The sequence below is a fragment of the Benincasa hispida genome, chromosome 3, assembly GCF_027475165.1.
Source record: "Benincasa hispida cultivar pf3 chromosome 3, pf3_genome.v1.1, whole genome shotgun sequence".
NCBI lineage: Eukaryota > Viridiplantae > Streptophyta > Magnoliopsida > Cucurbitales > Cucurbitaceae > Benincasa > Benincasa hispida.
In genome coordinates, this window is record NC_143480.1 from 35,029,256 (window position 1) to 35,101,344 (window position 72,089).

Consider the following 72,089-nt stretch of genomic DNA (forward strand, 5'->3'; position numbering starts at 1 on the left):
GCATTCTGTGAAGAAACCGCAGGCACGTACGGCGCACGCGTGCGTCCGCGTGTGAAGTTGGGTGATCGCCACTTGTCATTATTTCATTTGTCCACGGTCGCCACGTTACCTCCACATCATGTGACACGTCATCGCCACGTCAGCAAAAAGTGACTGGTTGAAGTGTCACATCATCTTCCACGTAATCAATATTGACTATTTGTGTGCCACGTCAACAAGGTGCCACGTGTCACTGCCACGTTGGATTTCTTCTCCAATCTTCTTTTGCTTATAACTTTCTCGTTTGAACTTCGATTTGAGCGATTCAGATTGCATTGGAATCGTCTTTTCGAGCTCTACAAGATAGTGACTCTGAAACACTGAAAATATTAGTACAAAAAATCTGAGTTTGTTATTATCAAAATACTTGGTTTGATTGAAGCCCTAAAGCTAACAGTTAATACTATGAACTAAGTTGAACCTTTAAAGGTTAACCTTGTTCTCTTAGTGTATGACTATTTAAATGTTTGCCCGTGATTACTCATTGAGTTAAGTAGCTATGACTAACTGCCCGAGAGGGTAAGTAGTTGTGGATCTCATTAAGCAAAGTAAGAAGTGTTTATAGAGATAGAAGTAATCTTATACTCAATGCAACATCATTCACGCGTCATAGAAATATGACAAGTGTGGCTGGCCGCTGAGAGGTGTGCGATGAACGGATGTTACGAGTCAAGATTATCCTTAAAAGTTAAACTTAGGGATTTGACATTGATTTCCCCTAAACCCTGTCTTTTCCATATATTTTACACACGTTAAAGCTATTGTCTGTCTTAGTTTTCTTAGAATGAAACTTGAAGTATTCCTTGCTTGTTTAGATACTTTCAACGCATAGACTTATTTAATCTCATGATTTTTTACTTTCCTATAATTATCTTAGTTCTTGCCGCATTCACATAATTTCCTCACATTCATAGTATAGATCCCTGAATTTAATCTCGATTCACACCGAGAAACTTGTAGTTAGTTTATACTTGGCGAACTATAAGAAAACTTGGGACAAACGCATGATTAACTACAACTGAGCGCATAATTAGATCAATGCATAGACTTTCTAGTGTAGTTCACGATAGATGCATACATACAGCGCAACAAGTTTTTGGTGTCGTTGCCAAGGATTTGACAATTGATTGAGTGTTTGAATTTGTGTTTTTGCAAGAACCTCTTGATTTTTAGGAGTATTATAGCTTGTGCGACTAGGCAACAAACAATATATGAGTACATGTACTAAACCTAAATTCAATATTGACCTTGAGATCGAGAGAAATTTTTGTCGCCGACAAAGAAGAAATAGAAAAAGAAGGAATATGGCTTGAAAAAACTCTTAATAAAGAGACCCATGAGCGGAAGCAAGATCTTTCCAAGCCCATTGTGATAGAATAAAACATTTACAAATATACAATCAAGTTATGCATTTTGGAGTAAATTACAAGCATGCTATAAAAGGGAAATACTAAGGTTCAAGCGAACTTACCCTTGAAGAACTATTCTTCTCATTCCCTCAAACTTACTACACGATCGTTCACCAACACGAACATCATGCCTCAGCAATCTCCTCGATCACGAACAAACAACACTCGACCCTCGAGCAAGAAGTAGACATCACCAGAAGGCTACCTTGGTATTCTCGGTGTGAGAATCTAGGAATTATGGGCTTTGTAGAATTTGGTAGAGGGTAGGAGGAATTTTACAAATCGTGTAGACGTCCGAGTAAGTGGGAGATATTTTTAGTCTATCGTATAAATATTTTTAGTCCATTATTCTCTTAGAAACCTGACTTGATTACACCTACTGAACTCAATGGTTCTCTCCTAGTCTATTCACTATTCATCCCAAATTCCTACAAAGTCACCACGTCGACATTGACACCACCAACACTGCTCCACATCTTGATGACCCAAGCCAAACTTTAATTGAATCTTCATTTAGCAGCCATATTCTACAATTGTTATCTAATGAGTCTCATGAAATCAATACCATATTCTACAATTATTATCCAATGAGTCTCGAGAAATCAATACCATTATGTAGAAACTATATGAATTAGGTCATGAGTACTATCAAGACTGGTGGAGGTTCTTCTTCCCAGAGACAAGCTTGATTTTTTTTAAGCCAGAAAGGAGACATGGAGTTGGAGATCTGAAAGGGAGTTCGATTTGTTTGTTATTTGCTTGTTAGTGGTTCTTGGTTTTGATGGCTTTGGTGTTGGTTATTTGATTGATTTTTTATTTTTGGTTTTGTTTGGTTGAATGAATGACTTAGTTTGTTTCCTTTCTGTTGTAAAGACTTCTGCTCATTTGGTTGTTATTGTTGTTATCTAGACTTTATTTTTGACAACTCTTAGTTTGATGATTGGTTATTAAATATTCTGCCTTAAAAAAATATCAACCAAAGGGGGAGTTTGTTGGAGATTTGTTGATTGCCTCTATATTTTTCTAAGGCAAGTTCTAGTGATTTTTGCCGTGGTCACAAATGATATCTTAACATCGGTCTCAGACATTACTAATTCATGTAGAATATTTTACTTTCCTAATATGGAAATTATATGGGGAATATTTTTTCTTTCCTATTCTAGAAAATCTCAGCAATTGTATATTGCCCGCCATTTTCCTTATTTGTGGTGCAATTTATTTTGACTGAAGGAGGAATTCTTTTTGAATTTTTTTCCTTAATTGGTTACGATTTTTATAAGGAGAATAATGACTTTCATTTAGGGTTGTCGCATTTGTTCATCATGAGAGAGTGTTTTTATTCTTGGTGACTGATTTATGCAACATGGTGTTTTGATCTTTGCTCACTTTATTCCATTGTGCGTATCCATTGGTTGAATTGTTAAAGAATTTGAAGATAACTTCTGCCTTAGGAGAAGCCTAAAACATTGCTGAAGAGAATGGATTCTCGGTCTCAGGGGGAGCTTAAGACTTCATTCTCAAGAAGGATTTCTCCATCTTAGAGAGGACCTAAGATTCGTCAGTGAAGGGAGTTCACTACAAGGAAGATAGTCAAGTGGAGAGAAGCCTCACATACTGTTGGAAGCTGAAGTATTCAACACGAATACTATCACACTTAGGGGGAGACTAAGTACAATTGAGAGTGAGTTTCACATCTAGAGGGAGCCTAGATGACTTGTGATGTGAGCTCTACGTGAATCACTGTAGTAGTTGATGTATTATAGATAAGTACTACGTTGTAATTGTTTTACTCTTTAATATTAGTGAATTATCTTTCCTCGACATATTGCCCACCAGACATAGATGATTTATCGTTGAACTGGGTTATTAAGTCATATGTGCCTTTACTTGTTTTCTTGTTGTTAGTAATTTTTTATTACAGTGCTTGTTAGTATTTTTCGTTTAACATTCGTATTTTGAGTAACGAATCATCTTATCGCTCTTTCAAGTTCCTATAGTTATAAGATATAATAGCAACACTAGAGCGGGTGATTAGGGTTGTCTACCAATTCTAATTTTAAAAGTCTAAATATGATAACTAAACTTGAATTTTAATTTAAAAACATCAAGCAAAAAATTCAAGTTAGTAATGTATATCACAATTATGCAAATCAACAAAATAATCCTAACATACAATCTAAAAATTAGAAAACAAATTAAGTGCAAAAATAAAAAAAATTAGGGAAAAGAAGACACTAAATTTATAAATTATAGTGGTTCGACAATGTGTTTACGTCCTCTCTAAGACTCTTTGATTATTTTATTCTCTTGTAGATGAGTACAAAACCTATGCAACTTTTTTTTAACTTAGGTTAAAAGAGAAATCTGGATCATTTTTACTAATCTAGGATCTAACCAGTTTCTTTTTCTCACAATCCAGGATGCACCCGTACCTTAATACAAATAGAAATAATGGAATTGAAAAACACTCTAAAAAATATTGATATACAAATGTTAGGCACTTAAAATATCTCAAAATAGTCTTATTTTGAGAGACTTTCCTACCAATAATATGGTCTATCACTGTTAAATTCTACTAACAATATAGTCTACAATTTCGTTACATTGTGCTATATTTACAAATATTTTCATTAGGTTATGTCTCTTTCAACCCTATATTTGTTAGGTTTTTAAGAGATCCTAATTAAAAAGAAAACATCTAACGAAAACATCTTGTTTCAGCAAATAATTTCAAAATTCCCACGTTTTTTTAACACACCTAATCGAGCACCCATCCAACTCCTAAGCTTTTCCCAAAATAGGAGAATCAATAAATTCAGAGTACAACTTTTTAATAACAAGCTTTGGTTTTCATAAAACCAAAAAGTGTAATAAAAAAATCATCATTCAATTGTTGTCATCATGTATTCAATTCAACCTTCCTTCTTATCAAATTAAATGATTAATCCTTTAATATACAAAAATGTGAAGACAAAAATAAAAATAAAAAACCAATATATAGCTATACACATTCCAATTAATTACCACCCAAAATAATCAACGATCACGCAGTCTAAGATTGAGTCTTCTAAGCCACACAGAATGAAGTATCATATGATACACATCAAATCTCTTTGGCGGTGAGTTCACTTCAAAATGTCTCCTAACTTTCACCACTCTCCTATACATTCTCAAGTACTGCCGGGTCGATATTCCCGTCAAGATCGTCTTCAAGTTCGGAATGTCCTCGACCGAGACTTCCACAGAGAAAGATTTCCAATTTATCACATCGCTGAAGGGTGGGACGTAGTGGTCGGAAATCAGGACAGGAACGCACCCGGTGTAAATGGCTTCCACAATTCTTGGACTAGCGACTTCGTAGCCACTCGGGCAGAGGCAGAACTTGCTCTTCCTCATCATGTCAATGTAAGAGACTCCTTTGGGGAGGTACTGATGGACTTGAATGTCTCGGTCTTGATTCTCCCATTGCTGGATTAGAATGGGCCTTATTGGGCCGTGAAGCCCACCGGCGAAGAAGGCCAGAATTGGGCGGCGGGAGGGAGATGGGCCGCCAAGAAATCCGGTCAAGAAACCTGTCTGCAGATTGATTTCTGGGAATGATACGTCCTTTGATGGGTTGAAGCCTTCGGAAGTGTTGGCGTTGCAGAGCACTCGAATCGAGTTTTTGTATAAATGGGGAACCGACTTCGATGCTTCCGGACCCTGAAAATCAGGTCAGGCCCGTTTATAATCATAAAATTGGTACAGTCAATTTTGATTAGTATATTTTAGCTTTGCTGGCTCACAAATTGAAGGGATAATTTAGCGATATGAACAAAACACTAAATAATGGTGTAATCTAGTGGTTTAATTTTGAACAATGTGAACTACTTACCCAATCATGGCAGGAGAGCATGAAATGATCTGCACCAAGTGTGCGATTCCAGAACGGATATTTGGTTCCAATGACATTGATGTAATCAACGACTGTGTGTCGTATTGGAGTGAAGTCATGAGAGTCATGAACATAGACGAACCGAACGAGCATGGCAACACTAAGAGGAAGGAAGAAGACATGGGCCTTTTCGGGATCTTTGGTCCGAAACCGGGAGTCCATTTCGATGGCGTGGATGAAGTTGCCTTCAGTTGAGTAAATGCTCTTGCAGGGGCCATTGTGAAACAGGGGAGGCTCTCCTTCTTCATAAACGAAGATCTTCAGCTCCTTCTCCATTTCTATGTAACTCCTGCGATTGCCATTAATGGAAGTCGGCGTGAGAACGAATAAGAGGGAGAATTCAGTGACTTATGATTTCAATTGCAGCCAATGCTTTTCAATCTGAAAGTTTGCTCTTAACATTCCTCACATAATTGTTTCTAGGTAGGTTAGTGAGTTAATTAACCTCAGTATTTCAATTTATAAACTCAAAACTTTGATTGAGTCTTTAGACTAAGAAACACTTAATACTTGGTCGAGAGTATGCAGGGTTGGCATTCAAGCCTCGATCTTTTAGTTAATAATATATGTTTTATGCTAGCAGAACATTAAGGGCGTATATGGGTTGAATTGGGTTGGATGTATTTTTTGAAACAACTTAGTTGGCTACCCAAAAGACTTTAATAGGGTCTCCAACTCAACCCTTCAAATTTGGAGTGGATGGATTGGGTCGCATAATTTTTATTATTTTTTTTATTAATTTAAAATACTTAAATATATCTATAACATATAACATATGACTAATAACTAAAATCTCATCAATTTTAAACATTAAATACCAAATAACCATGATATCAATTACAAATTTCATACAAAGACAAACATCATAACAATACTAAAAGAAAAACAATATATATATATTAAGAGGTACATGGGTTGGATTGGTTGGGTTGAGGGTATTTTTTGGACCAACCCGAAAACAACCTAAATGACCCAAATAAAATCTCGAATCCAACTCAACACAACCCTTAAAATTCGGATTGGATTGAGTTGTCGGATTATAACTTATTTTTTTTAATTAAAAATATATAAATTTACATACAACACATGACAAAATTAAAACCTCATAAAATTCAAATGCTAAATACTAAATAACTATGATATTTATTGCAAACTTTAGACAAATACAAATATCATAACAATTTTAAAAGAAGAATATTAAAATTCACAAATTAATCAATACAAAGTAATCAAACTTTGAACAAGAGAAAGGTATATCTATATGTATTATAAAATTAGAGTTAGGTTGAGCCAACTCAAATTTTTTTAACCAACCCACGACCCAATCTACATAACAAAAATAGAAAAAACTTAACAAAACAAACCCAACACATCCCTTACATGTGTTGGATAGTCCAGATTGTTCGGGTTGTTAGGTTATATGAACACCCCTAATATATATATTTCAATAATTTAGGTTAGGTTAGGTCAACTCAATTTTTTTTTTCAACCCGAGACCCAAACCAAACTAAACCAAAAAAATAAAAAAGGTTCAACCCAATCCAACCTTTATGGTTTGGGTTGGACAGCCCAAATTGTTCGAGGGTCATTTAAACATCCCTAGATTAACTAATAGTTTTCGGAAGAAAGCTGCCCAAACATACAAAGTTTAACTAAGAGAATACTCAAATATCATGTAACAAAAATACTTTAACCTAGCCATAAAAACGGAAAAAAATGTTTAATTAGCCAGCATAATCCCTATATACAAACAATTGGAAGAACCAATACCATAGTATTAATTGCACAAGTTAATAAAGTAAAAGGTTTTAATTGCGACATTTATGTAAGTTCATGCATGGTCAATGGATGTAATCGAAAATTTAAAGTTACAATTAACACACCAAGACATAAAATTGAACTTTTCCCAACTTAATATTTAAGTTATAAAAGACAAATATTGTCAAAAATCAATTCAACTTTAGTTAAATAATAAATCACGGTTAAACCTAAACAGCAAATAGAATTCAAAATTGGATGTCACCCATAAACACTTATAATCATATGTTTTAGAAAAACGAAATAAGTGGTATCATCAAATTTTTTTCAACTATTTTAAATCCCATTAAATACAGGGTTATTGGAAGAACGAACAAATTAAAAGTCCCAAGAAAAAACCGAAACTTCAAGAACTCTAATTCATGTTTTTAATAAACAAAAAAAACTAAATTTAAAAATCCTCTGGTGCTCTGTCTATGCATCAAATTAGTTGAAGTTTATAAGTTGTAAGCAAAATAAGAAACAAAAATTGAAATTTAACCTGTGAAATGCTTTGGAATTCCAATACATTGGGCCAGAGGGAACAAAGTCGGGATCTTCTGTTTGATTATGGAACTTTGCTTCTCTAATGGCGGCTCTTGCTCTTCTTAGCCCTGCTTCGATTCTCTCCAATTTTGTATATTCCCTCTGTCTTCTCGCTTTCACTGTCACCGTCGATTCATAATCACTTTTAAAAGAAACGTTTCTGTTCACTTCATTAATGGCGGTTTCTCTTAAATCTTCGTTGACTCTCGTCTTATTCTGCTCATATTATTATTACATATCCATATTAGCTACACTAAAACTTTCAGTCCAAAACAAAAAAACCCCAATTCTAAAAACTTCAAATTTGTTGTTTAGAAATGAAATAAGGATCTGGGTTCATCTTAAAATTTCCAGAGAGTGAAAATTTGATCCTTATTTTGAAAATTTCTACATGCAAAAGGGGAATAGAAAGAGAATCTTACAGGATATAGTTGAAGGCTCTGTATTAAGAAAACAGAGTGATTTAGAGGAGATTGGTATTGTCCCACTGTTTGATCATTCGCCGCCGTCACCGCCGGAGCGGAGGTATTAGAATGGGAATCCTCTGGTTGGGAGGAAGAAGAAACAGAGGACTGGATTGAAGCGTATTTATCAAAGAAAATGGTCCAATCTGTGGAGAACTGAGGACCAAAAACAGCAAGAAAACAAGAAAGAGCGATGAGAGGAATTACAAAAACCGGCAACTTCATCTTTCTCAAGCTTCAAGAACTGAAAATTTTGAGAGAAAGCTGGTTCGTTGCAGAAGAAGAGAAAACAGAAAGAGAGAGAGAGAAGAAGGAAGATTGTAATGGGAAAATAGGTACTGTGGCCATAAATAGTAACAACATTACTGCCAAGTGTCAATCTCTTATTTCCTTTTAACTTTAATTCTTACTTACTTCATGCAAATTTTCATTCTTCCCATTATACCCCTCATTCTTCCCTCTAATTTCTCAATTCATGTTCAATGTTTTTATTTCTCTAATTAATTCCTTTCCTTCATTTGCCTTTTATAATATTTATTTTACTAAAATAAATGGATAAATAACGTATCGTATCTCCAAATAGGTTTGGATTTTTTTTTTTTGTTTGTCAATCTTAAATGTATTTTTATGAAACCAACCATTGTGAGACGGGATCGAAGTTATAGCTTTAAATGTGGGTGCATGTTAATTACTGTTAAATTAAACTTACTTTGATTAATATTTATGATGGTTACTTGGAGTAGAAATTTGAGTGAGAGAGAGAAAAATGAATAAATATTTTAGGTTCGGTTTGATAATCATTTTGTTTTTTAAAATTAGGTCTATATCATCGACATTTTTTTACCATGGTTTGCATTTTTAAGTATAATGGTTCAATTCTTAGCCAAATTCAAAAAACAAAAACAACTTTTTAAAAGTTACTTATTTAAGTTCTCAAAATTTGATATGGTTTTTTAAACCATTGGTGAAAATTAGATAATAAAATAAAGAAATTTGAAGTGTGAAAGTAATGTTTATTAGCATAAATACTTTATATCTATTGAATAGATAAACCCTATAATCATTCATATTGTCAAGAATATATACCGGATTCCATTGAAAAATTGATGATCGGCTATTGTCTTCCTTGACCAAAGCTTCAAATGCCCTAGGTAGGATCTCTCTAGATGGGATTCAAGAAAAACTGAGTGCTTATTGTTTGGTATATTGGGGACCATAGCCCAAAGGTCTCTTTATATACTAGTTTAATTAGGATTCCATTAAACCCTAATTAAGTATGAATCAGCTTCTACCCATGAAGTCCATATTCAATTAGGAATCTGGAGCCTTAATTAATTAGATCACATAATAGGGCCCAATCTAATAAAATAATCTAATGTGATAAATTATTAATCTACATACATAGCTCATACTTTAATTAAACATATTATTATTTAAATATGTCTAACAGTGTTCATATGCGTAATTTTAAAAAACAAAATAATTATTGTTTGCCTTTGTGATTAAAAAAGTATGAAAGATAAATAAGACATTAAACCAGATAATTGGTTGAAAGAAGAGGACACAAAACCAAAAAATTAGTTTATAAGAGAGGGACATTCAACAAAAAAAAAAAAAAAATGGAGTATATAATTTTGGATAAAAATTACTATTAGTTCCCAAAATTTTTATAAAAGTAACAATTTAGTTATTGAAGGTTAGATTATAATGATTTAGTCATTGTATTTCCAATTTTATAACAATTTAATTCCTAAATTTTATCATATAACAATTTAATCTATAGATTTTAAAATTTGTAACGATTTAGTCCCAATTGTAGAAATTAGTGTTAAGATTTAATGAGATTTGTTGTATAAATAATTGATAAACTAATTAGACTCGAGATCTTTATAAAATATGAAGTCTACTCCATAAAATAATAAATTTGACATCTAATTTTGATATTTTTTTTATATATATATTCTATTTTTTTTTTTGACATATTCTAAATTTTGGTTGTCTTTTCTTTTTTGGACTATATATTTTCTAAAATTTGAAAATATGTATATTGTTACAAGCTTTATATATATAATTTTAAGATTTTTAATTTAAATATTCATGCCACCTTTTTATTGAAATTTTGAAAATAATAAATGTCAAATTAAAAATCTTAAAATTATAGGACAAAATTCAAATTACTCAAATAATAATTGAGATCAAAAGTATAATTTAAGTTAATATTATAGATAATTTTTTATATAACTTATAAATTTTTATCTTTTTCTTCAGACCATTGTAAAACCTTCCGTTTTTAATGATTCAAAATAGTCACTTAAAAAGATTTTTTTTTTTTTTTTTTTTTTTTTTTTTTTTAAGAATATAGATAATCAAAATCTTTAGACATCTTTAATTATAGATGTTCAAAATTACAAAAGTCCAACATTTTTAGATAACCATATTTTTTTACGAATATTTTTTAAGATATATGAAAAACTTTGGTAACTGTATTTATTTTATACGATTTCTACTAAAAAATATCTTAAATTTACATAATGTTCCAAAAATATCATTACGACCATTTATTGATTTATAAATATTTTAATATAATTTGTACATATGTAACATACTTATTTGTCTTTTTTAATTTATTTTTAAATTGATATATTTTTATTATTTTATTTATTTTTTTTCAAAAAAATAATATATATTCATTTAATTTTTTTTATAAAATAAATATTAATTTAAATTAAAATTTGAATAGATTTCCAAAAAAAAAAAAAAAATAACTATGATATAACCAAACAGAATGAAATACATAATTGACTTAATTAATTAATTTATAAGACTATATTTATGGAAAAAAAGGAATGATTAAAAAAAGTAAAAAGAATATGCCCTCAATATGAGAATCTAGAAACCCGATGTTTCAAAAGAGTATAAATAATTCTTAAGATGCTTTTCATATGGATATCTTAGGATGTCCGAAAATCTAATTCTCGAACATTTTATATCATGTAGAACAAAACGTGATAGTCTCTAAAGGTCTAATCCATAAGAATCTTAGATTATCACGAAATAAAAGTTCTCTCAATGTAAAGATATGCTTGCATTAACTATAAATATAGACTTAAAAAAAATTAAAAGAAAAAGAAAAGTCCAAGAAGTATAAATATAAATCACATGTTAAACTAAAAATGGGTTTGAGAGAGAGATGTCAAACCAAATTAAACAAGGGTGGTGGAGTTTTTTTTTTTTTTTTTTTTTTAATATTTTATTTTCATGGATGTTTTATTATTGAAAGTATTAGAATTTAAAATTTACACTAAAATTAAGTGGATCGAAACTATATGAATTGAATTGAAACCTAAAATCATAAAGACACGTTAATTAAAACTAAACTTCAAATCAGGGAATAGTAATTAAATTATCTAAAAAACTGTAATTAAACATATAAATTTGTATTTAAGTAAATAAAATGTAACTAACACATTAAGTGAGTTTCAAAAAAGAAACTAAACCATTTAACAAAAAAGAAAAAAAAAACCCCACCTCTCATTAAAGAGATTTAATTAAAAAAAAAAAAAGGTTCGAGAGAGGAAGAGAAGGGATGAAGTAAGATTTCTCTCTCTCTCGTGCATGCCAATTGCCACCTCTCATTTAAATTCCCCATACCTTTTCTTTTCATTTTTTTTCCTTTCTCAATTTTCGAAAAGAATAAAGGGGGAAGAAAATAGAGAGACGCTGTAGCATTTTTCAAAACAATATTTAGAATATAAATAAACTTTTCTCATTTTAATTCATTAATTCATTTAAATTTAATCTATTTAATGTATATTCTTTATGTGGATGAATCTTTCTCGTCGTATTTGACCCTTTGTAGACTTGGTCTTTAATTCGTTTTCTTGGTCTTATCTCACTTTTTGAGTGTACCTACGTGTGACATCAATGGGATGTCAAGCCTACCACATTACAATATCTAAATTGGTATATGAAGTGTATAGTTTTAGTAAGCACACAAAAATACGATCAATACTCTTTTTTGAAGATTATTTACTCTTCTCATTTAGGATCATCAAATAAGTCTATTTATAATGCATTTATCTAACAATATAAGTAATAGATCTAACAATACCAGGCAGTTTGTGACACTCGAAGTTACAGGACATCAGATCGTCATTTATTTTTAGAATGTGCGTTTTCTTATGTCACCTTTCAATTTTTCACCAAAGTCGTGTTTTTTTTTTTTTTTTTTTTTTTTTTTTTTTTTTTTTTTTTTTTTTTGACCATTCAAAGGACATTATAATGGAAAATAAGGTTTTATTTTGATAAAATTTTGGGCGTTATTTAGTAAGGACAGAGAGAACTTTTTGAGTGGATTTGAATAAAGTCATTGGAAGTAGGAAGAAATTAAATTAGTGCAAGTAAATATTCATAATATTTGTATCTATTTTAATTGATATTTATTATATGGAAGAGCAATTAATAATGGTATGATTTTTGGTTCTAATTAGTTGACTAAATTCTGGTCATAATTAATAAGGGCATTAAACGCACCGGCACCGCCGCACCGGAGATTGGTGGTCGCCATGCATGTCTATCTCCACCGCCGCTATAAGTAGGTGAGAGCATAGTTAATATATAAAATCATACATGATTTTGATACTTGAACAAGGTGTCATAAATATAAAGTCCAATGAATCTTAAGCTTATAAAATTATAGGATACATTTTTTTTCACAGACACATATAATATATATTAATAATTAAAATATCTGTGATTTGGATCTCTCTTTTATATTATACTATAAAGAGTTTTTATTTTAAAATTTTGTATAGCGAAAAAGTGTCCAAATATTAGTTATTTAATTTGCAACAATTTAGTACCAATTTCAAAATAAATTCAACTTTTAAGTTGTCAAATTAAATTTCTTAAAAGATTGGAAAAGAGAGTTTCGGGGCGTTTTGGTAATTTTGTTTCCCTCTCTCTTTCGTCACGTGTCGGGTAGACTCCCTCCGTCCCCAATTTCATTTTTCTCTCGTTTCATCTTCCTCAAACCGTGACCTATTTTCAACTCACTTTTTTTTTTTTTTAATGAATAATAAATACGGATTTTGGATTCTTTTTTCGAAGGATACTGTCTAAACAATTATAGATTTTATTTTAGTTTTGGTTTATTTTGATCCATATATTTTCAAAAAGTTTATTTTAATTTTTATACTTTCAATTTTGTTTCATTTCAGTATTTATACTTTCAAAATGTTCATTTTATTTCTTCTATTTTAAAAAAGAGTAACTATCTTGGTCCATTCATTTTCAAGTGATCAAAATAACTCCTCCTTGAAAATTGAAAGACCAAAATAAAATAAAGTTAAAAGTACAATGACCAAAGTAAGTGTTTGAAAAGTATAAAGACCAAAATGAATCGAAGTTGAAAGTGTAGAGACTAAAATGAATATTTTGAAAGTACAGATACCAAAATAAACCGTTTAAAAGTACTTGAATCAAAATTAACCAAAATCAAAAGTGCAAAGACCAAAATTGTAACACCTCAGACTTGGGATTCGGCCCTGACATTCCCTGGTTATGTCATCATCCTTTATCTCCCTTACGAAAATGAAGGTACTAACTTTCAATTCTTTTAAGCCTTTCTTAACCATACTTTCCTCTCCTCAGAATCTCTCTCATATGTGATATTGGTTCATTCATGTACCCCTCCTGAACTCGGGTCGTTACTAGGCACACCGTCAAACATGGAGCATGGAGTGAACCTGTAGGCACACCGTTAAACATGAAAAATAACATGAACGTGAACTTGTCGGACTCACACATGTCTAGCGGCCCGTAGACAAACCGTCCATGAAACTAGACTCGTCATTCCTCTAAAATAAAACATGTGTCTTGACAGTAAACTATTGGTCTATTCATACATCACATACATAATAATTCCAGTACTTAGTAGAAATTCAAACATGCTCATAATAATCATGCTTCTACCTGGCACCACTTACCTCAACTTGGTCACAAAAGTCCAAATTCCAAAACTTAATTCAATTAACCAATCTGATAAAAAATTAAATCCAAAATCAATAACTTAATTTTCCCACTATTACTCTCAATCCAAAAGAATAACCAACAACTTACCGATATTTACCAATTTTCTGCAAAATGAAAAATGGTCTCTAGCTTGATGGTAAAGGAAAATAAGTCTTACCCAATGTTTTTCTCAAGATTCCGACAAAGATCGGGCAGTGGTGGCTAATGGCAGGTCGACTCGTGGCTACCATAGATAGGCAACGGGTGTTGCTGTCGAACGACATAAATTGTTTAAGCTAGCGGCTGGTAGTGAGGGTCTTGCATGAGGAGGGTTTGCGAGGGTGAGAGAAGGAGAATTTCAGATTTTGTTCAGCAACAATTACGAACAAACCAGAGCTTCAAACAACGATCCAACCATTCAAAATGAGCACGACGATTCAAACTCCGTCAATCACCAATTCTGTGGAAGTTATGGCTAAAAACCGAATTGTCTGCCCAATTTTTGGCCTCTTTTCACTCAATCTCAATTCTTTTTTTTTCTTCAAATTTTGAAAAGATAAATACAATATTTTATCACAATATCTCCAAAATTTCCAAAGATTCTATTAAATTTATAAATCAAAATTCAATATTTTCAAGATAATCATTTGAATATCTAGTCAATTAAATTCAGTTTAACCAATAAAAATTTTTCAATTATTTCGATTTAATCCCATTTTTTCAAATGAAAGGAAAATTTAAACTCAATAATTTTAGATAATTAACTTAAATTTTCCTGAAATTCGGGAGGTTACAAAAGCAATATTTAAACCTATTATCTTTTTAAACTAAGATTTTAATTATATTGCATAAGAAAAACATAAGCATAACCATATGCATACAAAATAAGTTTACTTTTCAAATAAAATTTATATGTAGTTGTAAATATAGCAATCAAACTCAAAATATTAGCAAATATAACACGATGCAAAAGAAGTTACAAATATAACAAAATTCAATAATAGGAGTCTATCATTGATAAATTATATCACTAATAGAAGTTTATCATTGACCACAACACTAATAAGAGTCCATCATAAATAGACTTTGTTATATTTGTAATTTTTTTTTTAAAGGTTGCATTTACACTTAATTAATGACTCTAAACCTACTATCCATTATTGTTACCCCTAAATTTATGTACACAAATTTAAGGAGACAATGTTTATAATATATTTTTTTTGGGGGTAGATTTGTTGATCCAAGTTATGCAAGTCTTCTATTTTATTTTATTTTATTTTCATAGAAAAAATCTGTATAAGCTTGTTAATCTCAACATAAGGTACATGAATTATAAACTCAATTGGCTGGGTCAAAATTTCAAATACTCAAAATTATAGTCTTTGTCCAATTTGCCTCTTAATTTAGAATTGAAAGGTTATATTAAAATGTTAATTTAAAAGTTTGCCTTTTCCATTAGCATGAATTCTAAATCTGACATTACAAGAATGTTTAAAGTAATTGCCTTTTAAATTTTACACTGATTTTTATCCATCATAAAATTACCACTAAATATAAAGTTAAAACGATTTACCACTAAATATAAAAACTAAATATTTAAAATTATTAGATGATATTTAAATGAAAACCTGAATTATGTGAACTAAATTTATGAAGTAACTTAACATTTACGTTAAATTATAAGTTAAGTTTATCAACTTCATATTTTATATTTGTATATCATGAAGTTTAGAAATCTTAACGTATTTTTAAACTTTTAAGCCTAATACGTCTTTCAACATTAGAAATATCTAATAAATCTCTAAATTTTTTAAGTCCTTAGATTTTTAATTTGTATATCTAACAACTTTTAACCTATCCAATAGTTTTAAGGTTTAAAACTTTAAAATCTACTAGATACAAAATAAAAAATCTAATATTTTATTAGACATTTCATATTTGCATACGCATCATGAATTCGTTGGACACCAAATTTGGTGAAAGGTTTAACATTTTGAAAATTGATTTAATAGGTGGAAAAGAAAATTTAAGGCTTTTTTTTTATTATTATTTTTATATTCGTGCGTGTTCGCAGGACAATCTGTCTAACCCTATAACGTGTTAAGAAAATTTGTAGAATATTAAAATTTAGATAGGTGTTACCATAGATTTAACCTATGACCTTTTATTTATTTATTTATTTACGACATGTGGGGTTGACAAATTATTATTTGAAATTTAAAATAGGTTTAAATTATATAAAGTATAATTGGAATTTGGGAAGATTTCAATTATGCTCTAGATTAAAGTTTCACTTTTTCTATTAAAATAGATGACATAAAATTGGCGTTTGTAAAAATTAGAAGGCATATTATACAACTATATAAAATATTATGATTGCTATTATAATTTATATAATCAGATACTGTTTAAACCATTTAAATAATTTACCTAATCAATTTTTACCTGCTAGATGTATGCATTCCAATTTGTAGATATTAAAAATCACAACAACGTCCATCTCATTTTAACCAAAAGAGAAAAAAAATAAAATAAAAAAATCCAATGATACTTTCTCGGAACAAATTTTGAAAATAATAAAAATAAAACTCTTCAAAATCTGGGTAGCCTACCGAATATTTGGTAAAATTTAACCCAAAAAAAAAAAAAAATCAAATCCCTCTCTACAATTTAGATATTGACAAACCAAAAAGAAAATTAAATCTTATTTTGATCTTTAGACTTTAAATAATATTTTATTTTGATTCTTTAATTTTTAAAAATATTCGTTTTAGTCCCTAAATTTTGAATATTAATTTATTTTGGTTCTTAAACTTTTAAAATATTTGTTTTAATCATTGAATTTTTCAAAAAGTGCTTATTTAGGTTATTGATATATTAAGATTTAATTAACCTTTTTAGATAACTAAGATACCAAATAAGTGAGCTATACTAAAAAAATCTAGAGTTTCAATTTTGAATAAGGTGCAAAGCGAGAGAATTTAAAAGATATTCGTTCAAAATTTTGGTATATGTTGGCGATACAAATCCCTCACATTTATGTTGAAGAGTTAACATAATTTTAATAATAGGGACTATTAAGGATTAAAACAATTTTTTTAAAATTTAAGGTTTAAAATAGAACAAAATTTAAGTTCAGAAAATAAAATAGAACTTAATTTACGTCAGATTCGTTGGATTAAATTCTTGTATTTGTATTTGTGAAGAAAAAATATATTTGCACTCAAATATACTCTAAACTTTTTTATAAAGTTAATTAAAAAAGAATCAGAGAACACAATCGTAACAAACGAGATCATGATTTAAAAAGTTTTACGAGCTTCTAGAAATATAATTTTGAAATTAATGATTTAAAAAATTTTACGAGCTTCTAGCAGTATAATTTTGAAATCAATAATATTTTAAGAGTGATATGAAATCAAGGTATCATGCACTGAAAAAAAAAAATCAAGATATCATTATTCCATTTAATTTAATACGTGAATACAACTAACCAAAAAAAAAAAAAAAAACATAAAGTGAATAATGATCTTCCTAAGTGAAATTAAGAAAAAAAATTATTATTTGACCTTGATCTTCCAGAAAATGGATATGATCCCGACGGCTCATAATCTATTTTCATTATTAAAAAAACCCAGAAAAATCTAAAAAATAAATCATAACAGAATCTAAACTTTATTAAAATTAAAAAAAAAACATAACTTAGCTCTATAAATAGAGAGTCGCCTATTGGTAGAAACTCAGGAAAAATTAAGAGTTCATAACCTTTAATTTTCAAGTGAAAAATGGGTTGGAGAGGAAATTTTGTGTTGTTAAACTGTGTCGTTTTGGCATTGGCCATACTTTCTTCTGCAAAGAAAATTTCAGTTTCTTATGATGGAAGAGCTCTAAAGATAGATGGGGAAAGAAAAATTATAATTTCTGGTTCCATTCATTATCCTCGTAGCACTCCTGAAGTAAACTTAGTTTTTGTCTCATTCATTATTAATTTGTTTAGTTTCTATTTTTATGTACATAATTTCATTAATAATGTGAATTTGGTTATAATTAATGTAGATGTGGCCAATGTTGATGAAGAAAGCCAAAGAAGGTGGCATTAATGCAATTGAGACCTATGTATTTTGGAATGCCCATGAGCCTCAGCGTGGCCAAGTATTTTTTCTCTCTCTCTCTCTCTCTCTCTCTCTTTTTTATCAAAATATTTATTCGTTTATATTATTAAAGTATTTAATTTATTTATAACAAATTTCTTTTCTTTTCTTTTGGTTTTATCAGTATGATTTTTCAGGAAATAATGATTTGGTAAAGTTTATTAAAACAGTACAAGAACAAGGGCTTTATGCTATTCTTAGAATTGGACCCTATGTTTGTGCAGAGTGGAATTATGGGTAAACTCTTTATTTTTAATTTTTTTTTTTTTTATAATTTGTATCAATTTTCAATTTATTTATTTATTTATTTTTAAATTTCTTTGCAGTGGGTTTCCTGTTTGGTTGCATAACCTTCCCGGCATCCAATTCAGAACAAAGAATCAAGTTTACATGGTATTGTATTTTTTATTTTTTAGTATTATTAATAATTAATTTGGTTAATAATGCTAAAATTAATTGCGATTTAGGATGAGATGGAAAAATTTACCACATTTATAGTAAACAAAATGAAGGAAAATGAGCTATTTGCATCACAAGGAGGACCCATCATCGTTGCCCAGGTTTTTTTTTTTCCTTTTAAATATCTCTCAATTTTTTAAATTCTTTTATTATTATTATTATTATTATTATTATTATTTAAAGAAAATGAAGAATACTAATATGGTTTTTTTTTCCTTAAAAAAAAAAAAGATTGAAAATGAGTATGGAAATATAAAAGGATCGTACGGTGAAGCGGGGAATGAATATGTGAAGTGGTGTGCTGAGTTGGCACAATCTTACAACCTTAGTGTTCCTTGGATAATGTGTCAAGAAGGAGATGCTCCTCAACCCATGGTATGAATTTACCGTAATGCCCCTTCCTCATTTTTTTTGGGGGTTAAATTTTATTTATTTTCAATTTCATCTTGTAAATTGACAGATTAATACATGCAATGGCTTTTACTGTGACCAATTCAAACCCAATAGCAAAAACAGTCCTAAAATTTGGACTGAGAATTGGACTGGCTGGTTTGTTCTTTACCTATTCTAATTTCTATATTTTATTTAATTTTCGTTTAAGAAAATAAAATATTTTATCAATTAAAAAAACATAAATTTAGGTTCAAGAAATGGGGATCAAGGGACCCATTGAGAACAGCTGAGGATGTAGCATTTGCTGTTGGACGTTTCTTCCAATATGGTGGTTCCATGCAAAATTACTATATGGTAATTTTTACCCTAAAATCACTTTTTTTTTTTTTTTTTTAATGTATAAAGAATTTTGATCCAATCTTATTTTAAATATGATTGGATTTCTTTTGTAGTATCATGGTGGAACAAACTTCGGTAGAACTTCGGGAGGTCCTTATATCACAACATCTTATGATTACAATGCACCACTGGATGAATATGGTATATTTTACTCCGGTTTGATTAATAATTTTGATTTTAACGATGGGAGTTTGATCTAAGATATGTAAATATATTGTTAGGGAATATGAACCAGCCAAAGTGGGGACATTTGAAGCAACTTCATGAACTTTTGATGTCAATGGAGAAAGTTTTGACCTATGGTGATGTTAAACACACTGATTATGGCCATTTGACAACAGTGAGTATCTCACTCTGTTTCTCTTAAGGTTAAAATATTGTAATTTAGTACAATTACTGACTGTGACCTACATATTTATAACAGGCAACAACTTACACCTATAAGGGGAAATCAAGTTGCTTCATTGGAAATGCAGAAAATGGTGACAGGAATATAACTTTTGGAAATAGAATATATAATATTCCTGGTTGGTCTGTCAGTATTCTTCCCGACTGCAAATTTGAAGTTTACAATACTGCAGAGGTACTAAATTATCTCATTCCTTCCATTATTATATTTTCCTCTTTTACAAGTCAATCCTATTTGTTTTATGAATTTATGATTATCTACCAGGTAAACACTCAGACAACAATAAGGGAGAAGGTTTCAAGCCAAGACGGAAAAATAAAAAAGCCATTCAAATGGCAATGGAGAAACGAGAAAATAGAATATATGACACAAGAAGGTGTAGTTGATGGAAGTGTTATCACTGCTAATAGGCTTCTTGATCAAAAGGTTGCCACAAATGATTCCAGTGATTACTTGTGGTACCTCACAGGGTAAGTTTACCTTTTAGTTATCTCCTGATTATAATTAGAATCATAAACATATTCATAATAATTATACCCCCCCTCCCCCGGCGCCCGATTTCAGTTTCCATCTTAAGGGATCCGATCCACTTTTTGGCAAGACAGTAAAACTACGTGTTAAGACTCATGGCCATATACTTCATGCCTTTGTCAACAAGAAGCATATTGGTAAGTTCACCATTCTCAAATCATTTTTATGTATAAAAAGATTCTAATTCATATATTGATAAGCTTCAAATTCAATACCAGGGTCACAGTATGCTCCAAACGGCCAATATGACTTCACATTTGAGAAGAAAGTTAGGAATCTAAGGCATGGACTCAACCAGATTGTTCTATTAAGTGCAACAGTTGGATTACCTGTAAGTACATTAAATACCCTTTTCACAAGGAAAAAAACCCTTAATTGCAAACCTGAAATTTTAACTGGGACATGCAGAATTATGGAGCACATTTTGAGAATGCTGAGACAGGAGTTCATGGCCCAGTTGAATTGGTTGCTGATGGAGAAACAATAAGGGATTTGTCAACCAATGAATGGACTTACAAAATTGGTTTGGATGGTGAAAAATATGAATTTTTCGATCCTAATCATCAATTTAGGAAGCCCTGGCTCTCTGACGATCTCCCAGTAAACCAGAATTTCACTTGGTATAAGGTATTACATTTCCTCTCTTTTTCCCACTTACTTTTGAAAACCTATATTCTGTAACAATCCACCCAAATTAATTCTAAAAATTTGTTTGGTGTAGACCACTTTCCAAACTCCTAAAGGACGTGAAGGAGTGGTGGTGGATTTACTGGGCATGGGAAAGGGGCATGCTTGGGTAAATGGAAAAAGCATTGGAAGGTACTGGCCAAGTTATCTTGCAAATGAAAATGGCTGCTCTTCAAATTGTGACTTCCGTGGGGCTTACTACGATAGCAAGTGCGTCACTAACTGCGGAAAGCCTACTCAACGATGGTATGGTTTTGAGTTTTTGGGCATACAACTTAACTTGTATAATATGACTGTTTAGTGTTTCAAGTGAAAAGAAAGTAATGGTTGTCTGAAAATTACGTAGGTATCATATCCCAAGATCGTACCTGAATAAAGGCCAAGAAAACACACTGATTTTGTTTGAAGAGTTTGGTGGGGTGCCATTGGATATAGATATCCAGACAACAAGAGTGAAAAAAGTGTGTGCAAAGCCTTACGCAGGAAGCACATTGGAGCTATCATGTCATGATCGAACCATCAAAGAAATCAATTTTGTGAGCTTTGGGAACCCTCGTGGCACTTGCGACAATTTCCAGAAGGGTACTTGTGATTCCTCCACTGCCTTCTCAGTCATCGAAAAGGTAAAACTTCTCTGTTAAATGGATATGGCACTCGTTGTTTCACAATCTGGGCTTTAATTTTGTGAGTTTTTGATGGTTTTTTTTCTTTTGGATTGCAGGCATGTCTTGGAAAAAGGAAATGTTCCATTGAAGTTACAAAAAGTAATCTTGGACAAACTGGTTGCAAGAAACATAATCGGCTCGCAGTTCAAGTTGCTTGTTAGGATATTTTTGCTTCTTAAGTTTTTAGGCTTAATATAATTTACCCTTTTGTTTTTTTAGGTTTTCAGATTTAAGACAATTTTCCCTATTGTTTTAGATTTATAGGTTTGATTCCTGTAATTTTAGGTGTTTTGTCCACCCACCCCCATTTGATTTTATGTTAATATAAGTAATTCATTATTTTCATCAGAGCTATTCTCTTCAAAAGCAAAGATGTGGTTTCCTAAATATAATAGTTTCAAGAGATTCTAAGCATAAAGATACGAGATTATGAATGATTTAATTAGAAGTGTAAAATAGTTACCAGTAATCTGTACACGAGCATTGGCCATCTATAAAGCAGTGAAACCCTGAAGTATCCCTGAGAAATATTTTCCTTCTGGTGATAATAGAAACATATTTCAAAAAGGCATGGCAATCCCCACACAAACGGACATTCTTCACAATTTGAACAGGCTTTCCCGGTTTGGTCATTAGAGTCCCGAAAGTTGCAGCTAATTTTCCACTGTGATAGAACAAGAATTCCTTCTTTTGGCGTTCCTCTACTTCTTGAAGAACAAAACTTGTGTCTGGAACATAACCAGCTTTTAAACATTCTAAGATTAGTATCTCTAGTCCACTGTAAATGTCTTTTACCTGAGGATGAGACTTGTCTCTGGCATAAAATGAATGAATTTTGTTCTCATGAATGATCCAACTCTGACTTGGGTGTTTCCGGAACCCTTTCCCTCGCATATCCTCTCTCACCTTTTCAGAATAATGCCATCTCCCTGAAGCAGAGTATAGATTCGATTTAAGTACGTAAGTAAATGGATCTTTTGGCTCTATTGCCAGTATGCATTTCGCAGCAAGTTTTTCCAGCCTTTCATTTTTGTTGATTCTACAACTATCAAGCAAAGCACGCCAGACATAAACATCTGGTTCAAAAGGCATCTTCCTGATGGTTTCTTCAGCTTCTTCAAGAAGACCCCAGCGACCCAAAACACTGATAAAGGATGCGTAATGCTCTGAAGTGGGTTTGATATTGTATTTAGTTTCCATAGAGACAAATAAACTACGACAACTATCAACTAAATTCAATCCAGTGTGTTTGTAGGCTGAAATAATAAAAACAAACGTAATATTGTCAGGTTTTATTCCTGCTTTCTCCATCTTCTTCCAGATTTCCAAGGCTTTATCACCCTGCCTATGAAGTATATGCCCAGCAACTAAACCATTCCAGGAAACTATGTCTTGCATGTTCATTGTATTGAATACACGGACGGCATCATCCATATTACAACACTTCGAGTACATGCTAATCGTTGCATTCCCTACCCCTGTATCAGTTATGAGACCTGATTTAAGTGCATGGCAATGCATTTGCTTCCCCATCCCATGAAAGCCTATACTCCCACAAAGAGAGAGTATTGATGTCGACACAACTTCATCTATAACAATGGTTCCTTCGGATTGACCAGAATGAAAGAGAGAGATTGCTTCATTAAGTTGCCGATTTCGAGCATACCCACAAATCATTGATGTTAGCATTGCAGTGTTGTCATTCTCTAATGAAACCTGACGAAACATCTTTTCAGCATCCTCCATCCTTCCACACCTTGTATACATGTCAACCAATGTTGTTTCAATACAAGAATTTGACAAAATACCAAACTTTATGATGAAGCCTTGAATCTGCTGGCTAACTTTAAAATTCTTGAGCAACCCACAAGCATTGATGATGCTAGTCAATGTGCAATCCGATATTTCCACGCCCTCCTCCAACATTTCAATGAACAGTTCCAGAGCTTTTGACCCGTCATCATTCCTAGAAAGTCCTGCCAAAACTGCATTATAAGAGATGGAATTCCTCTCCGGCATCTTATTAAAGACTTCCACTGCCAAATCTAACTTCCCAAATTCCATGTATGATGTAATCATTCCTGTCCAAGTAATAACATCTCTTATTGGCATTGCCTCAAAAAGATCCATTACATCGTCTACACTCCCACATTTAGTATAGAAACCAATAAGGGAATTGCTCACGCTCAATTGAGACTCTAGCCCGACCTTCAAAGCAAGAGCGTGAAGTTGTTGGCCTTTCATTGACTTAACACTGCCCGCACAGGCAGTCAATAGAGTAGAAAGAGAGAAATGATCCACTCTAAGCCCCTTACATAGCTGCATACCACGAAAGTAATCAAATGCTTCATCGTACTTGAACTCCTTCACCAAACTCGAAATTACAGTATTCCACGAAGTGATGTCTCTCTCAGGCATTTCGTCGAACAATCTAAGTACAAGTTCCAAGAACCCACACTTACTATAAAATCCCATAAGTGCATTGCAAATGAAAACACAATTCAGGAACCCCAATTTGACGACAATACCATGAACTTGTGAACCTAACTGATAATCCATATTTCGGATGCAAGCAGTCAAAATTGCAACAAAAGTATATTCATTCGGCACAATACCTGAGTCCAACATCGCAAAGAAAAGCTCAACAGCTTCATCTTCACGATTCGACTTGGAAAACCCAGAAATCAACGTCGTATAAGACACAACATTAGGACATGAAAGGCCAGAAAAGACTTTATCAGCATCTCGAACAAGTCCCAATGTGAGATAAGCCGCAATTAGAGCATTACCCAGATAAATATCTTCCTCGAGCTTGAGAAAGCGAGCATGAACAGTTCTGGCGAGGTCAGGGTCTCTGTAGCGAGTGGATAAGCGAAGCAAGTCGAAGCCGGAAGCAATTGGAGAAAGAGAGGTATTTACAGGGCATGACGCGAAAAGGGGTTCTGAAATAGAGACGAGGGGTTGTGGACAGGTGAGGAATTGGGTCGGAGAAGAGGAATTGAATGGGCGGCGAGAAGGGTTTGGGTTACAGATAGATAAAGAAGTTTTATATAGAAGTGGCGGAGGCGGGGAAGGAGAAGGATTGGTGGGCATAGAAGAAAAGCGAAAGAAGATGGTGGGAGGAAGAAGAGAAGGTGCAGAAATGGCGTCCATTCATATAGTTTCATCCAAAGGCGCCAACTTTAACCATAACCATAACTGATATTTTCTTTGCTCTGTTTTCAAGTCTTCATTCTTTGCTTTCTTTTCCTTCCCCAACTGTCGGGAGTAGATATACATATAATCCACAAGGTTTCTGCTTTAAATAACTCTCTTCAAATAGTATGAAGGGGAAATTACTTTTTTTTTTTTATACAAAATTTTCTCACTATTAAAATTAATTAAAAAATCTCCATCACGATCCTTTTAAATTAATTAATTGAAAATTTACATGAAAGATTAGAAGAGTAATATAAATATGTAAACTCTAGGCATCCATGGACGAAATGGAAACTAAACAAATAAAACTTAAGAGTGAAAGTATACATTTTGAAACCTAGGAATCAAATCAAAACTAAATACAAAATTTAGGAGTAAAAATATAACGTTTTGAAACTTAGGAACTAAATAAAAACTATACTCAAAATTTGTATGTGGATTTTATTTGTATGTTTTTCTTTTTTATATCACAATGTCTAGCATAATTTAGGGGCATTTCAACCAAAAGATGTAAAATGGAGAATGAAAGATTATTGATATCTTGTAGTACGACGATCTTACATTCTTCTAATACAATAATGTAGGATATGAGGATTTGAACCTGTCAATGAATTAGGTACAAATGGACTTTAGTGATATCTTAATAGGGAAGCTATTGAAGTTTTATTTTAGCTAAAAAGTGTGATAAAACTATAAATGATATCACCATGTCACCATTAGTTTGCAATACAAACTTCAATAAAAAGTAATACTCAAAAGAAAAGAGGAAAAAAGCAATATTCTAAATAAAAATGAACCAGGGTGGTGGAAGAAGATTGAAAAGAGATATTTCTTTTCTTTATATATATATATAGTTTTGTGCTCAATCTTTCAAACTTTTGATGTTGCAATAACTTTTGTTATGTAGGTTTGAAAAGCTACAAAGGAAAAAGGAAACAGACGTTTGGCAAGAGTGAGTGTGATAAATGATTTCAAGTTGTTGATGTCTCCCAAAAGCATCATCCATTGTTCAAAAACTTAAATCATCCTCATACTTGACAGACTAAACTTGATCTTTTGTGCTATAAGATCCAATATAGGATTTGAGTTCAACTATCAAAGCATTTCAACACACAAATGAACTGTTTGATAAGGGTTAACATGGAACGAACGCAAGGTGTTTGATAAAATGTGTAGCAGAAGAATTGCCAGTATCTTGTAATAGCAACACTTTCAGATGAGGCTGAATCCCTGAGTAAGTAAATCCCCGGCCAAGACTTGATTTGCGGCTTCAGTTGGATGAAAACCGTCCCAGAAAACGTAGCCAGTGGCATTTGAGCATGTTCCAATTGATCTACTGTTGCAAAGGAAGGAGGTCTCTACTGTTCCTGTTCCACAGCAAGCCCTTCTTGACTCGAAAAACCCTGTGACATTCAAAGTTCCAACTGGAAAGGTCAGTTTCCATCTAAAATGTCATTTTCATCTTTCTATCTGTATTTTGATCTCTGATGATAATTATAAGATGTGATGGAAGTAATCAATCTGAGAAAGAGAGGGAAAATCATTCTTGAATCAAGCGTAAAACCCGCCTTTGAAAACTGGCTTGAGAGGGTTCTCAAGGGCTCAAAGAGCAAAGACAAGTAAACTGTAAACAAAGCTAATTGGGAAAAATTTGTGGATTTTTTTTATGAACATTTCCATCATCAACGCAGAATGATCTCAAAACAAATTAGTAGGCAATAACATAAAGAGGGTATGCAAAACTTTGAGAATGTTTTCATCTGCATATCATTTAATTTTAAGTTCCATGTAAAGCTGCTTAAGGAGGTTTTTACCATTTTCTGCAGGCTTTGAGACCATATCCAAGAGAGGTTGATAAATATCAAAGGCAACAAGCTTGAGATCAGAGAATCTGTTCTGCAAACTCTGAGATGTGCTTTGCAGCTTAGTGTTGAATGCAATGGCATCTTGATTTAACCTTTGGATGCATTGGTTGCTACCAGAACCAAAGAGGGTGATAGCTGCTGGCAAGCAACCCAATGGAGGTAATCCTGTCACCCCAATTCTCCTTGCTCCCAGTCCATATAGGTTCTGTCAAAGTGAAGATTGTGATATGCTGTTGTTTTCAAAGAAATATATGCAGATATTACAAAATAAATTTGATTTTTCTTATGAGTCTCTAGACCAACTTGCATACACCTCAATTAATCAAAACAATTATTTAACATAGTAGTATTTGATGTTAAAAACACTCTCAATAAAAACTCATTTCAATGGTCGAATATCATGACTTCAATACATGAGGCTCAAAGAATTCTTGACATATAGAAATCTATGAAGAACAGATGGGGATACAAGACATGGATATGACATGACATAGACATGGAGACACGACATTTTTTTAAAAAAAAATCTAGGACATGGTCATGACAAGGACACGTTTACTAAAATATATATTTTTTAAAATATATATCATTTTATACTAGAAGAAAATTCAAAGTCAATGTGTTATTGTATTTATATGCTTAAGAAATTAGTTTGATATATTTCATACTCAATCTATCATTATTGTCATACATGTGTATGTTGTAGTCTACTCAACAAGTGTTATATGCATGTCTAACACATTTGTTGCACTAACACATGCTAGATACATGTCCAACAAGTGTCAATTGGAGTGTCCGATAGGACGATATAGATACGCTAAGTTTCCATGCTTCTATTAGGTACTTAAACACCTTGGAGAACCACACCCAAAAGCTAGCTATTGGGGTGGGAGAGCCAAGCCACTTAAGTACCACATTGGTCATCCCATTCTAACCAATGTGGGACAAAGGCATCCCATACTGCCTTGGTTCCTAACAACTTCTTAGATAGTAATTTAGCCAACATTAGTGTTAGTAACTCAAAACTGCAAATTAGTTTTTGAGTTGGTTTAGTCAATTCCTAGTTTCTAGGAAATAGTTGAAGTTATTTTTAGTTTTAGTCAAGTCTAAGTTCCTATCCTTGTGGAGTTAGTGGATTAGTTGCTAACATTGTGGAATCTATTTTTAGATTCAAGATATGTATTTATATGGAGTTTTCTAGAATGAAATACACACTTCCCATTTTTCTCATTTCTCTCTCATTAGAGAATCAGTGAAATATCTCCGAGAGAAACTGAGTGATACACTTGTGAGAGTTGTTAGAGATGGAATTAGGATCAAACAGTCTTTCTCCATTGGCTCCACCTGTGTTTGATGGTGAAAACTACCAGGCATGGGCTATCAAAATACAAACCTACATAGAGGATTGTGATTATTGGGAAGCAATTGAGCAAGACTATGAGATTGCTCTACTTCCTGATAACCCAACAATACATCAGATCAAGACTTACAAGGAGAGGGTCACTAGGAAGGAGCTTGCCTATATGCAGTTGTGTCTCCCGCAATATTCAATAGAATTATGGCCTTGAAGTCGGCAAGGAGATCTGGGAGTTCCTCAAAAGTGAGTATGAAGGTGATGAGAGGATTAAAGGCATGACAGTGTTGAACTTGGTGCGAGAATTCGAGAGAATGCAAATGAAGGATTCTGAGTCCATTAAAAAGTACTCAGATAAGTTGATTGGGATTGCTAACAAGGAAAGAACATTAGGAACCAATTCATCTGACAATAGATTGGTTCAGAAGATTCTAGTTTCAGTACCTGAGAGATATGAAGCAATCATTGCTTCCTTAGAAAATACTAAAGACCTCTCAAAACTCAAGGTGATAGAAGTGGTTAGTGCTTTGCAAGCACAAGAGCAGAGGAGGTTGATAAGACAAGAAGGAAGAATTTAGGGGGCATTGAACCCTAGAGTGCAGCAGGGAGAAGGTGGAAGAGAGAAGAAGGGAAGTGGCAGCAGTAGCTCAGAGTCTGTTGCAAAGGATGCTGGTAGTACATACAAGCACTATGGGAAGCAGAATCATCCACATTTCAGATGCTGGAGAAGGCCAGATGTGAAGTGTAGAAGATGTCATTTATTGGGGCACATTGAACGATTCTGTAAGGAAGAAAATCCTCAACAGCAAGGAGGAGCACATGTTGTAGTACAACAAGAAGAAGATCAACTCTTTGTGGCTACTTGTTTCTCATCAGTCACTATATGTGATGGTTGGTTGGTTGATAGTGGGTGTACCAATCACATGACAAGTGACAGAGAGTTGTTCAAGGACCTTGACAAGTCATTCAAGTCAAGGGTGAAGATAGGAAACGATGAGTATCTAGAAGTAAAGGGGAAGGGCACAGTGTCAATAGAGAGCTGTGCCGGAACCAAGTTGATTACTGAAGTGTTGTTTGTCCCTGAAATTGATCAAAACTTGTTAAGCGTTGGTCAATTAGTAGAGAAGAGATTCAAAGTGTTGTTTGAAGAAGGAAAGTGCCTCATTTCTGATTCCAATGGGAATGAGTTGTTCAAAATAAAGATGCAACACAAGAGCTTCTCGTTGGATCCACTCGAGAAGGAGCATATAGCTTTCAAGTATCAAGTAAATGACACTGAGTTATGGTACAAGAGGTTGGAACATTTTCATCAAAAAGGGTGTATGCACAAGTTTGGGGAATTGATTTTTCTGAGACTTTTGCACCAGTTGCAAGAATGGACACAATCAGGTTGCTACTAGTTGTGTCTAAATGGAGTGTTAGAAGAAGAGATCTATGTTGAGCAACCAGACGGATTCATCATATCAAGATAAGAGTAGAAGGTTTATTTGTTGAAGAAGGCTCTCCATGGGTTGTAGCAAGCTCCTAGGGCATGGTACAACAAGATGGATGATCACTTGTTGAACCTGGGTTTTGTGTGAGTCGTTTTCAAGCTCTTAGGAGCAAGTTAGGTGTTTGCAATATTTGAGTTAGGAGGAGAATGTTAGTAACTCAAAACTGCAAATTAGTTTTTGAGTTGGTCTAGTCAATTCCTAGTTTTTAGGAAATAGTTGAAGTTATTTTTAGTTGTAGTCAAGTCTAAGTTCCTATCCTTGTGGAGTTAGTGGGATTAGTTGCTAACATTGTGGAATCTATTTTTAGATTCAAGATATGTATTTATATGGAGTTTTTGAGAATGAAAGACACACTTCCCATTTTTCTCATTTCCCTCTCATTAGTTAGGAGAACAATTAGGTGGGCCAAAAATATGAAAATAAATAACAAATAAATTTGAGGTTTTGAGAAAGAGAAACTGTTGGCATCTGTTCTCAGTTTCCTCAAAATGCATTATATATCTGCAAATAAGAGGAAACAGAAATAGAAAAAATGGGAAACCTGAATGAAGCTTGAGAAAGATGTAATGAGAATGTCAGAGAATTGCTGGGGTGAGTATGTTCTGTAAAGAAGAGGATTAACATAGTAATTCTGAATGAAATCACTGCTGCCTGCACTAAGAAGGTGAATTGCACCAGAGAATATAGTATTGCCTTTCTCTGTTCCCACCATGTTTACAACTTTGCTTTGATATTCCTTGTAATAATTCAACTGCTGGGTTAATGAAACTGCATGCTGCAAAAACAATGCAAACATGGGTATGTTAAAGCATCAGACTCAAAAACTTAAAACGAGAGCCAACATGGAGGAGTTTGAATTCACGATCTCAATCATATATTAGATCTAAACATCTTTTCTCATGTGCTAGCTTAGCTATTAGTACACAACTCATAAACTACTAATGAAGAGGTAGAGAAGATTATTTACATATAGCTGAGCTGTGCCATCATAAAAGCCAGAAGCAGCAGAAGCAAAGTTGGCTCCTGTTAAAAGCTTGTTTCCAGTGGCATCTTGACTCAAATATGCAGGAGGATATGAAGAAAATCCAAGGAATTCAGCTGTGTATAAAAGAACAGAAACAAACTGGTTGGAAATGATGAAAACAGGACTGAAGAAAAACAAAAGAAGAGGATGGAAAAATACCAGTAAAATCAGTGGCAAGCTTGCCATTGCAAAACCTTCCTGTTGGTGTGTGAGTAACAAAGTCTCTTCCGTAAGGAGGAAAGTTAGCCTTGACAACTGTTAGAAGATTGTTGTTATTTCCGACGTCGACGACCGAGTCCCCGAAGATGCAGAGTGCAGGAACAAGAGGACCACTGATAGCCACTGGAAAAATGAGAGCTAGAAGGCTGAAGGGAAGCAAGAAGCCACTGACTGGAAGCTGCATTTTTTATTTTCTGTAGCAAAAGGTTGAAAGTTTTTTGGTTTTGGCAAGAGAGAAAGAAGAAGGGAGAGTGAATGAAGATGCAGGGGGCAGATGGGAGAGAATTTATTGAGAAAAATTGGTTCTAAGAGCGTTAGTCAAATTGCCATAACTCTCTTTTCTTTGCATGGTATGGTTCATTTCCCCAAGAAGAAGCATGGTTTGGCACATCCTTAGATTTTCAGTCCTGTTTAAGATTTTTATAAAAACTATTAATTAATTAATTAATGATTGTTTCAATAAGAATTATGGTCTTTAAAGATTAAAGTGAGTGCATTAAATTATCTTTGCTTAGGATTGGTTGGAGCAAAATAAATGCTGAAATCAATTGAAAGAGTACTATTTGCTGCAAAAACTTTTCTTCTGAAATACTTGCTGTTTTCTTATCATTTTATGGAAGAAGCTGTGGAATGGAGTAAATGGGATTAATGGAGGGTGGCAGAAGCTTATACAGGTAAGTGAAGAAAAATGTTATAAAGTTCAATATTAAAAACACATAAATTCGTTCAATCTTCTCCAAATTTATGTGGGCTAAATTATAAGAAAAAAAAAATATGGAGGTTTTATTTTTTTCTTTTTATTAAAGTATTTTAATCTTGAAACTATTTTAAAAAGATTATAGTTTTAAATTTTCAAGTGGAGTCGTCTCCGTAAAGTTGTCTCATTGCCATGTAGACAATTTCATCTGCCACATAAAGTCATCTCTTTGTAGGTTGGAGTAGTGAACATGTGTACACTCTTGGCGGTAAATGCTATCTGAATGAGGTCGTCTCTTCGAGAGATGAACCTCCAATAATTTAAAATTATAAGATTGTAAAAAGAATTCTTAAAATGTTTTTAAAAAGGCACCCTGGTTGCCATCACACTTTTTATTTTTCTATTTAACTACTTTTAAAAGAATATGGATGCTTGTTAAAATAAAACAAAAAAACTCAGTTACTTTTTATAATTTAACATGTGCTAACATAACTTTCAACATTTTCACTGCAATAATACATGGAAAAATTGGTACAATTTACAAATAAACTATGCTATAAATTTATTAATATAAGCTATAAAATTACTTCTCAAGCAACTTGAACACAGAATAAGCAGTAAAATCTAGTTTTAGTACTACTTGCATCATTTCATTCAGACAAGGATAGTTGGTCAATTTCCCCAATACAGACTTATGACTTTACCAGTAGACTCCACTCTTGACTCTACTAATTTCCATCATCATCCATTATTTTGAATTGGACAAATAAAACAGAGCTATTCCAACATCAACACAAAGAAGAGAGTATCTGAAATGATCCCCCACCCCTAATCGTGTAAAAGTAGAGACAACACTAAGTTAATCAAACACATAACAAAATTTCATGGTAAAGGATGATACTTGGTAGCCTTTTGAAGTACAGAATGCCACGTCTCTAATACAATGTACAAGATTTGGAGTAGCTTGTTTTACCCGCTTTCGTTTAGTCATCAATATGTCGATATTTGGATCAACTTAAGAGATTTGCGGCCTTGTGAGATGGTCTATGATGCATCAAAAGCTGAAAGATACCATCATCAGTTACCACAACGTAATCATATCCGACCCTCCGAACACGTTCATGGAATTCGCTCATGTCGGATTTTTCAATCTGAAGCCCAACTAATATGTTTGCACCAGTTTCACCCTGTTGAAGAAGAAAATATTCGATATGTTAGCGGATGGAAGGTTCTTGAAAACAGTCTTCCTAATAAAAGAGTAATTTAAAAGTCAGATCCCAGTTTTAAACCTTGCTTTGATAATGAAACAAAGTAATGTTCCAGCGTGGACTCAAAGCATCTAAGAACTTCTCTAGAGCACCTGGCCTTTCCGGGAAAATAAAACGACAAAGAACTTCGTTTTCAACATTTGATTTGCCTCCCATCTGCAAAGAGTAATCATGTGTTGAACAGAAGAACATGGAAGATGTATTTCCAGTTAAGCTCAATGTGATAATATGCGAAAATCTGAAATTTATTTTTATCCAATACATACAAATAATGTAGAAACACAAGATTTTGAGTAAAACAAGGTTAGGAATTAGGATTTCAACCTAGCACGAGCAAATCTCCTTCCCTGTCTACTACCCATCGGCTACTTGGACCTACAAATTACACACAATCACTTGGATAAAAATGACACCTAGTGAGTGAGAGAGAGAGCTCCTTCCCTTGAAGGCTAACTAGCAATCCCATTCCTAGGTGTTAGTGGAGCAAACTAAATTTGAAAATTTAAGTCTCTTATAATCACGATTTTGAAAATTAAGCTTATAAACTCTACTTCTACCATAAGTTCCTTTATTCTGATTTCTACTTGTTACAAGTGTTTTCAAAAGCCAAGTTTTGAAGAAAAATTAGGAAAAAGAAAAAAGAAAAAAGAAAAAACCCAAAGAATTCAAAAAATAAGTCCTTTAACCATGGTTATCAAACGGTATTAAATTAGATAAATCCCACTTGGTAATCTTTTCAACAGCACCATTTTATTGGCAGCAAGCTCGTTATGATATGGTTGTTTTCTTATGCTAAAAAATTCAACTTGTCAATAATCAAATGCATATATTCAGGCGCATGACCACACCAATTATGCATGTAAGATGTCCCTTATAATAGAGACAAAAACATATAAACAGTGAGCTACCATAAGCTGGTTAAGAAGGAGCGTCTTTACTATGCTCGTGTAAAGCAATTGTTGTAGGCATTTGCTAAATTCATTAGCCAAAAAAAAGAAGTACTTACCAAGTAACGCAAGTGATCCTTTACAAGATCATTCTTTGTGAGATTATAAGTTTCAAGCTGAGCCGATTCCATCCTATTCTTCATTTCTTCTAGTTCGGAAGGCATATGGATACCAACACTGCAAAGCACAACGATGAAAACAAATATTATTATATGCTCCCTTCTTTAGATACTCCCCACAATACACCAAAGTATAGCGAAATACAAAATAACTAAATAAATAAGACCCAACATGAAAGATAAATAAATCAAGGCTATCCATCTTGATAAGGAGAAACCAACTTAAAAACAGACAAGGAGCTCGACCATAGGACCCCAAGAAAAACTTAGCCTATTAGTAATTAGAACAATATTGACATTTTGCAACAATGACAAATTTGAAAGTATTCAAGATCCCATCATTAGAAAAGGACTTCATTTTTGTTTAATTCAACATACATGTTTTGGTTGAGAAGAAATGAAACATTACAGAAGACCTAAGAAGCATGGACACTTTAATTTAGCTAGCGTGTTCATGTTGTACATGTGTTGGACACTTGGACACTCCGACACTTGTTGATTACAAAGAGTCTTAGTGACAAACACCTAGAGAAAGCATTATATCACATAGAAGACCACGCCTCCACTCGAAATCCTTCAAGCCCCGCCAAAAACTCTCCTATTCCCCTCTAACCATAACCCCCAAATCATTCGAAAAGTATTTGATTTTTCCAGTATAAACCAATACCAACGAGCACATGAAAAAGGCTAGACCTTCCAAATAGACAAGCACAAATTATTCCAGATAACCCTGATTGAAAGACCTAATATTATTTAAGATGTCACCTATGTACTTCCTTGGAACAGGGAAACAAAAAAAAAAAAAAAAAAAAAAAAAAAAAAAAAAAAAAAAAAAAACTCAAACCCACAACCAGAACCAAAATCAGCACTCAACAGCCAACTTTAGTGTCAAGAAGAAGAAAAAATTACACTCCAACCTGAAAATCTTCAAATACCTACTACAAAACTCCCTCTTTATGTTTTCTTTGCTTTTGTTTTTACTAGTCTCATTAAATCACTCTTTTTTATTACTGATTTTTTCTTACCCTTTAGCAGCTTCATTTTCCCTTCTCTTTCAGATGAAATTGGAATCAACAAAGCTACTGTAAACTGGAAAAAAGTTTTAATTGATATTGGCAATAGCTTGATAAGCACTTACCTGTAAAGAACAACCGCTTCTTTTTCAGAACTATATCTATACTTGAATTCTGTAATGTTCATAGGCCCAACCTGAAAATCCAAATTCCCCAGTTAGCATTCATTCTAATGTCTGCGAATATCAACCAAGATTGATGTTTAGCAAGAAAACTTCGAAAGACAAATAAACAAACCAGTTCACAAAATCTTTTAAAGCTTCCAGGTATCTCCGGCAATATAGTTGCGAGCACAGCCTCTTTTTCACGACCAACATTGGCAAGTTCAGTAACTATACTCAGTTTGTCAAAGTTCATATTTGCACCGCTGGTTATTACCACAACATTTTCTCCCTTCAAGTCATAATATTTGCAGTATGCCTCGGCTCCAGCAAGAGAAAGAGCACCTGCAGGTTCCAAGATGCTCCTCTTCTCCTCAAACATATCCTGTGATAAAATAATAAACATCAAAAACCTCTGCTCAAACCAAAGCTCGAAGAATATTGAAGACAAGTTCCACAAGAAAAATCACATAGTTCTTATCCAAGTGCCATTGAAAGGAGAAAACAAAAAGACTGGTCATAGTTTGAGCATATATCTACACTAGGTGTTAAGAATGTCAATATTTGCAATAGCATTTTTATCTATTTCCCCAAATGTTAGTTCAAATGAATCTTCGCTGTGATCCTTTCTGTGGAAGCATAAAGACTGATCAGGAATCGTCATATGGGCTTCAACAAATGCATATGAAACAAGTAACAGCGATGTGTAGTTACTAGATTTACTGGACATGGATTGTTGTACATAAGAAACACATGATACTGATTCTAGTGGAGATCGAAATTTTACAATCAACAAGCATCTCCATATAAGTTCAGAACTAAAGTCAGTCTTGTACCCATCAGAAACCAGAAGTATGCAAATAGAAGGCGCAAAAAAACAAAACAAAAAACAAAAAAACAAAAAAAACAAAACAAAACAAAACAAAACAAAACAAAACAAACAAACAGAAAACAACAACGATTTCATTGAAAGCATACAATTTAACATAATTAAGCTACATTTGCAGAACATGCTAATCAACTCTTATATTAAACGAGAAGTCATTCTTGTTATGTATAAGACAATGAGATGCATGTGCATGAAAGAGAAAAAAGAAGCCCAAACCTTTATCGAAGCACATATAGCATCACGGCTAACAAGAACTACACCATCCATGAGATCTTTGCAAAGGCGAAAAGTCTCTTCACCAACTTCTTTAACTGCTACACCATCAGCAAAACCTCCAGCCTTGTCCAATATTATTCTTTCGCCATGACATAATGATAATGCCATAGCATTTGCATCAGATGGCTCTACCCCAATAATCTTTACCTGTATGAAAGATGTGAAAAATAAGGCCAAGTGATGTCTCTGTAATAGATAATATTTTAACTCTGGTTTCTTAGAGGGAAGAACAGATATATTAAGAAATAGCGTAACATCAAGAATCCCTATCGTTGAAACTGAAAAGGATGGTGTTAGGAAAGCTTAAAATGACCAACAGACCTCAGGAGAAACCCTCTTGACATAAGCAGCAATACCAGCTATTAGACCACCACCCCCAACTGGCACAAAAATTGCATGCAATGGGCCTTTTATTTGACGCACAATTTCCATCCCAACTGTACCCTGCCCTGCTATAACATCAGGATGATCAAAAGGAGGAATGAATGTGCGGCCTTCCTCTACGCCCCGCTTTTTAGCATATGCTTGTGCCTCATCGTATGAATCTCCAACAAGAACAACAGTTGCACCCAATTTTTTAACTGATTGCCACTGCAACATTACAAGTTCTCATTTTCATTAGCAAACCAACAGCATTGTTATCTACATGAAACACCAGTACAAAAGGGGAGGGGGGAATGAAAGAACCTAAAGCTGAAGAAATTATTGCACCTTAATTTGAGGTGTAGTAAGGGGCATAGCAATTACAGCATTACATCTTAATCGCTTAGCCGCTAATGCAACTCCTTGAGCATGATTTCCAGCTGAAGAGCATATAACTCCTTTGTCCAACTGTTCTTTCGGAAGTTTTGCCATCATATTATAAGCTCCACGAAGCTTGAATGAGAACACCTACAAATAAAATTTAAAAAAAGGGTTAAAACCATGACTACTTAGCAAAATCATCCATTAAGGCCCATCAACAGAAGCAACCGTCATCATCTGATGTTGAAACCAAAAGACAGTACAGCCGCAATTTGATGTACTAAAAATAAGTCGACGAATGCTCAATGGTCATCGCTACATGTTAAACAAAAGCTTAAATTGAAAATATGGGCAGTAGTTCACACAGAATCCTCGAACAAACGACCAAAGAAATGCTAATTTTCAAACCGATAGATTAACCAAAAATAAAAAAGAATAAGAAACCCTACTAAAAATTCACTTACGGGCTGCAAGTCCTCCCTCTTGAGCCAGATATTCACCCCCAAACGTTCAGACAACGTCGGCGCAAGCTGCAACGGGGATTCAATAGCCACATCATACACCTTCGAACCCAAGATTCTGGTCAAATACTCCATCGCATTAAGACTATCCTCGCCATCATCATCAGAACCGGAACGGTCCGGAACAGCGCCGAGATATCCAGGCGGGAACTGCAGCGAATCCGCCGACACCCTCTTGCGAGGAGGCAAAGGGGTGGCTGCCAATGCGTCTCCAAGAGTCGGAACCGAAGTGTTGGTTACAGAATTAGGAGGGATGTCAACGGTGTGTTTTGAAAGCGTGGCTTGGATGAATGGAGGCCTGGTAAGTCTAATTCTGCTTCGATTGTCATCAAGCGAAATGGACGCTCCTCCATTCAAGAAGGAAGGTGAGGATAGAAGGAGAGATCTTCGAGCAATTGGGTGTGAAGTGGGTGCGTTGAGAAGAAGAGCTTCCATTGGAGTGGCAGGAAGGCAAGCGATCGGAGCTGGAAAAGATAAAAGAGGGGCGGCGGCGGCGGCGGCGGAGAGGAAGAACTGCACCTGCTCCCAATAAGTTCCTCTGTTTTTTTCGCTGCTTGGGTTGGCTGCGGTTAAGTGCAGCAAAGCATTGAGGGGGAAATGAAGGATTTATTTTGTTTTTCACCAATCAAACAAAACCATGGAATCCTTGGTTGCTTCTATTCTCTGATTTTTTTTTTCTTTTAAATTATTATTATTATTATTATTATTTTGTTACCTACACCACTATCGATCATATATATAAAATCAACTACTATTTTTTTAAAAAAAAAAATTAAATAAATAGTTACGAATCCATTTTAATTGAATACAATAAATAGTTACATATAAATACAGTAATAATTACCCAATAAATGGATACACCTAGTTTCTTTTATACATATATATACACTATTTTGATGAATTGTTTTTAAATATAGGAAAATTAGTTAATTTATTTATAAATATAGTAAAATCTGTCTATCAAAATAGATACTAACATTTTGTTTTATTTAAAAATATTTTTAATATTTAAAATAATTACTTATTTTGATTTTTTTTTAAAATGTTTAATTTTAGTCTACATATTTTCATAATCTTAAATTTAGTCATTTAAAATTAATTTGCATCGATATTAATTAAATAATAATAATAATTTGTATACAATATGTTATTATGTTTTCAAAGAAAACACTAATAGTTACGGTTAAAAAAATTAGTTAGAAACTAGTTGTAGAATAGAATTTAATTTAACATTTATTGAATGAAAATTTTCACAAATAGAAAAATGTCAAACTATTTACAAAATTGATAAAAAAAAAAACACTAATAGAACTGATAAACTTCTATTAGTGTCTATCACTTTCTATCACTGATAGACACTAATAAACTTTTATCCGTCTCTATCAACTTCTATCAAAGAATATTAAAATTTTATTATTTTGTATAAATAATTCTTTCTATTTTTATATTTTTAAAAATTTTCTTATATTGAAAGTGTGATAATTAAAAATAGATATTTTAAAATATGGGACTAAAATTGAAAACTTTTCGGAGTAAAAAAAGACGAATATAGAATGTTAATCTATTTATTACTTATATTATATTTCCATAATGACACATTATTGCGATGTTCGATTTTTTTTATTATGTAATAAAGAAAAACAAATAAATTAATTAAATAATTTATGGCCGGGTGAATCAGCGATTTTCTTTTTTTCTTTTTTTTTTTTTTTACTAAAAGCGAATCATAGTGTGTGCCCCACAAATTAAATCAATCATGTTTAAAAGGTCTAAAAATAAGGGGCCGAATACTTCCACAAAAGAATCCCCCACCCCCACATGAATTAAAACTATTTTTAAAATATTTATATTAGAAGAGAAAATTAAAAGGATATTGTCTTCTAGAAACTATTTAGGAAAATATTGTTGTTTTCAAACTATTTGTAAAAATATTATTTTTTTTTTTAAATAAGTCGAGAATTGAAAATTCGACCTAAATAGGTCGAATTTTGAACCCTCGACCTTCTTTCATTTGTACGTCGAACTTTGAACCCTCGACCTTGTCCTTCCTAACACTATTATTGAGTCTGTTTAATTATCATTCTGGAGACCTTCCTCTATCAAAAGATGTATTTCTAAATTTTCATAAAGTCCCCCTGGAATTCCTTCCAAAGCTTGTTGAATAATTTTTACGGATTCTGTCATCTCCTAAATAACGAGCTAATGAATCTCCTTCTCTTTGCCACTAAACTTCCCAATCAAATTCGAGAGCGAGATTTTGATAGAGAGCGAGAATACTGTACAATTTTTTTTTTTTCCTTTTTAATTATTACACATTCCATCTTCTTCTTTTTAATCCTTTCTTTTTTTTTTTTAATTTTTCATTTTATAAAAATAATTTCTAAAAATATTTTATTATTGTATTTAAACTCTAAAAAGAATAAATTAAAAAAATAATAACTCATAAAAATAAAAAAAATGTAAATTAAATATTTCATTTATATAAAAATAATTATAAAAATCAATGTGTCCTACAAGGCGGACGTCGTCGATTTCGAGCTGGTTGTCATCGTCGACTTCAAATTTGAGGTTGATCGGATTCTTCTTGATGTTGCTCTGGTACCTCTACAGGCGCTTCATTATATAAATATTCATTATGCTCTCTACGACCTCGACCATGTCCATGCACGTATGAAGACGAAGGACCAGCCTCTGAGTCATAATGTCCTGAACTAAATGCTGGCATCACCATCATCGGATTAACATAATCAGTTTGACTCTGTGTCTGTGTCATAGGGGACAACTCTTCCACATTATGTGCAACCTCATCAAACTCATCCTCTTCCCGAACAGGTCTTCTACGTCAAGGAGTTGGTGGAGGAACAATAGGTATATCGTACATATAATGAATTTCCTCTATATAGCTTTGGTTGTCACTACATATGGCAAGAACCTGGTTCGGATCATTCGTAATCTCATGGAGTCTACTGTTGTTCGATCTCTGTGAATTATAAAACAATTAGACAATATTTAAAATAAAAAAATTAGATAATATTCATTCATTTACCAGATGACCCACAATTGCTCCCGGACGAGTGACGTAGCGCCTTGTGATATTATTATACCAATGAATATATTCTGGAGTGACATATGTGTCAAACTGTTCAAGAGAAACCCCCATTGTAATAAACCTTGCATGATAGTGCCATCGTACTACCAAATGTGCAACTTTTTCGGACCAATCTCCAGTCCTTAGGTCAATATCATGCAGTATGGGTTCAGTATTACAAGGCTATGGGACATCCTGCTGAAAACCGAATTGTCTCATCACTCTGTCAAGAAGATGCTACTCACCAATGTGAAAACATATGAGAGGACTCATCGTCCGCCATATGTTTTGACTATTCGTACAAAAATTAGGCAAAGTATGCACTGCTACAATTATACCAGCATGTCGATCCCGTCCACCATATATGTTTTGACCAATGATGGTGACATTTCGGTCCCGTCTAACCATTTACTGGGTTGTTCACTGCTGCAATTATACCAGCATGTCGATCTGAAATTAAACACACCTCTTCGTGTGTTACAATGTCTCTCAGGTGTTTCATACTTAGTGATCTCAACAAGCCATCATACCGAGCGGTACTGTTCATGTAACAAGTGGCAAGTATTCGGCATTCCATGCTCACATTTTATGGTCGTTTGCTCACATTTTAACATGAACTACGAAGATTTTATTGAGGACTACTACAAATTGTCAACGTATGCTGAATGTTACTCTCCTCAATTTCAACCTGTACTGCATGAAGATTACTGGATCACGCACCCTAATATGCCCGTCTTACATCCTGATCCATCGTTGTTGAGAAGACCTGGTAGACCGAAAAGTTCACATTATCACAACGAGATGAATTGGACAAAACCAGCCACTCGACAACGATGTGGATTTTGTAACCAGTTAGGACATAATCGAAGGAAGTGTCCTTCGTTACTAAGACGGACTCCAGATACTTAGGGATTGAATAATAAATAATTTTTTTATTATATATTTATTTTATTGTATATTCAATTTTTTTATTATAATTTACTGTATATTCAATTTTTTTTATAATAATCTACTGTATATTCATTTTTTTTTTATAATCAATAAAGTTTTACATTATAATAATCTAATTATTCAATTTATTCAAATTATTGTCTAATGATTATTCAATTATAGTATAATAATCTAATATATTCAATTTGTTGTCTAATGATTATTCAATTATAGTATAATAATCTAATATATTCAATTTGTTGTCTAATAATTATTTAATTATAGTATAATAATCTAATATATTCAATTTATTGTCTAATGATTATTCAATTATAGTATAATAATCTAATATATTCAATTATAGTATGATTATTAGCTCTTTTTTCTCTTTTTTTATATATATTTTTATGGAAAGTTCAAATAAAGTGAAGACTCTCGCTCTCTCCTAGGATCTCGCTCTCTCCTAAGATCTTGCTCTCTTAATCTCGCTCTGTCCTAAGATCTCGCTCTCTCACTCTCACTCTCTCCTAAGATTTCGCTCTCTCACTCTCACTCTCTCCTAAGATCTCGCTCTCACTCTCTCGCTCTCTCTGTTATTGTTGTTATTTTTTCATTAATGATTACTAGCTTTCATTTCTTTTGGAACAATCACAGACAATTTTTTTATTATGGATCTACTACCAGAAACTCAATGCATAATCTTAGCATTCAATATGTATTCCTGAATAATCTCATTTTCAATTATTCAACCATTTCATTTTACCAAGTTTAATGTTAGTCAGATTAGTCAATATAAACTAAATCTCGCTCTCTCCAACATTCTCGCTTTGAATCTCGCTCTCTCCTAAAATCTCGCTTTGAATCTCGCTCTCTCCTAAAATCTCGCTTTGAATCTCGCTCTCTCCTTAATCTGCTTCAGCCCACTTATCTCCTTAATCGCTTTGAAGTTTCGACATGTGTGTAACCTTCGACAACCTAATATACAAAATTTTATTCGTAGACAAAGCTAATTCGGAATTGTTTTTCATTCCAAGGCATAACTTGTATCCATGAGCTTCATATTCGCCTGGAGTTCGCTCCCAGAAATATAGCCATCCCCACCCCTTCACGTTAATCTCACAAGCCTCTGTCTAATTCGAAATGATAACAAAATGCATAGGTTGTTAGAAGCAGCTCGAGTACACAGATACATATAGTATACCATCTCATTACTTTATTTCCTCTATGAGGGAAAAAAAAGTAATAAACCTGCAATCTCGAGGGTGGATGTGTGTCGAAACTTCAACCTTTGATAACCTAAGCGAGATTCGCGAGATTTCCCTCGTCGAGGGTTGAAGTTTCGACCTATGTATTGTTTTCAAGTTTTTCTTTGTTCGTCGAGTTCTCAACGTTCGACCTCCACATTAGTCGAGTTCTCAACGTTCGACCTCTAGCCTCGAACTCCCAAAACAACAATATCTCTCTAATAAGTTCAAAACAACAATATTTCTCTAATAAGTTTTGAAAACAACAATATTAATATTAAAGGTCCATATTAGAACCCAATAAATAAATAATGTAAAATTATTCATTAAATTTAGAGATATGAAGATTTTTAAAAGTAGAACAAAATTCAAGTATTGATTCTCAATAGATAAATAAATGAATAAAAGATAGATTCTCTTTTTCTCCGCCCTCCTTTGTTCACACGAATACGTCTTCTACCTTTAAATTTCTAATTTTGTTACGTATTTTTTATAATTTTTTAAAAAACTAAATTAAAGTTTGAAAACTAAGGAAAAAATTAAAATCTTGTTTTTGTTTTTGGAATTTGGCTAATAATTCAACTCATGTACCGCAAATTACTGTAAAAAAATTAAAAGAAAATATGTTTAATTTTTTTTTTTTTTAAACATGAGATACTTACCAAATAGAGTCATAGAAGAATTGATGAAAACTATTTGAATTAATGAAAAAGACCTTTAAGGAAAATTATTTTAAATGACAAAACTACTAAAAATATTTATAAATTATAATAAAATATCACAGTCTATTTGCGATAGATTGCGGTAGACTGCTATTTGTTTCTATCATGATATAGATAGACACAAATAGTAGTTTATCGCAATCTATCACAGATAAATAGTGAAATTTTTCTATATTTGTAAATAATTTGATTTATTTTCTTATATTTGATAACAACCTGACTTTTAATTGTGACTTGCGTAGGTTATAATTAACAATTTGATCCCATATATCTAAAATAGAAGTACTTTTAATTATTGGAAAATGTCCATGAATATTCTAAATACAATTTTTTTCCTTTAATTTTTCAAGTACTTAGAAGGAAATATATTGATTTATTCTTTAAAGAAAGAAAGAAATGATACTAATTTATAAGGGAGACCAAATATTTACACAATTGAATGAAGATTAATTTTATGGACTATGTCATTAATATATATATAGTTTATACCATTGAAAATATGTTGGTTGTGTAAAGGTAGATAAATCATTAATAGTGTATTTAGATATTTTGATTATTTATATGTTTTTTTTTTTTTTGAATAAGCAATATTATTATACAACAAAAAGAGGGATCCCACCGTCTGGAATCAAAGCACCATAGCAAACAAAGCACCTACATAAACAACACACAACCGGAAGACTCAAAACAACCAACCCAAACCAGCACAAACCATAAACAAAGAGACGAACAATCCAAACACAAGCAAAAAGAAAATATAATAAAAAGACCCTAAACCGGGGACAATCCAAGAACCAAAGAAACCAGGAGGAAACATAAGACAACGAACAACAAACAAGCTAGAGGAGGCCATGAAGATCAATCCGCCAAGAGACAACATGCGCATGGACCATAGAGACAATAAGTTGTAACAAAGAAGACGCCAATCTCGGATGCCCACCATGCAATCGATGATTCCTCTCCTGCCAAATGAAATAAATTGACGCATACCAAAAGACTCGAAATAACTTAATCTGAACATGCTTACCTGACCCCATCCGACACACCTACCTCAACTCTACATCCCACCCAGCAACCCGATGAGATGAACCTAACAGATGCAACACACCCTCCTAAACCTCACTCCCAAACACAGAATCGAAAAACAAATGATTTTGAGACTCCACCCCCATCAACACAAAGCAGATAGGCAGAATTCATCGTTCGATCCCACCTCCTTAACCAATCCCGAGTATCTAATTTATCCTTCACTGCCAGCCAGGCATAGAAGGAATGCCTCAGAATATTACCCCTAGACAAAACTAGATGAGCCTAGGACACTCTAGGACGTCTCGGACGTAGACTCTCCTAAGCACTAGCAACAGTAAATTGACCATTACCACTCAGTACCCAAAACCCAACAATCCTCCCCACTCACCCTTGACTCCACATCCTGAACCAAACCCCACAATTCAAGGATTTTCCAAGAAACCGACGGCCAAAGCCAACAACCATTAATAGATAAAAAATTCAACAATTTAGCCTCATGATGGCTGGCAGCATCATTAATCATGCGGTCCCCATAAATCTCGAAAATGGACCCCGCAAGCAGCCACTGAACCTACCAAACAAAACATCTCCTCCTATTACCAATCTACATCCTGACAAACGGCTTAAGCCTATCACGACAGTATAAAACACCTTCAAACACCAGGACCGTCCCATCTAAGTAAGAATCACCTATAATGAACGACCCCAAAGCACATACTTCTCCATCCATGCAACCTATAGGGAACAGACTGCACCAGCAATAACCACAACAATTTCAAAATAGGCGCCACATTCCAGGAAGAAGTATAATGGATACCCAAACCCCATTCAACTTTCGACAAGCAGACCTCATCCCAAGCAACATGCACACCCCTTACCATCAGTCCGCCCTCTCCACAAGGAAGCCTGTAAAATACGATCAACCTCATGAGCAACAGAACCAGGCAACATAATCATACTAGACCAATATACTTGGAAACTTTGCAACACCGACCAGACCAACTGCAAATGACCCGTAAAGGAAAGAGACCTCACAGCCCAACTCCTAACCCGAGTAGTAATTTTCTTAATCAAGGGGACACAATCCATAGCCTTCGACCTACTTGACAACAAAGGAAGCCCAAGATAATGAACAGACAAAGACTCAAGAGAAACCCCCATAGTCTTAGCCAACTCCCTAGCCACATCACAAGAAACACCAGCAACAAACATAGAGCTCTCACCCACATTAGCCACAAACTCAGATAACAAATGACTCAACACCTGATTCACAAAACTCAACGATCCATGATCAGCTGCACAAAAAATCATGAGGTCATTAGTAAATGACAAATGAGCCAACCTCACTTTTTCACACCTATGATGAAACACAAAGGAGGGAAAAGGGTTAATCAGCGTACGAGATAAGATCTCCATAACCAACACAGATAGGAACGGGGACAAATGATCCCCTACCTTAACCCTTTCCTACTAGGAAAGTACCACTCAAGAGAACCATTAATCATCACAGAGAAAAAAGGGGAAGTAACACATGCACGAATCCAACTTACAAACTTTAGAGGAGTACCAATAGCCAAAAGAACACCAAACAAAAAGTTCCAATTAACAAAGTCATAGGCATTTTGAAGGTCTACCTTCAACACACAACGAGGTTTACCCCTATTAAGCTGATACCCCCCAACAAGCTCTTGGCACAATAAAATATTATCAGTAATACACCACCCCTGCACAAACACCGACTGGTTCCCACTGATAAACCGAGGCAAACACCCACGGAGTATGTCAACAATCACCTTAGAAATACATTTATACACCACATTACAACAAGCAATTGGGCGAAAATCCTATATATGATCAGCACCAGAACGTTTAGGGATCAGGGTAATAGTCGTGGCATTTACCCTATGGGGAAGATAACACGTATCAAAGAAATGGAGCACAGTCGAGCAAAAATCCTTCCCACCCACACTATGTTTAAAAGTCAAAGTGAACTCAGTTGATAGTAATTGATATTATATTCCTCTCTAGAGGTCGAAAGTTTGATCTCCATCCCCACAGGTTCATTGTACTACGAAAAATAAGGGATTTAAGCTCCAAATCTTGCAAGATGAGAGTGAAGATTAGAGATAAATAAAGAGAAAGAAAGGAAAGGGAGATATTTAAGAAAATAATTTACATTCTTAAAATTATTAATTATTTATTTATGGTGAAACCTGCATCCTTGAATACAAAGAGTTACATGTTAATTACTATTAAGTTGAGTTAACAAATGTTGATGAAAATATTTAATAAACGAGAAAGATAGTCACATAAAAATTATATTTTGGGTATATCTGTACATATTTTTAGTTGGCAAATTCATTTACTGTATTTGCAAATATAGCCAATATTTTTAATCCTTCAGTTACATTTCTGTTATTTTTATTTTAGCTAGTTTTTTTTCCTTTATTTCTTGCTCGAAGCTTTTTATTGTCAATTGAATTCCCATCTATTTTAGTTTATTTGCTTCTTCCTTTTCTTCTTGTTCAACTTTTTTATAATTAAAACTCGCTCGAATGCTTATTTATTTATGGCTGCGATTTTGTAAAACAAAAAAGAAGTAATTGACCTAATAAATTGTCATTCCAAACGTGGGCAAAAAGAGCCAGAAATAAAGAAATTTGATTTACATTTTGATCACTACCGTTTTGATTTATTTTGGTCAATATACTTTTAATTTCGATTTTATCTAGGTCATTGTACTTTCAAAATATCAATTTTGAATCTTACTTTCAAACTAGGACAAATGAGTCAAGACTTTATATATATATATATTGAAACCAAAACTTCATTAACCATAAAAAGGAACCGTTACATCTAATATTGCAAAAAAAAAAAAAAAAAAGGAATAAACACTAACCCCCTCAATCTTTCCTGCAGGAAGCATGTGGAGTCGGCTCTTCACGTGTTTTGGGATTGCAAACGTATTAGGAAGGTTTGGACTCTATTTCTCACTCATTGGGTTTCTTTTCTTTTTTTAATGAATGACTGGAGAGCCACGACATACTGGGAGTGTTAAATGAAAATTTTCTGTTGTCGTAGTCTGTAGCTAATGTCCTAGTCTTTTGGAGTTTGTTATTCATGTAATCACTTTCCTAGTTGTTAGGCATCCTTTCTAGTTTTTAGCTTTCATCCGTTATAAGTATTGGTTTAAATAGACTTCTTTGCTGAATAAAAGTTGAAGTCAATTTTCACATCTTTTTATCTCCTCTACTTCTCTTAAAACTCGGATATTTTGTTATTTCTGTAACAGTGATATCAGAGCAATAATGACTTCTGAAAATTTTGTATAACTAGTGACTCCTCGTTTTGATGGTCATTACGATCATTGGGGAATGCTAATGGAGAATTTCCTGAGATCAAAAGAATATTGGCAAGTTGTCTCTAATGGAATACCAGATTTAACAGCAACAATGATAGGCGCACAAAAGACCGAAATCGAAGGAAGGAAAATAAAGGATTTAAAGGCCAAAAATTACTTATTTCATGCTATTGATCGCTTAATCTTGAAGACCATTCTTTGCAAAGACACCTCCAAGCAGATTTGGGATTCAATGAAGGAAAAAGTATGAAGGCTCAATGAAAGCAAAGAGGCAGTAGCTTCAAACACTTCGTACCGAGTTTGAAAACCTTAAGATGAAGTCAGGTGAGTTGATTGTAATTTATTTCTCAAGAGTTATGTCAATCACCAAAAAGATGTGGATGTTCAAAGACAAGTTGGAGGATATAATCATAATTGGAAAGGTACTCAGATCCTTGACACCAAAATTCAATTTTCTTGCATGTGCAGTTGAGGAATCTAAGAATATTGATGACTCTCACTTGATTAACTGTAAAGTTCTTTACTAGTACATGAACAAAAGATCAAACAACAAGACAACGAAGAGCAAGCTTTGAAAGCTTCAATATGAAATCCATCAACGTCTATAAGTGGTAGAGGCAGAAGTAAAGAGAAGAAAGGCAATAACCAATGGGACCACTAGCAACAGCAACAACGAGACAATCAATCTCAAGGAGGAGGAAGAGGAAGAGGATGCAAACGAGGAGGCCAAAACTCAACAACTTATCAACGAAAGTTAGTAGACAAGTCAAAAGTTGAATGTTATAGGTGCCACAAGTATGGTCATTATTAGTCAGAATGTCAAACTAATTTAAATAAGCAAAATCAGGAAGAGTCAACCAATTTTTCAAAACAAGAGGAAGAGGTTTCTCTTTTGATGGTGTGTCATGTGAATGAAGAAACACAACCACTTGGACACTGGCTGCAGCAACCACACGTGTGGAGATAAGGGAGTTTTTTCCAAACTAGCTGAAACCTTCGCAACACTATCAAGTTCGGTAATAACTCCACAAAATCTATTTTAGGAAAGGGAAAATCACTCTCCAAACCAAAGGAGACATTATCCACGCTATTTCCAATGTTTTTTTCATTCCAGATTTGAAGGCCAACTTATTGAGCGTGGGTCAGTTGCAAGAGAAAGGGTATGAGATCTTCATTAAAGTCAGAGTATGCAGAGTCCAAGATGAAAAATTAGGCTCTATTGCTCAAGTGAACATGACATCAAATTGGATGTTTCTGCTTTATCTCCAAACCCTCACATTCGTGTTTTTCAGCAAAAGTGAAGGATGAGGCGTGGTTATGGATTTTCGCTATGGGCATCTAAATTTTGTTAGGCTTAAAACATTGCAACAAAAAAACATGTGACGGATTTGTTGGGGTTGATGTCCCAAATCTCGTGGGTCTTGTAGTTTGTAATTGTATTGTACAAACAATTTATTTATTTAATAAAATGTTATATATTTTATTCAACATTTAGTAGCATTAATTCACAAAACCAATAAACAAACATCCAAGGTTATCTTCTATAAATTAAACATGTATATAGAGACATACATGTGGATTGTGTTTAAGTGATAATCTAAATTATCTGTAGTAGATGGATAAGGTTGAGTACCTTATCTTAGTGATGCTACAAATACGACCCATTTTATAGATGTTACAATTGTTGTAAAGTTCTACAAATGATCTGATTCTGATCATTCATGTAGAGACATGTGAGTGGAGATGTTCTATATAAAAGGGTTTGTATAAGACCGGACCACGAAATGAATAGTCTCATTATATAACACTGTTAATAGTAGAGATTTACATTTCACTAGGATAACCATAGGTGACATGACTTGAATCTTGAGTGATTTGTGAACTCCTGCATATAAAGAAAACCTTTGATTTGTATGGGTGAGAGTAACCAATTTGCTGACTCAATATGAATTGGGGAGCTGGGAACACAACTACACAAGAAGAAATCCATCCCTAACGTCGGAGTAAGTATATAAATTGTTCCTTTAAGGGCTGATTCCAAGGCTTGAATAATGTGACGCCACACCTTCTCTTAGCCTGATAAGGGTTTGGTCATAGTTGTGAAGGAACTCTTATTCAAGAGTACCTATAAGCGGAAGCAGATCTTTTCAATTCATTGTGACAGAATTACCGTATATATATTCAATACATACTAATATGCATTCATAATACTAAAGAGATCAAGAGATCATACCAGATGAGGATCTCTCCTTCACAGTAAGTCTAAAACCCAACAGTCTACCTCGAACAATCACCACCTGGATAGAAGGAAACAGAGAAGACAACATCACTCAGAGCCCTCAGTATTCTTAGAGTGAGAATCCAAAGTGTGGGCTTTGTTCGGATTTGGTAGAGGGAAGAAGGAAGAAAGACCGTACACAACGATCAAGCAAGTGGGGGATGAGGTCGTTTATCGCATAGACAAGATGCTTAATCGTTTAGGTAAAATATACGATCGTGTAGGAAAAAGTAAACGATCATCTAAACGATCGTGTAGGAAAAGGTAAGCGATCGTATAAACGATCGTGTAGGAAAAGGGTGAGCGATCGTCCAAACAATCACGTAAGAAAAACTAAGCGATTGTTTATACGATCATTTAGTAAATATCGGGAGCTAAACGATCGTTTAGGAAAAAGTAAACGATCGTTTAATTAATAGCACGCGACGGTATAATTGGTAAGCGATCGCTTAGCAATATCGTATATATAAGCGATCGCGCAGTCATTATCGTATAAGCACTGATTTTCTAAACGATGACACTATTTTTTTCACAATGTCCGTGCACAACGAGATCAACACACCGTCAACTATTTATAAGGCACTCATCCGATATTTAGAACAGAAGAGACGCCTTCCCATTTCCTTTATAACCGTCCAATGAATGTGATCTTATCATATTCATAACATATAAATTAATATCATATATTAATTATAATATTTTCATCTACTAGATTTAAATCATATTTATATCTAATTTTCTTCAAATTAATTTATCTCATACATTAAGTTAATTATATCATATTTAATTAACTCATTCAATTATATCATATATAATCGAACTCCCTCTTGTAAATTTGAATATTTCAATCTGACCAAAAAACTAATTCCCAACTTGTATCCAAGCTACCAAGGGGACCTTATGGACCTATGACTCGAAGCTCCAATGGTTCGTGAATAGTAGACTAAACTCTTTAGTCACGATATCCACCATTCGTTAACTGCCAGACATTCCACTAAAGACCGACAGTTGAACTCTTCTTGCCATAGATATATTTCTACGTCTATTGGATATAACTAATCATTAGTACGATAACCTTTCACAAATGCTTGTAATTACAACATGCCAATTTAGCGTTTTGCCTCTGTAATTACATATTCCTCCTTAAGTACCACTGATCCCTCTAATGAACAGTACAACATAGTCCTACTATGTGTGAACACCTCTTGGGCCATGAGAAGATGCGTGGTGCCACATCGTTCAAACCCCGAGATCAGCCCTTAAGAGAACAATCTATCTACTTACCCCTACGTTGAAGAAGAAGTGAACTCCATCTTGTGAAGCTGAGTTCCCATCTCCCAAATCACACGAATCCCCAAGATGGTAAGTTTGAGTCAGCGTTCTGGCCACTCACACCCATGAAAATCAAAGGACCGCCCTAAAATGACAGGAGTTCCCAACTCACTCAGGATTGAGGTCATGTTACCTATGGTCATCCTAGTGAAGTGAAGTCTCAGTCATGAACGGTGTTATATTACAAGACATTAACACTTCGAGGTCAAGTCTTATACAAACTCTTTGTATAAGACACCCCTGCTCGCATGTCCACTACACGAATGATCAGGATCAGATCATCCGTGACAAGTCACAACATTTATAACAATTCCACAAAGCGGGCCGCGTTCGTAGTGTTACCAGGATAAGGTTTTCCTCCTATATCCATATACTATAGACTATTTTTGTTGTCTCTTAAGACATGATCCACTTGTATGTCACTACATACATGCTTAAGTTACATAAAGACAACCAGGGATATTAAGTTTATTCGTTTGTGGTAAAAATAAAAAACATCTAAATGTGCAAAGTCAAGTAGTGAAGTAAATATCATTTATATTATACATCATAAGTGTTTGTACAAAGTTGTTTACAAACTACTGGACACGAGACTTTAGGGCACAAACCCCAACAAGTTGGACTATGACTTATTGTTCATTAGAGGGATCAGTGGTACTTAGCGAGTTAGATGTAACTACAGGGGCAAAACGGTAATTTTGGCCCAATTGTACTTACGAGCAATTTGTGAAGAGTCATCGCACTGTTCCCTGGTTATATCCAATAGACAGAAATATATCTGTAGTGCGAAGAGTGCAGCGGCCGCTCTTTAGTGAAGTGATCGGTAGTTAACTGAAGTTGGGCAATTTAATTAAAGGAGTTTAATTAATTATCCAAGTATTATTAGAGCTTCAATTTACAGGTCCATAAGATCCCTTTTGTAGCTCAACAAGAATTATTGGGAATTAATTTTGGATTAGTTTGAATTATTCAAATTAATTATATATGATATAATTGTTGGGATTGGTGTCCTAATTCTCCCGGAGTCTCATTGTTTGTAATATATACACATTGTTTATGAATAAAATAAGAGTTATTTCATTTTGGCATTTACTCATATCCAATAAACAAAGCTCCATAGTTATTGTATGTAAACTCATACAAGTGGATCATGCCTTAAGTGATAACCTAAGTAGGTCTGTAGTATAAGGATTAAGGAGGGATACCTGATCCTGGTGACACTATGGATATGACCCGCTTTATAGAGATTTGCAAATGTTGTAAACTACTATAGATGGCAAATCCTGACCATTCATGTGCAGACATGCGAGCGGGGGTTTCCTATACAAAGAGTTTGTATAAGACTGGACCACTAGATGATTCGTCTCTGTATATAACGCCGTTGATACTAGAGACTTACATCTCACCTAAACGACCATAGGTGACATAACCTCAATCCTAAGTGTTTTGGGAACTCCTGCCTTTAAGGGTGGTCCTTTGATTAGTATGGGTGAAAGTGGCCAGATTGTCAACTCAACATGCCTACCTTTTTGGGGACTTATTTGATTTGGGAGATGGGAACTCAGTTACATAAGATGGAATTCACTATTTCCTCGAAGCTGGGGTAAGTAAAGAGATTGCTCCCTTAAGGGCTGATTCCGGGGTTTGAACATAGTGGCCACAATTTCTCTTTGGAAAAGAGGACCCAGTCATAGTAGAACTATGACTTATGTTCATTAGAGGAATTAGTGGTACTTAAGGAGTTAGATGTAACTACAGGGGCATAATGGTTATTGGCCGAGCTGTACTTACGAGCGATCTGTGAAGGGTTATCATATTGTTGATTGGTTAAGATGGACACATAATATATCTGTAGTAAGGAAAGTTCAGCTGTCGGTCTTTAGTGGAGTGCCTGGCAGTTAACGAATGCTGGATTCCGTGACTAAAGAGTTTAGTTAGTTATTCACGTACTGTTAGAGCTTTGAGCTACAGGTTCATAAGGTCCCCTTGGTAGCTCAATAGATTCAAGTTGAGGACTAGTTCTTGGTGTTGATTTGAAATGTTCAAATTGACAAGAGGTAATTCGATTATATATGATATGATTGGTATGATGTATGAGATACATCTAATGGATGATTAGTGTAAATGAGATTTACATTAAGTGCCATAGAATAGAAAAAGAGCTATGGTTTATATGTTTCATGAGATGAAATATTAAAACTATAGGTTATAAATATAGTATGGTAAGTTGGTTATCATAATTATTTATAATAATATTAATTATTAGATAATTATCTCTTTTTCTCTAATAACCAATTGAGTGGGAGGTTATTGGTGGTTTCATGGTAACCGTGAGATAAAAGGGAAATTGTTTTCCTAAATTTAGAAGTTGATTGAGATTTCCATTCTCGGAAAGTTCTCACGGAAAGGTTGTCAAGTAAATACGATTACTAAACGACAGCTTGGAGAGACTAGACGATCGTGGAGTGTTTCTATATGATAAACACTTAGCTGGCCGATTAGCTAAATGATTGCAGAGCATTTATTAAACGATTGGGCATCGTCTATACGATAGGCACTGTCATCTCCCACTTGCTCAATCGTTTACATGATTGTTCTCCTCCACTTTCGTCCTCTAACCAAGTCCACACAGAGCCCACACTTATGGATTGTCACATCGAGAATACCAAGGTAGCCATTGTGGTGGTGTCATACTCAACTCGACACTAGTCGAGTTTCTGTGGAGGCCATTCGTTGAGTTCACGGTGTTCGTGTGGTGGTTGTCGGGTGTTCATGATCTTGGTGATCACTGAGTTTGGGTTGCTGTGTTCGTGTAGTATAGTGGTTGTAGTGTTCGAGCGTTCGAGTGTTGCAGTCTTTCGGGTTGTTCGAGCGTTCGTAATCAAGGATGTTGAAGATGAGTCTTCAAAGGTATGTTTGTTCTATCCCTTGATATGTAGAAAAGTATGCTGTAATTTCGTGTACGCATAGTCTGTATGTTTCCATTTGTGATTGTAATTGTTAATATTCATATATGATTGAAATTTGGAACGACCCTTCCACTGCTCATGGAAATCCTCATGTTCTGATTTCCTTCAATAATTAATATATTATATTTGATACATTATAATATAAAGTTTTATTTGAGAGGAAATAAATATTTGAATTTGATTAAAATATTAATTATATGAATTTGATTCATATAAAAACTATAGGTTAAAATTTAATATGAACTTAATTTGTATTAAATATAGGTTATATGAGAGATTGATAAACTATATGTTATATTATATTTGATATAATGTAAACTATAGGTTATATGTTATATTAGATATAACATGTAGTATAATATACATGTTATATATTAGGGTGGTTAATGTATTATATATTAAATAAAATAAAATTAGTTTTAATTTATTTTATCTTTATTTTTTAAAATTTAAATGGGGAGTTATTTCTAACTTCCTCCCTAATTTTCTCTCATCAACATAACGTGAGAGGGGAGTTGGAGGAAGTTATTCTTTTTTGGTCTTCTTCCCTAAACAAAATTCAGAGAACATTTGTGAATTCCCCAACGTACAATTCTCATAAAATTTCCTCTCGTCTTCTAACCTGTATCAAAGTTGAAGCAAAGCCCACACCTCTTGTTAATTCTCATCCCTATAAATAATACAGAGGTTTCTCTATTGGTGGTGTTCAACCTATTGGTTTCGGAGTGCAATGTTCTTTGTGATCGATTACCAAGTAGGGTTCGTGACCAATAGGAGAGGAATTCACTAATTTCTTCAAGAGGTCAATAAACCAAACCTAAATCTTTTCTCTGAATTTTAGCATGTTATAATTTGTTAAGAATGCATAATGTGTTTTGAATTTTATTTTCTTGTGTAAATTTAAAATTGGGAAATGGTCTCGCTTTCGTCTAAGATTTTCACAAACCTTCAGGGTTTACCAAAAATTAAAAGTCATTCTAAGATTTTTGAAGATTGTGTAGTTGGGAAACAACACATAGATAGTTTTTCAAAAGGAAAATCATGGAAAGCAAAGTAGGTTTTGGAGCTTATTCACTCTGATCTTTGTGGTCCTATAAATCCGACATCAAATTGTGGTAGACATTACTTGTAATATTCATGGATGATTATAGTAAAAAAATTTGGGTTTATTTTTTGCAGAAAAAATTTGAAACCTTTTCAGCTTTTAAAAGCTTTAAAGCAAAGGTTGAAAAGGAAGTAGACATGGCAATAAAGATTCTTCGCAGTGATCATGGTGGTGAATACAACTCACAAGAATTTGAATTTTTTTTTGAGGAGCATGGTATTAAAAAGAAACTAACAACATATATGTCACAACAAAATGGCATTTCAGAGAGGAAAAATCACACAATCATGAACACAGTGCGACTATATTAAAGAGCAACGAGGTTCAAAAAAATTGTTAGCCTGAAGCTGCCAATTGGAGCATCCATGAGCTAAATAGAAGTTCCACATTTGTTGTTCAAAATCAGACATCAGAAGAAGCTTGGAGTGGATGAAGTCCAAGTGTTGGTCATTTCAGAATTTTTGGCTGCATAGCGTATGCATATGATTCAGATCCAAAGAGGAGTAAACTTGATGACAAAGGAGGAAAATGCATTTTTCTTGGTGTACAAACTGTACAATCCATTCACCACAAAAATTAACATCAGTCGCAATGTTGTTTTCAATGAGGTAAAATTCTGGAGTCATGATGAATATAAGTTTGAATAGCAAATCCCAATTGATTTTGAAGACGAAGATGAAGGAACAATTCAACAAATGATGAAGCAATTGCCACTCAAGAAATTCTAGCTGTCACTGCGGTGGAAAGAGCTCAACGAGTCAGAAAAAGGCCTGCTTGGATGCAAGATTATATGGTAACTGGAATTGACCAATTTGATGACCCAGTTGTTCATTTTGCTTTGTTATCAAATTGTGATCTAGTGACCTTCGAAGAAGTTGTCGAAAAACCAAAATGATGAGATAGCAGTCATTGAAAGAAACAACACCTGGGAGTTGATTGAACTTTCAAACAGGCAAAAGGCTATTGATGTGAAGTGGGTCTACAAAACTAAATTAAATGAAAAAGGCAAAGTTGACAAAAGAACGCTTGGTCGTTAAAGACTACAAGGAAGAATTTGGTATTTGATTATAAGGAAGTGTTTGCTCCGGTAGCTCAGCATGACACTATCAGATTGGTGATAGCATTGACTGCACAAAATTTTTGGCCCATTTTTCAGCTAGATGTAAAATCGACATTCTTGCATGGCGGTCTTCAAGAAAAGGTATTCATCAAACAACCTCTTGTTTTGTGAAGCTTGGATGTGAAAATTAAGTTTATAAATTGAAAAAGTCACTATACGGGCTAAAACAAGCTCATCCCACTTGGTATAGTCAAGCCTATTTCTTACGTGAAGGATTTAAAAAATGTCCATATGAGCATACTCTTTTTGTAAGCTTGGAGAAGATGGAAAGATGCTTATCGTATGTATATATGTTGATGATTTGATTTATACTGGAAAGGATGTTGCCATGTTTGAGAAATTTAAATAGTCCATGATACTTGAGTTTAACATGTCTGATCTTGGAAAGATGCACTATTTTCTTTGAATTGAAATGGTGCAATCTCCAGCTGGAATTTTTATTTCACAAAAAAAGTATATGCAGGATGTTTTGATTAGGTTTCAAATGAATGAATGTACACCAGCTGAATTTGGATTAAAGTTGCATACGAATCAGGAAGGGAAAAAGGTGGACAATACTCTCTATAAACAAATTGTTGGTAGCTTAATGTATTTAAAAACAACAAGGCCCGACATTATGCATGTTGTGAGTTTGATCAGTAGATACATGGAGAATCCAATAGAGATTCATCTCCTTGCTGCCAAAAGAATTTTTCGATACTTGCAAGGAATAAAAGAATATGGATTGTTTTACAAGAATGAGATGAAGTCAGATTTGGTTGGTTTCACTAGTAGTGATTATACAGGTGATATAGATGACAAGAAAAACACTTCAGGTTATGTATTTATGCTTGGTTCAAGAGTTGTTTCATGATTATCTAAAAAACAATCTACGAGGATTGAAAGATGTTTTTTACTGCAAAAGTGAAGATCAAATTGCTGATATAATGACCAAACGATTGAAATTATCTATGTTTCAGAAATTCAGAAATTTAACGGGAGTCTACTCATTTAATGAGCCTAGCTAAACTGAATGTTTGAGAACTTTCAGTTTATGGGAGGAAATGTTAAATGCAAATTTTCAATTGTCCTAGTCTGTAGCTAATGTCCCAGTCTTTTGGAGTTTCTTATTTATGTAATCACTTTTAGTTCTGGTTTTTAGCTAATTTTTAGCTTTCATCCGTTATAAGTATTAGTTTAAATAGACTTCTTTGCTGAATAAAAGTTCAAGTCAATTTCCACTTCCTTCTATCTCTTCTGCTTTTCTTAGAACTCTGATATTTTGCTATTTCTGTAACAGGGAATAGATGAGGGACAATCTAAGGAAAAAGGAGTTAAATGTGATGACCATTCTTCTTTGAGACATTTGGAGCTATTGCAACCAACTTGACATCAATTGATAGACTTTTGATTTCCTCCGAACTTTAAACACTACAAGAAAATGTAACTTTCAGTGATGAGTAAAACATGTTACTGAAAGCCAAAACTGAAGGGAATGGATTCTCGAAGCGGAAGCGTACAAATGCCTTGTGTTTTGAATTTTGTTTGCAAAAATCAACAAAATAGAGAGATGGAAACAATGATAAACTAACAACTATGAAGCATGCTTTTCTCCTAAATTTATAGAGAAGAAAAGGAGATTGAATACTAACCCTTGAAGAAACACTTCTTCACAATTCTTCTCCGACAGCGTGATCACGAAAAAGATTTCCTCTACTTTTCTAGAATTCAGCAACACAGTAAGAACACTAATAGAGTAACGAGGACACCACCACAAAGGTACCTCGTTATTCTCAATGTAAGAATCACAGACAGAGTTGGGTGGGTTTCTGTTTAATTTTAGTGGAAAGGGAGAGTAGTGAACTTGAGGGACTTATTGCAGAGAAAGGAGATGAAGATCAAATTCGATGTGAAAATTTTCACGTTCAAATTGAATCCCTTTCTTTGTCCAATTACCCATATGAGAGATGGGTGGAGAGAGTTGAAATTACTCCTTCCATCACGTGCTTGGGAGTTAATTTTCAAATTTCGAATTTTAATATATATTAAATAATTTAATGTATATTAAAATTAAACCATATTTTATATTACATATAATATATATCCTATAGTATTAATATGAATCACATTCAAATTAATTTTAACCTATAATTTATATATGAATCATATTCATATAATTAATATTTGAAATCATATTCAAATATTTATTTATCTCATTTAAACTTTATATTATAATGTATCATATACATTATATTAACATTATCACATATAATTAATTCCTTTTAATTAATTTGAACAATTCAAATTAATCCAAAATTAATTTGATTCTAATTAATTCTTATTGAGCTAATAAGGGGACCTTATGGACCTACAGATTAAAGCTCAAATGATACGAGATTAATTAATTAAACTCTTTAATTAAATTAATCTCTATTTATTAATTACTAGTCACGCTACTAAAGACAATAGTTGCACTCTTCACACTATAGATATATTTTTGTGTCCATCGGATATAACCAATCAACCGTGCGTTGACCCTTTACAAATTGCTCGTAAATACAACTAGGTCAAAATTATCGTTTTGTCCTTGTAGTTACATCTAAGTTACATCTAACTCCTTAAATACCATCGATCCCTCTAATGAACAATAGTCATAGTCCAACTTGTTGGGTTTTATGCTCTAAAACTCGTAGATAGTAAATGTTATCAATTGACCATCATCAATAAAGAGTTATCGATGTTAATTTAATAAATGTTATTGATTGTGTTGTACTCTATTTTGGCTTAATAACCCTAAATCCAGTAAACTAACATCCAAGGTTGCCTTATAAGTCTTGAACTATATGTGGAGACATATATGGATAAAAATTCAAGAAACAACAAAAAGAGTCAGTATAAGGATCATGCTGGGTACTTTATCCTGGTGATACAGTGGATATGACTCACTTTGTATTTGATACAAAAGCAATGATCCAACGCATTCGTGTAAGTGACACGTGAGTAGGGGTATCCTATGCAATGAGTTTGCATAAGTGAAGGAAATCAGACATGAGGATTTCCATAAGCAGCGGAAGGATCATTCCAAATTCCATTCGATATTGAACATACACAATTACAGTGCAAGGCGGAACTAACAGGTCATGCATAATATGAAATTACAACATGCTTTAAGATAAGATCTAGGGATAGAGTATCATACCTTTGAAGACTAATTCTTCAAACTCTCTCGATCACGAATGCTCGTTCAGTCTTCAAGATAGCAATCCATGAACAGTCGAACATAACGACCGCAACACAACACGATCAATAGTAACCACCATATGAACAACACAAACACACAACTAACGACCTCCAAAACCTTAAACTCAGTTGAGTTGAGTGAGGACACGACTATAGTGGTTACCTTGGTACTCTCGGTGTGAGAATCTAGAAGTGTGGGCTCTATACGGACTTAGTTAGAGGAAGAGACTGGAGGAACAACAATCATGTAGACGATTGAGCAAGTGGGGGATCAGAAGTGTTTATCGTACAGACGAATGTTCAATCTTGTAGAAGAAGGCAACCTATCATATGGACAATGCCTACGATCTTTTAGCTAGGATCAGCTGATAGTAACACTCTATGATCGTAGTCTCTTTATCAACTATCATTTAGTGAAACATTTTCACTTGATAGCATTCCGTGAGTTCCTTTCCGAAAGAAGTAACTCTTTTCAATTTAGGAAAACAATTTTCCTTTTATTTCACGTTTACCATAAAACCACCAATAACCTCCCACTCAATTGGTTATTAGAGAGAAAAAGAGATAATTATCAAATAATTAATATTATTATAAATATATATGATAACTAACTTACCATATTATATTTATAACCTATAGTTTTAATATTTTATCTCATGAAACATATAAATTATAATTCTTTTTCTATTTTATAGTACTTAATATAAATCATATTTACATTAATCCTCCACTTGATGTATCTCATACATCACACCAGTTATATCATATATAATTGAATTTTCTCTTGTCAATTCGAACATTTAAATTCAACACCAAGAACTGATTCTCAACTTAAATCCATTGAGCTACCAAGAGAACCTTATGGACCTGTAGCTTGAAGCTCCAATGGTACGTGAATAACCGACTAAACTCTTTAGTCACGGGATCCACCATCTGTTAACTGCCGAACACTCCACTAAAGACCGACAACTGCACTCTCCTTACTACAGATATATTTTGTGTCCATATCAACCAATCAACAGTGCGATAGCCCTTCACAGATCGCTTGTAAGTACACCTGAGCCAATTTACCGTTTTTCTCCTATAGTTTCATCTAAATCCTTAAGTACAACTGATCCCTCTAATGAACATAAGTCATAGTCCTATTATGACTGAGTTCTCTCATCCAAAGAGAAGTTGTAGCCACTATGTTCAAGACCCAGAATTAGCCCTTAAGGGAGCAATCTATCTACTTACTCCTGCTTCAGGGGAGTGAATTCCATCTTGTGTAACTGAGTTCCCAACTCCTAAATTAGAAAAATCCTAAAAAAGGTAGGCTTGTTGAGTTGACAATCTGGCCACTCTCACCCATACTAATCAAAGGACTGCCCTCAAAGGTAGGAGTTTCCAAGACATTCAGGATTGAAGTCATGTCACCTATGGTCGTTTAAGTGAGATGTAAGTCTCAAGTATCAACAACGTTATATAAAGAGACTAGTCATCTCGTGGTTCGGTCTTATACAAACTCTTTGTATAGGTCACCCCGCTTGCATGTCTCCACATGAATGATCATGATCAACCATCTGTAGTAGTTCACAACACTTGTAAACCTCTACAAAGCGGGTCGTATCCGTAGTGTCACTAGGATCAGGTATCCCTTCTTAATCCTTATACTACGGACCTTTTTAGGTTATCACTTAAGGCATGATCCACTTGTATATTTCATATACATACTTAAGTTTTCATACAATGACCATGAAGCTTTGTTTATTAGCTACGAGTAAATGTAAAATAAAATAACTCTTGTTTTATTCATAACAATGTATATAGTTTACAAACTATGAGACTCCGGGAGAATTAGGACACCAATCCCAACAATCTCCCACTTGTTCTAATGCTTCGGGAGACTAATGTACAATACCTGAAAAATACAAGTATAATATACAATAAACTAGGGTATACTCTATACCCCAGTATCATCTCCCACTTGCCCTAGACAAGATGCTACATGTCCTGTAGAGCCAAACTCTCCAGATGATCCTCGAACACTTTAGCCATGAGAGCCTTTGTAAACGGATCAATAACGTTATGATCTGACGCGATCTTCGTGACTATCACATCACTGCGATGCACAATCTCCCTGATCAAGTGATATTTCCATTCAATATGCTTGCCTCTACGATGACTCTGAGGTTCCTTCAAATTTGCCACAACCCTACTGTTATCATAATAAAAAGTGATCAGTAAATCCATATTTGGAACAACTTCCAAATCTATAAGGAATTTCCTCAACCAAACAATCTTCTTAGCTGCTTCACAAGCGGCTACGTATTTGGCTTCCATAATAGAATCTGCGATGCATTCTTGGTTGATGCTTCGCCACACTATAACCCCTTCATTCAGAGTGAACGCTGACCTTGATGTCAATTTACGAGTATCTCGATCCGTCTGAAAATCAGAGTCTGTGTATCCTGTAAGGATCAAATCCTTATCTCCATACACGAGCATGTAGTCCCTCATTCTTCGAAGATACTTAAGGATCATTTTGACCGCCGTCCAGTGATCTAATCCTAGATTGGACTGAGAACGACTGACAATCCCTACTGCATAGCAAATGTCAGGTTTGGTACACAACATTGCATACATTAAGCTTACAGCTGAAGCATAGGGAATTCGTCTCATCTTCTCAATCTCTTGAGGTGTCTTAGACATTGATTCTTAAACAAAATGATTTCATGCCTGAAGGGTAACAAACACCTCTTGGAATCCTGCATCCTATACCTGATCAACATTTGATCGATGTACGATGCCTGAGACAAAGCTAACCTCTTGTACTTACGATCTCGAATGATCTAGATCTCTAGAACATACTGTGCCTCACCCAAATCTTTCATTTGGAATTGGGTGGCTAGCCACTTTTTAATGTCAGTCAAAAACTCTACATCATTCTCAATGAGTAGGATATCATCCACATGAAGGAAATCGAACACGAGGATTTCCATGAGCAGCGGAAAAGATCATTCCAAAATTATAATCATGTATGAATTTTACAAATTATAGTCATAAACAGAAACAAATGGTTATGCATTCATTACAAAAATTATAGCATGATAAAACAAAGAATTAAGGAGAAACTCTATGCATGTTGGTAGACTCATCACCAATGCTCCTTGCTCATGACCGCTCGAACACAACACCCTTGAACGCTCGAACAACACGAGCGGTACACAACACGAACACTGAACACTCGAACTCAGCGATTGCCTCGGTCACGAACACTTTAGCAATACGAACGACCTCCACAGAACCTCGACGGTGTCGAATTGAGTATGACACTACCAAGAAGGCTACCTTGGTATTCTCGGTGTGAGAATCTAGAAGATGGGCTCTGTGTGGACTTGGTTTGAGGTAAAAGATGGAGGAAACAACAATCCTGTAAACGATTGAGCAAGTTGGAGAAGACTAAAATCAATCGTATAGGTCGATGCCCAATCGTTTAGCAAAAGCTAAGTGATTGTCTAACAAAAGCTAAACGATCATTTAGCTCATTGCTTAGTTCTGTGTCCGTCGCTTACAAAACACTACACGATCGTTTACCTTAGTCAAGCTGTCGCTTAGTAAATCTGTGTTTACTTGACAACTTCTGTGAGATTCGTTTTCCGAGAGAGAATTCATAAAATCTCAAATTTCAACATTACTAAAATTAGGAGAACAATTTTCCTTTTATCTCACATTACCATGAACCACCAATAACCTCCCACTCAATTGGTTTAAGAGAAAAAGATTTAATTATCCAATAATCAATATTATTATAAATATAAATGATAACCAACTTATCATACTATATTTATAACCTATAGTTTTAATATTTCATCTCATGAAACATATAAACTATAATTCTTTTTCTATTCCATGGTACTTAATGTAAATCTCATTTACTTTAATCCTCCACTAGATGTATCTCATACATCATATCGATTATATCATATATAATCAAATTACCTCTTGTCAATTTGAACATTTCAAATCAACACCAAGAACTGATCCTCAACTGAATCCATTGAGCTACTAAGGGGACCTTATGGACCTGTAGTTCAAAGCTCCAACGGTACATGAATAACTGACTAAACTTTTTAGTCACGAGATCCACCATCCGTTAACTGCCAGGCACTCCACTAAAGACCAATAGCTGAACTCTTCTTACCACAGATTGTGTCCATCATAACCAATCAACAGTGCGACAACCCTTCAAAAATCGCTCGTATTATAACCGTTATGCCCTTGTAGTTACATCTAACTCCTTAAGTACCAATGGTCCTTCTAATGAACATAAGTCATAGTTCTACTATTACTGAGTCCTCTCTTCCAAAGAGAAGCTGTGGCCACTATGTTCAAGCCCTGGAATTAACCTTTAAGGGAGCAATCTCTCTACTTATCTCTGCTTTGGGAAAGGAGTGAATTCCATCTTGTGTATTGAGGTTCCAACTCCCAGATCAGACAAGTCCCCAAAATGGTAAGCATGTTAAGTTGGCAATCTGGCCACTTTCACCCATACTAATCAAAGGACCGTCCTTAAAGGCAGGAGTTTCCAAAACACTCAGGATTGAGGTCGTGTCACCTATGGTCATTTAGGTGAGATGTAAGTCTCTAGTATCAACGACATTATATATAGAATCTAATCATCTTGTGGTCCGGGTCTTATACAAACTCTTTTTATAGGACACCTCTACTCGTACGTCTCCACATGAATGGTCAGGATCTATTATCTGTAGTAGTTTACAACACTTGCAAACCTCTACAAAGCATGCCATATCTGTAGTGTCACCAGGATCAGGTATCCCACCTTAATCTTTATACTACAGACTTATTAGCTTATCACTTAAGGCATGTTCCACTTGTATATCACATATACATGCTTAAGTTCACATAAGATAACCAAGGAGCTTTGTTTATTGGATATGAGTAAATGCCAGAATGAAGTAACAATTATTTTATTCATCAAACAATGTGTAACATTACAAACAATGAGACTTTGAGAGAATTAGGATACTAATCCCAACACCACATATATTACCAGGAAAGCTACTGAGTTGTTGATCATCTTCTTGTAGACACAAGGCCCATCAACGTTCTGATCAAAGCCAAACGTTTTCACCGTACTGTCAAATCTAATGTTCCATGATCGAGATGATTGTTTCAGCCTATAAATGTGTAAGGAGTGTATCAATAGCAGCGGAAGCACAAGAATCATCTAAGCACTCAAATTCACTAATTTTGGCATAATATAAAGCATGCTTCTATAGAAAAAGAGGTTTCAAGACATACCTCTTGTAGAACTTCTTCAAAGCTCCATCTCCAGCCGCTATCTGCCCCATATCTGTTGTAAACCACCTCAAGATTCTCTTGGTGCTCTAGATTGAGTTGAGGGACTTAAAACAAGCTTGAATCAAGGGATGAAGGAGAAAAGCTCACTGCTTCAACAAGGTTGAAGAACCTTTCTTCAAACCAGTTTTTCTTTCAAAACTCTTTTGATTGCATGCCTGATTTTCACTCCAATCTCTTCAATACATTGTAGATCAAATACAAAGAGAAGAGTTGCATGAGTTGCAACTACTCATGCTTGGAGAAGACAAAGGCAAGATATTGCAATATGTGTGAGCTAGTTCAAAGATGGATAATGGAAAAAACCATTTTTCCATTTTGTGTTTTTGTTTTCCAATTTTTCCATTTTATCTACAAATCAAATTTTGATTTAAAAAATCTATTTCATTTTAAAAATGAAAAATTAATTAATTTCATAAATTAATTATTAAATAAAACTTAATTAATTTAATATCAAACATTAAATTAATTTTAACACATATCCATCTTTATATATTTAAATCATATTTAAATATATAAATTCTCCTATTTTGTTTAATTCTAAAATTTAATATAATTATATCTCATATAATTACTACTTCCCTTAATTCTAATTTGAACGTTTCAAATTAACTTATCACGCTATTCTAGAGCTAGTAGGTGGACCTCGCGGACCTACAGATCATAGGCTCCAACGATCCGAGATTAATTGGCTAAACTCATTAGACCAGATTAATCTCCATTCGTTAACTAATGGGTCACTCAACTAAAGTCCATAGTTGCACTCCCCTCATTGTAGATAAATTACGTCCACATGATTTAACCATAATCAGTAAGTCGACCCTTTACAGGTTGTTCGTAATAACGGCTGGGTCAAATATCTGTTTTACCCCCGAGATTACGTCTTATTCCTCAAGTCCCTTCTGATCCTCTAATGAACAATTGGTTTGTGATCTAATCACTTAACCAAACTCTCTCAACCCAGTGAGAGGGTGGGGCCCCTTGTTCAAGACCTGGATTCAGTACTTGAGAGAACAACCTTTCTCCTATCCCTAAACCGGGTAGGTGTGAACTTCTTCTTGCACCCTATGCCCCCAGCTATCTATTCGGTCTTATCCTTGAAATGGGAGTCTTATTGAACCGGCGCTGTTGAGCCAACCCTCAACTATACAAATCTAAGGGCAATCCCGAATAAACAGAAGTTCATAGTTTGCTCAGGATTAAGATCGAGTTACCTAGGTCATCTAGGTGAAATAGTCAGTCTTAAACAGTTACCTAGGTCATCTAGGTGAAATAGTCAGTCTTAAATGGTAAATAGTGTTATAAAGTAAGAGTGACTTATTTATTGGTCCTGATCTTATGCAAACTCATTGCATAGGACGCCTCCATTCCTCATGTCAAATGTTTACCTCTTCTTTATCAGAACAACTTGATGCGTCTATATGCGGTGGTCAAACTTTGCATCATTTATTTAGAGATTGTTGATCATGGTTACACCCTTCGTTTTGGCTTGTTCCCACGGGTGTCATGCGAACATCCAACTACGGTTGTGTGCCAATTTCCAACTTTAATTCATGATATTCAGAGGAGTTGTCTCTTGCATTTATTTTTCTTTTCTTCCTTTTTCTTTCTTTCTTTTTTTTTTTTTTTTTCATTTTCATACTACGTTGTTCTTGGAAACCCACCTTCGTTGTGACTTGCTCCCACAGGTGTCATGCGAACATCTAACTACGAGCAGGTTTCTTTCACAACTTACTCATATCAGGTTGGGATTATTTATTAAGTTTTCTCTTGCACTGACATTGAAGTCTTGTATGATTTTTTTTTTTTGGAAATGAAAAATGAACGCCTTTTCTTAATGACCGCATATTCTTGATCTCATCTGCTTAGACCTTCCCCACTCCCAAATTTGGAGATGCACAAGGTCCTCATTGCGTTGTTTGGATAGACAAACATTTAGAAAAATTATTTCAAAAATAAGGTTTGAGTAGAACTTTGAGTGATAAAAGATAAAGTACTGCTAAAGCTAAGAATTAACTAAGTGTTAGTCAGAATTTACAAAGTATGGGAAATGTTTCTAAGTATAAACGTATTATACATCATGGCAGCGCAATGAAGAACGCAAAAGTAAAAGATTAAGAATATCGCAAATATTGACAAAGGATGATAAAGAAAAAGGCACAGGCAAATGGAGAGAATATTTACTCAATTGTATTGAATATTAACAAAGTATACAAATAATTAAAAATTAACACAATACAAAAATTTTCGCCTGTACAAAGAATCAAAGAATTTCGTTAACTTAGAAAAATAATGAATTGAAATGATCTTTTGAATCTGATTCTGACGGGTGCATGATTAAAATTAATTAACACCGTGCTTATATTAACGCAAATACATTTTTGCTGAGGACGGGCAAAAACGCATGCACTCCTACAACACACCTCTTAATTTAACGCATTTCTGGAGGATCGAGCGCACGGTATTGCTACCAGCGCAACACTACCTCAACATAGTGCATTTATACTAAGGAGGGGCAAAGGACACATACGCGCACAACACACCCCTCAACGCAATGCATTTGGGTGTAATGGACGCAAGGTGTCTCTTGTTAACACACAATGCACACATCATCGCGTTACATATCAGTTTTTAATTTTCTTTTTAATTCATTAAAAACGTAAGTCGAAAAGACTTTGCGGTGTTTACTATTTCATCCAATCATTCACAAAAAATTAAAGAACAGTGCTACTAATGCATACAAATTAAAGGAATTAAACCTGACATGAAAAATTAAATTGAAAAGAATTACAGAAAGCATTAAAGGCTAATTCTAAAAAGCAGTAAATACGTAATTTAGAAAGCAGTAAAAGAAAAACTATAAAGAAAGCAAATAAACATAGATAGGGATGCTGATTGAAAGAAGTTCTCAGAATTACCACAATCGCTTCTCCCGCAAGTGGTTTAATCCTGCTTGCCCAAGTAAATGGTATCCATGTGTCGCTCGAAGTCGCCTCCATAGTAAGGCTTAATCCATTGACCATTGACTTTAAACGCGTTGTTCCCGTCTAAAGTTGTTAGTTCCACTGTGCCGTGAGGAAAGATAGTCTTGATTCAGAATGGCCCAGACCAGCGAGACTTCAACTTTCTTAGGAACAATCGCAAACGAGCGTTAAATAATAATACCTATTGACCTTCGACGAATGTTTGGTTGTTTATGTGGTCGTCATGCCACTTCTTGGTTTTCTCCTTATAGATCTTGGCATTTTCATAGGCGTCCCTTCGCTGTTAGACCAGCTGATTCAGTTGTAGTTTCCGGACTTTCCCTACACTTGCTAAATCAAACTTCAGCTTCTTGTATGCCTACATTGCCTTATGCTCCAACTCGAACGGCAGATGACAAACTTTTCCAAAGACTAGGGCATACGGGGACATGTCAATTGGTGTTTTATAGGCAGTCTTGTATGCCCACAGTGCTTCATCAAGCTTGGGTGACCAATCTTTCCTGGAAGTATTGACTACCTTCTCCAAGATAGTTTTGATCTCTCTGTTAGAAATCTTTGCCTGCCCATTAGTCTGTGGGTGATAAGCAGTCGCAACTCTATGGCTGACGTTAAATTTAGTCAACAGGTTGGTGATTATGCGGTTGATGAAGTGAGAGCCCTCATCGCTGATTAAGGCCCGTGGTGTCCCATATCGAGCAAAAACATTCTTCTTAAGAAACTTTGCCACTGTGGCCGCATCATTCTTGACACATGCGATGGCCTCAACCCATTTTGATACATAATCAACCGCGACCAAGATATAGTGATGACCTTTTGATGGTGGAAATGGATCCATGAAGTCAATTCCCCAAACATCGAATAATTCAACCTCTAAGATTGATGTCAACGACATTTCATTCCTTTTAGACATATTCCCCATTCTCTGGCATCTGTCGCATTGCACAACGTGGGCATGAGCATCCTTAAACAGTGTTGGCCAGAAATAGCCACACTACAAGACCTTTGCAGCAGTCCGCTGTCCCCCAAAGTGTCCTCCGTAAGGGGACTTGTGACACATCTCCAGAATGTGCTTGACTTCGTGCTTAGGAATGCATCAATGTAATATGTGATCAGGACTAAGTCGATATAGGAATGGATCGTCTCAGAAATAAAATTTCACATCATGTCTTAGCTTCTTCTTCTGTTGGTAAGTATAATCATCTGGTATTTGATCGCAAACGATGAAATTCACAATGTCCGCATACCAGGGAACATTAATGTCTACTGCCATCAGCAGCTCATCGGGGAATCTTTCTTCAATATCTTTTTCTTTCCCTTGAACCTCGCAGCTCAGTGACTTGGCTCTCAGTGCCCTTCCGGTCTTTGATCTCGAGGTCAAACTCTTGCAGGAGCAACACCCACCGTATAAGCCTTGGTTTTGCATCCTTCTTTGTCATAAGATATTTGATCGCAGAGTGATCCGTATACACCACAACGTTTATTTCGATTAAGTACTGTCAGAATTTCTCCAGTGCAAATACCACTGCGGGCATTTCCTTCTCTGTGGTTGTATAGTTCTCCTACGCATCATTCAATGTTTTACTTGCATAATAAATAGGATGCAATACCTTGTCCTTGCGCTGACTTAATACTGTGCCCACAACATATCCGCTAGAATCGCACATCAACGCAAATGGTTGCGTCCAGTCCGGCATAACCAAGATGGGTGCAGTGATGAGCGCATCTTTCAATGTGTTGAATGCTTTGATGCACGCATCATTAAAATTATATTCTCGATCAGCTTCAAGGAGCGCACTTAAGGGCTTTGCAATCTGGGAGAAATTGCGAATAAATCTTCTATAAAACCCAGCGTGTCCCAGAAAGCTCTTAAGTGTTTTCACGTTCACTGGTGGGGGTAGCTTGGAAATTGCGTCGATTTTCGCCTGATCAACTTTCAATCCTGCTTTCGAGATTTTATGATCCAGAAAAATTCTTTCTTCCATCATAAAGTGGCATTTTTCCCAGTTCAGAACAAGATTTGTTGCCACACATTTCTTCAAGACCTTTTCTAGATTAGATAAACAGGAGTCATAATTGTTGCCGAAAACTGAAAAATCGTCCATGAATACTTCGACTGAATTCTCCAAGTAATCTAAGAATATCGTCATCATACATCGTTGGAAAGTGCCTGGCGAATTACAGAGTCCAAATGGCATGCGTCAGAATGCAAACGTACTAAAGGGCACGTGAAAGTTTTCTTGTTTTGATTTTCCGGCGCAATTGCTATTTGGTTGTACCTTGAATAGCCGTCAAGAAAACAGAAGAATTCATTCCCCGCAAGTCTGTCTAACATCTGATCAATGAACGAGAGTGGGAAATAGTCCTTTTTAGTGGCCAAATTTAACTTGCGATAATCCATACAAATTCTCCACCCCGTTGTAGTCCTTGTGGGAATTAATTCATTCTTGTCATTAGTGACGACTGTCATCCCCCCTTTCTTCGGAACACACTGCACTGGGCTTACCCAGCTGCTATCAGATATCGTGGAGATGACACCTGCGTCCAGCCACTTAACTATTTCCTTCTTCACTACCTTCTTCATAGTAGGGTTCAAGCGTCGTTGCCTTTCTATCGATCATGTCTTTTCTTCTTCCAGACGAATCTTGTGCATGCAGTACAAGGGGCTGATTCCTCGAATGTCTGCCAAGGTCCATCCTAAAGCCTTTTTGTTATTTATCAAGATCTGTATAAGTGCGTCTTCTTTCTCCTTACTCAGCGAGGCAGAAATGATAACCGGTAACGTGTTGTTACCTCTTAAGTAAGCATACTTGAGGTGCCCAGGCAACGACTTTAACTCTAGCACAGGTGGTTCTTCTAAAGATGGCTTGATGCGTTGTGAAGTTCGTTCAGATAACTTGAGTGGTTCAAAGTTTGATTCAACATAAATTGTGGTGCAATCCTCCTTCAACATTGCGCCGATTCCAAAATATTCTTCCTCCAGATCCTCTAGGGGCTTGTGCCAAGTTTCTTCCTGCAGTTCCTCAATATACTGGCAATTCTCCATATCATTTGGGTACTTCAACGCATTGAACATGTTGACCTTTACTTCTTGATCGTCGATCCTGATGGTCAGTTCTCCTTTTTGCACATCGTTCAGTGCTCGCCCTGTTGCTAGGAATGGGTGACCCAAGATGATAGGCACTTCCTTGTCAGCTTTGTAATCCAATATAACAAAGTCCGCTGGGAAGATAAACTTGTCCACTTGCACGAGTACATCTTCTATCTTACCCTTAGGATGCGTTATCGATCTATCAGCCAACTGTAGTGTGATCGTTGTTGGTCTAGTGTTGTCGATATCCAACTTCTTAAAGATCGATAAGGGCATTAAATTTATGCTCGCCCCTAAATCGTATAGCGTGTTCCCGACCATCTTTCCTCCTATTGTGTAGGGAATGTAAAACTCCCAAGATCCTTCATTTTGGTGGAGATATTGTTTTGAAATAGTGCACTACATTCATATGTTAGCGCAACTGTTTCATTTTCCCCAATATTTCTTTTATTAGCAAGAATATCCTTGAGAAATTTTACATAGCTTGACATCTGTTCCAGAGCTTCTATTAGGGGAATATTGATGTGTAGCTGTTGGAGAACGTCTAAGAACCTCTGAAATTCTTACTATCGTTTT

At 34.3% G+C, this 72,089-nt stretch overlaps 5 protein-coding genes and 1 long non-coding RNA gene across 7 annotated transcripts; 2 read left to right on the forward strand and 4 right to left on the reverse strand.

The window, feature by feature from the left end:
* Positions 1 to 4,338: 4,338 nt before the first annotated feature.
* Positions 4,339 to 8,515, reverse strand: LOC120074110 (Exostosin family protein). Its single transcript, XM_039027129.2, has 4 exons — positions 8,148 to 8,515; positions 7,682 to 7,941; positions 5,323 to 5,671; positions 4,339 to 5,150 (listed from the first exon to the last, which is right to left on the reverse strand). Exons 1-4 carry the CDS (start codon positions 8,412 to 8,414, stop codon positions 4,485 to 4,487), a joined length of 1,542 nt encoding a protein of 513 aa, XP_038883057.1. The 5' UTR covers positions 8,415 to 8,515; the 3' UTR covers positions 4,339 to 4,484.
* A 9,471-nt stretch (positions 8,516 to 17,986) lies between these two features.
* On the forward strand, positions 17,987 to 22,245 carry LOC120073530 (beta-galactosidase 15-like). The gene is made up of 18 exons (XM_039026369.2): positions 17,987 to 18,157; positions 18,258 to 18,353; positions 18,477 to 18,589; positions 18,679 to 18,745; positions 18,820 to 18,912; positions 19,043 to 19,186; positions 19,272 to 19,360; positions 19,453 to 19,558; positions 19,657 to 19,744; positions 19,825 to 19,943; positions 20,028 to 20,186; positions 20,277 to 20,482; positions 20,577 to 20,680; positions 20,762 to 20,874; positions 20,952 to 21,170; positions 21,265 to 21,476; positions 21,577 to 21,853; positions 21,952 to 22,245. Exons 1-18 carry the CDS (start codon positions 17,987 to 17,989, stop codon positions 22,054 to 22,056), a joined length of 2,481 nt encoding a protein of 826 aa, XP_038882297.1. The 3' UTR covers positions 22,057 to 22,245.
* A 58-nt stretch (positions 22,246 to 22,303) lies between these two features.
* EMB175 (Pentatricopeptide repeat (PPR) superfamily protein) lies at positions 22,304 to 25,178 on the reverse strand. Its single transcript, XM_039026758.2, has one exon. It carries the CDS (start codon positions 25,046 to 25,048, stop codon positions 22,355 to 22,357), a length of 2,694 nt encoding a protein of 897 aa, XP_038882686.1. The 5' UTR covers positions 25,049 to 25,178; the 3' UTR covers positions 22,304 to 22,354.
* A 900-nt stretch (positions 25,179 to 26,078) lies between these two features.
* LOC120073080 (GDSL esterase/lipase At5g03820) lies at positions 26,079 to 31,455 on the reverse strand. The gene is made up of 5 exons (XM_039025690.2): positions 30,989 to 31,455; positions 30,773 to 30,903; positions 30,347 to 30,580; positions 26,908 to 27,163; positions 26,079 to 26,496 (listed from the first exon to the last, which is right to left on the reverse strand). The coding sequence occupies exons 1-5, from the start codon at positions 31,230 to 31,232 to the stop codon at positions 26,306 to 26,308; spliced, it is 1,056 nt and encodes a 351-aa protein (XP_038881618.1). The 5' UTR covers positions 31,233 to 31,455; the 3' UTR covers positions 26,079 to 26,305.
* On the forward strand, positions 26,386 to 27,244 carry LOC150037220 (uncharacterized). Its single transcript, XR_016528192.1, has 2 exons — positions 26,386 to 26,525; positions 26,920 to 27,244. It is a non-coding gene; the product is annotated as an uncharacterized LOC150037220 (long non-coding RNA).
* A 901-nt stretch (positions 31,456 to 32,356) lies between the features above and the next one.
* Positions 32,357 to 38,388, reverse strand: OMR1 (L-O-methylthreonine resistant 1). 2 transcript variants are annotated; one of them, XR_016528191.1, is made up of 10 exons: positions 37,627 to 38,313; positions 37,130 to 37,309; positions 36,740 to 37,009; positions 36,359 to 36,565; positions 35,390 to 35,638; positions 35,218 to 35,288; positions 34,020 to 34,137; positions 33,338 to 33,388; positions 33,035 to 33,169; positions 32,357 to 32,932 (listed from the first exon to the last, which is right to left on the reverse strand). XR_016528191.1 is itself a non-coding variant. In XM_039025688.2 (9 exons), exons 1-9 carry the CDS (start codon positions 38,116 to 38,118, stop codon positions 32,756 to 32,758), a joined length of 1,899 nt encoding a protein of 632 aa, XP_038881616.1. In that variant the 5' UTR covers positions 38,119 to 38,388; the 3' UTR covers positions 32,357 to 32,755. The 2 variants fall into 2 exon arrangements, 1 of the variants encoding a protein (XP_038881616.1); XM_039025688.2 differs by lacking the exon at positions 33,338 to 33,388 and having other exon boundaries at positions 37,627 to 38,388.
* Positions 38,389 to 72,089: the final 33,701 nt, after the last annotated feature.

Bases quoted from the DNA above. Each gene is read 5' to 3' on its own strand.
- EMB175 (XM_039026758.2), bottom strand. From the start codon at position 25,048: ATGGACGCCATTTCTGCACCTTCTCTTCTTCCTCCCACCATCTTCTTT.
- LOC120073080 (XM_039025690.2), bottom strand. From the start codon at position 31,232: ATGCAGCTTCCAGTCAGTGGCTTCTTGCTTCCCTTCAGCCTTCTAGCT. The intron at 30,904-30,988 runs GTATTTTTCCAT...TTTTATACACAG, and splicing joins GCTTGCCACTGATTTTACTG to CTGAATTCCTTGGATTTTCT. The intron at 27,164-30,346 runs GTTTCCCATTTT...TCACTTTGACAG, and splicing joins CTTTCTCAAGCTTCATTCAG to AACCTATATGGACTGGGAGC.
- LOC120073530 (XM_039026369.2), top strand. From the start codon at position 17,987: ATGGGTTGGAGAGGAAATTTTGTGTTGTTAAACTGTGTCGTTTTGGCA. The intron at 19,187-19,271 runs GTATGAATTTAC...GTAAATTGACAG, and splicing joins GAGATGCTCCTCAACCCATG to ATTAATACATGCAATGGCTT. The intron at 20,483-20,576 runs GTAAGTTTACCT...GCCCGATTTCAG, and splicing joins TACTTGTGGTACCTCACAGG to TTTCCATCTTAAGGGATCCG.
- OMR1 (XM_039025688.2), bottom strand. From the start codon at position 38,118: ATGGAAGCTCTTCTTCTCAACGCACCCACTTCACACCCAATTGCTCGA. The intron at 35,639-36,358 runs GTTTGGGCTTCT...ATTTTATCACAG, and splicing joins CTATATGTGCTTCGATAAAG to GATATGTTTGAGGAGAAGAG. The intron at 32,933-33,034 runs GTTTAAAACTGG...CTTCTTCAACAG, and splicing joins TGTTTCATTATCAAAGCAAG to GGTGAAACTGGTGCAAACAT.
- LOC120074110 (XM_039027129.2), bottom strand. From the start codon at position 8,414: ATGAAGTTGCCGGTTTTTGTAATTCCTCTCATCGCTCTTTCTTGTTTT. The intron at 7,942-8,147 runs GTAAGATTCTCT...TAATATGAGCAG, and splicing joins AGAGCCTTCAACTATATCCT to AATAAGACGAGAGTCAACGA. The intron at 5,672-7,681 runs GTTAAATTTCAA...TGGCAATCGCAG, and splicing joins AATTCCAAAGCATTTCACAG to GAGTTACATAGAAATGGAGA.